The sequence below is a fragment of the Quercus lobata genome, chromosome 2, assembly GCF_001633185.2.
Source record: "Quercus lobata isolate SW786 chromosome 2, ValleyOak3.0 Primary Assembly, whole genome shotgun sequence".
Taxonomy (NCBI): domain Eukaryota; kingdom Viridiplantae; phylum Streptophyta; class Magnoliopsida; order Fagales; family Fagaceae; genus Quercus; species Quercus lobata.
The window spans coordinates 90,779,524-90,848,918 of NC_044905.1; the positions used below are offsets into that span (position 1 = coordinate 90,779,524).

At 35.5% G+C, this 69,395-nt stretch overlaps 5 protein-coding genes across 6 annotated transcripts in view; 2 read left to right on the forward strand and 3 right to left on the reverse strand.

The window, feature by feature from the left end:
- The window catches only part of LOC115977147 (protein PHOX1-like), a 4,945-nt gene extending 3,738 nt beyond the window's left edge, over positions 1 to 1,207 (reverse strand). Inside the window, exon 1 of the mRNA XM_031098830.1 lies at positions 1 to 1,207. This exon is cut by the window's left edge and continues 1,641 nt beyond it. Coding sequence (XP_030954690.1) covers positions 1 to 367 — 367 coding nt within the window. The 5' untranslated portion in view covers positions 368 to 1,207.
- A 20,987-nt stretch (positions 1,208 to 22,194) lies between these two features.
- On the forward strand, positions 22,195 to 27,070 carry LOC115977148 (protein OS-9 homolog). Of its 2 annotated transcripts, none has more exons than XM_031098832.1 (8): positions 22,195 to 22,443; positions 23,895 to 23,971; positions 24,823 to 25,026; positions 25,236 to 25,307; positions 25,902 to 26,017; positions 26,156 to 26,222; positions 26,307 to 26,413; positions 26,574 to 27,070. In XM_031098832.1, exons 1-8 carry the CDS (start codon positions 22,362 to 22,364, stop codon positions 26,728 to 26,730), a joined length of 882 nt encoding a protein of 293 aa, XP_030954692.1. In that variant the 5' UTR covers positions 22,195 to 22,361; the 3' UTR covers positions 26,731 to 27,070. The 2 variants fall into 2 exon arrangements, with proteins under 2 accessions (XP_030954692.1, XP_030954691.1); XM_031098831.1 differs by having other exon boundaries at positions 22,196 to 22,443; positions 23,892 to 23,971.
- A 1,170-nt stretch (positions 27,071 to 28,240) lies between these two features.
- LOC115977149 (NEDD8 ultimate buster 1) lies at positions 28,241 to 36,933 on the reverse strand. The gene is made up of 11 exons (XM_031098833.1): positions 36,457 to 36,933; positions 33,528 to 33,650; positions 33,294 to 33,390; positions 32,645 to 32,680; positions 31,861 to 32,048; positions 30,482 to 30,584; positions 29,915 to 30,096; positions 29,753 to 29,830; positions 29,398 to 29,500; positions 29,222 to 29,315; positions 28,241 to 28,786 (listed from the first exon to the last, which is right to left on the reverse strand). Exons 1-11 carry the CDS (start codon positions 36,756 to 36,758, stop codon positions 28,422 to 28,424), a joined length of 1,671 nt encoding a protein of 556 aa, XP_030954693.1. The 5' UTR covers positions 36,759 to 36,933; the 3' UTR covers positions 28,241 to 28,421.
- A 3,503-nt stretch (positions 36,934 to 40,436) lies between these two features.
- On the forward strand, positions 40,437 to 43,197 carry LOC115973808 (protein ALP1-like). The gene is made up of 2 exons (XM_031094044.1): positions 40,437 to 41,777; positions 43,060 to 43,197. Exons 1-2 carry the CDS (start codon positions 40,437 to 40,439, stop codon positions 43,072 to 43,074), a joined length of 1,356 nt encoding a protein of 451 aa, XP_030949904.1. The 3' UTR covers positions 43,075 to 43,197.
- Positions 43,198 to 59,773: 16,576 nt separating this feature from the next.
- On the reverse strand, positions 59,774 to 64,535 carry LOC115973809 (receptor like protein 21-like). Its single transcript, XM_031094045.1, has 6 exons — positions 64,178 to 64,535; positions 63,915 to 64,070; positions 63,231 to 63,305; positions 62,977 to 63,123; positions 62,177 to 62,323; positions 59,774 to 62,091 (listed from the first exon to the last, which is right to left on the reverse strand). Exons 1-6 carry the CDS (start codon positions 64,533 to 64,535, stop codon positions 59,873 to 59,875), a joined length of 3,102 nt encoding a protein of 1,033 aa, XP_030949905.1. The 3' UTR covers positions 59,774 to 59,872.
- Positions 64,536 to 69,395: the final 4,860 nt, after the last annotated feature.

Consider the following 69,395-nt stretch of genomic DNA (forward strand, 5'->3'; position numbering starts at 1 on the left):
ACAGTGCTTTACTGTACCTAGGTGTGACTTCAAGAGCCAAATTGCACTCATGGACTGCCCTGGGGTACTCACTGAGACCCATCTGCATATAGCAAGCAGCCATGTTACTCCGAAGATAGGACACATCTATATGATTTCTAGGAAGCAATTTGAGGGCTTTCTCATATTTCAACATAGCTCCTTCATGGTCTCTCTTTTGAAACAACTTGTTCCCCTCCTCCTTCAATGCTTGAGACATAGAAATGAAAACTGCTGTATCTTTATCATACCCCTTCGGGCTTTTATCGCCAATTTTGCTTTGCTTTGGACTAGCATCAGATGATGTTTCTCCTGCCTGTTTCTTTTTCTTTCCACTTTGCCTCCCCATTTGAATCCAACAAGCTTAAGTTCACAGAAATCAATAACCAATCCAAACCCAACCACCAATTCTAAATGGAACTTCCAACAAAGTAACAAAATATGTTGGAAAGAACTTCCAATTTTACTTCAAAATCAGATCCTGAGAGTATAATTCTATAACAAAATACACATTACAAATCCTAAACACATAAGAATGTCAAAAACCAAGCTCTTATACAAAAGAACCCACCAAATCCCAGAAACCAATTCCACACAAAACCTTCAATTGGGTGTCAATTGCTACAAAAGAACTTCAAAATCCTAAGTTCTTCTCTTCAAACTCAAAATGTTTTTTTGTTTTTTGTTTTTTTTGTTTTTCCTTTTGTTTAATCTCAGAAATGAATTTAATACACCATAAGCTCAAAACACAAACAAAACCAGCATTCCACTCCAAATCAGGATTTGCTACTACTTATCCAAGAATTAACAAACCCCAATTCAGATAAAGATTATAAAAAAAGCACCACTTCAACACAGCTAACAAATGACGCTTTTTTTCCAAAACAGAAATTCTTGATGTTCTTATCTTATCAGTTCAGAAAGAATCAGAGAATATGGAGAGGAAACTTATCTGGGAAAATGAAAATTCTTCTGAAGCTTGAAACTTTCCGGGAAAAAAAAAAACTCAAGAGGCAAGAAACTGCAGAGAAAGTTTGTGGGAAAATGGGATGTGAGGAATGGAAGGAAAGACCGAGCAATGGTCGTTGGTTTGGCGTTCTGTAATGTACAAATGTGTAAGATTTTCACAGCTTGACGTAAACGCCACAAAAAGCACTGAAATATCTGATTACTTTAAAATTTTCTGACTTTTTTTAGTTTGATAATATTATGGTTTTATAGTTTTAATATTACTATGGTATAATTTTTGGACAAGGAAATATTGTGGGCCCCACGTTTCCGTTGATTCCAAGTTCCTTGGGGAGGTTTTGATGAAAAGCAAAAGACATTTTATCAAATTACTATTGCCACATCCATTTGTCTGTTTATCTACTTATTATGTTATCACCTTTTCTTTTGTTTTTTTCTTTGGATTGTTTACTTGAATTAATATGTCTTCAGCTAGATTCAATTCAACTTAAACTGTTTATTAATGATTGTTAATGATATCCAAATGATCTTTGTGAAAAATATCACACCAAACATGTGACTAGTTTATATAAGAATTAATGTACATTAGTTGTGTCATTGCACCTTTCTCACATGTACTAATTTATGGGCACAATTCATCCCAAAAAATAAATAAAAAATTATGGGCACAATATCTACTATCAAATTTTTTTCCTGCCCATGATATCATACAATGTAATAAGTTGTTAACTTTTTTTTTTTAAAGGGAGAGAGAGAGAGAGAGAGAGAGAGAGAGAGAGAGAGAGAGAGAGAGAGAGAGAGAGAGAGAGAGAGAGAGAGAGTTGAACCATAGATATGAGATTTGGAATATCATTATGACTTAACTATTACTTAAATTCTAGTTTTTAGCAATTAAAGATGCTTTTATTGATGGGTTCTAATTAGCTCAACTGGTAAAAAAATTTATGGTTGAATAAAAGATCTGAAATTCAATCTTCGCCTACACCAAAAACCAATTGGTATCTTGATCTGATTATAAAAAATTATGAAAATCTTTCAATATATATACATGCTTTTACTAATTTTTTATATGTGTGTGTAGGGAGGGGAGTTTGACATATAGGAAATCTAAGGACTGAATTTGGATTGGGCCCAGTATAGGATTGAGTTTAAACCCAACAAGCTCAAACAATGAATTTATAGAGCGTTAGTGAAAGAACTAGTTTTACTCCAAAAGATGGTCCATAAAAGTTGCTGAATTATGATTGTTAAGCACAAGTAAAGTAAGAAAATTTGTCATCGGCACAACGTGAGAAGCTTATCTTATAATATATTGTTGATGAATACAGTTACAAGAGTCCACAATGTTATTGCCAAGATTTCCTGATTTTTTCCAATCCCCTCTTTTAGGCCACTTTCCCATGCTATATACTATAATTTTGGTGTCATCTCCATCATACACGTGTAGGTTAGATTTGATGAGCTCCTTCTTGTCCCATCCAACACCTCCCAGAACCATTAAATAGTAGCTATAAGGCTGCTTGGCTACTGTTCAGGTATCACTTCCACATTAATGCAGCCAGAGAGTTAGTTGGAAGGCATTTAATGTGGAGGTAGCAGCTTTTGAAGATATTTGTTGCCTCACTTTACTCACCCCTTGTCCAACGTCCAACGTCCAACTCCTAGTTGTGATGCAACTTTGAAGAAGGTTTAGGGTGATAGGACATTTTTACTGACCTCGGATCCTCGTTTCCGAGATAACTTTTCTCCTCGGACGTGTGTTGGACTTATCTTGTACTATATTTATTTTTCCCTTTATACCATTCCCATTATAACCTCATTTGGCCATTTTCGGATCAGTTAATGTCCTCGGATTGGGCCATAGGCCCAATTCGTACAGTTTTAATAATACCTCCTGGCTAACTGGACCCCACAGGAAATTTTATATGTTCACCCAAGCCTCCATTCAAAATTGGCTTGTACTCCTCTTTTTTATTTTTAAAAACTTTGAAAATTAATTTTTTTTTGTATTTTATTACAATAATTTGCTAATTGTCAGTTTTAATAAACTTTACAAAAATATTTACAACTTACTAAGATTATAAGTTGTGATTGCTTACAAGTATAACATCACTTTCAAATTTACTTACCATTAAAAAATATAATTGTTGGGGTTTTTTTTTTGGTTGGGTGGGGGGGGGGGGTCAATTCTCTTGTGTTATTAAATTAATTTGTTTAACTAATTCCCCCCCCCCTCCCCCCACCAAAAAAAAAAAAAAAAAAAATCGTATCAAATTAAAGCTTGTTACTAATCCCAACATTGAAGTATTGAAAAAACTCATACAAACAAAAATATTAAATATCATTGATCATGATCATGAGACATATAAGTACCCTCATTATAAATAAGAATCAGTTTTTCAATAGTAATGATTAAGATTGGCATAATATGAGTAAGTAGATCAATCAAGTGGTCAACGATTATTTATTAACCAAGTCATGTTAGATTCTTTAACCATTTTTATAGCTCATCATATGTATTTGATGCTTCCTTAATCATATCTAGTTACCAATTCTAGTATTAACTTATAACATTCATACATCACATATATGCTAAATTTTCTTCAATGGAAATAATGGAATTTGGGTTTTGGGGTATATGTTCTTCAAGTAAGTGAAATTTAATGGAAAACACAATCATTACAAAAGTAACTAAAGTAAATTGAGATAATTAGTCTAAAAGTAGAAACAATGAAAAATGTAGTAACTTTTTAGTCATAAGTAAGTAGAATGAGAAGAGTAAATAAAGTGTCTTTTAAGTGTAAGTTTCAAGTTCACTCTAAATGTACTTTCTCAAACTAGCTTAAACATTTATAAAACGATCATTTCATTATCCATAATAACGTGGGATAAAACCCATGAGACCCTTAAAAAAATTTATTTAACTAATTCATGTTTTATTTATCAGGGTATTAATGAGAAGGAAATAACATAAGAATCTTGTATTAACCATTCCGTGGAGAAGTAGTACAAGATAGGAAACACAAGTTGGAAAGAGTCTTGGTCACACAGCCACTTTTGTTAATATAAAAAAATCATTAAAGAAGTACAACAGGTGGGAGTGGTGATCACGAAAAGAGTAAAATAATAATTCTTACCAAGTTGCTTTTACAGTATCCACGTTCCTCGTTACCCACATCACATGTCATCCTTTTTTCTTTTAATTACTTTTATTATTTTGGGTGGACAGCCGTTGTTTCTGTTTTCTATGACCAATTTAGCTGTACATGTAAAAAATACATTGGAAGATTGTGGGACCCACTCTCATTTGTCTGCCACTAAACATGTGAAGAAAAGGTTAAAGTAAAGAAACGAAATCCTATGGTGGGGTCCTCTTTACTTCAACTGCCAACCACAAATTCACAAGCAGCTTAATTGCATACTTCACAAGTTAACCGCAGACGCCGCAGCCCTTGAATTGCATTTGCATTTAGACACGTAGATAGCCTTCTTGGTAAGCTAAAACAACAGCTAGATTTTTATCTGTCAAATCTTGGACTGTTTGCACAGCTCAATCTACGGTTCTGGGTTTGGAAAGATGAAAAGTCTTCAAGGCCATCAAATAGTTACCCTCTTGCTTTCATTTTTTTGGTTTTAAGTTGAGTCTCTTGTTTCATTTATTTTTTGAGAGAAACGATTAACTATCTATTTAAATAAAATTTTATGAAAAAAAAAAAAAATTTTGATAGTTTTTTTTTGTTTTTTATAAAAATGATATCAAAACTTTCTTAAAATAGATTGTTAATTATAACTCTAAAGATACTGGTTAGCATGACTCATTTTTTTATTATCAAAATTTAGATACATTACTTCAATTCCGTTTCTTAAATTCTACTTTTAAAATTTAGCTATGTAGACGTACTTAACTAAAAATACACTTTCATCGTATAACAAAAATGTCACATACTAAATTTTATGAAAAGAACCTAAGAAACAAGACTTAAATATGGTCATTTTCTATATATTGTGCGTTTGGTATGGATTATTTTTGGCAACTTATTTTACTATTTAGCTTATTTTTGTTACTATTTATAAGCCCTATTGTACTTTTTGATACTATTTATGGATCTCACTGTACTTTTCAGCTAAATTTTACCTTTATCTACAATATTTTTAGCAAAATAAGCGAATCTCAGACAGATACTTAAAAAGTGTTTTTTTAATAGATTTTATTAGTTAAGCTTAAAGTATTGCATAAACAACCTACTTGGTAAGCTAGTACAATAGCCAGAGTTTATATGGAATGTAGGGATGTGCAGAAAACCCACTGACCCGCCAAACCCGACCCAACCCAACCTAACCCACCGGGTTGGGTCGGTTTTTAAGGCTTGGTGGGTTGGGTTGGGTTATAAAAAAAAAAATTTTATAGCGAGTCGGGTTGGATTTGGGTCATAAAATTACAAACCCGCCAAACCCGACCCGACCCACCATATTTAATATATATTTAAAATATATTTTATATTTAATAATTTTTTTAAAAAAAAATCAATTGTAGGGCACTTATATATATTTAAATATATATTATATATTTAATAATTTAAAAAAAAAAACTAGCTGTAGAGCAACATTTCCTTAGTTCCTCCTACTAATACTAATTTAATATATATAAAAAATATATTATATAATTAATAAATTTTTTTAAATATCCAATTCTTCTTATCCTATATAAAAGTCAACTAGTTCACACAAATCCTAATAAATTACTATTGTTATTTAGTCATTAGTGTTGAGCCTTTAAGGAGTTACATTGATACTAATCTTTAAGTTTTTTTAATATATTAATATTTATATTTTTTTTACTCAATTTAATAATAATAATAAAAATTTGTCAAACCCATGGGTTCAACCCGACCCATGTGGGTTGGGTTGGGTTGGGTTGACCTTATGTGATGGGTTGGGTTGGGTTGAATTTTTTTTGACCCGCCATGGTGGGTTGGGTCAAAAAATTCCCTCAACCCGACCTATGCACACCCCTAATGGAATGTGAAAAGATGAAAAGTCTTGAAGGCAATTGAATAATTGCCCACTTGCATTTTGTTATTGTATTTGTTTTATTCTTTTTTTTTGGTTGAAACTCTTGCTTTTGTGAATTTCTCCATCTATTTGATCTGTTTAAATATCATTTATTTTGTCGAAAACTGAAAACATTAAAGTAAAATAATTTCAAAATGTGAATCTCAATACAGACATGACATGACAAGACAAACTACACCAAAAATAAATTTGAAGTATTACTTCATGACATGGAGCTATCATTGATAGTGAATGATTGGGTCATGGGTGTTGAGCCAAAAAGTTACTAGAATGAATGGCTGGAATTTACTTTGGTTAAAAAATTATATTTGAATGAATGGTCGGTGTTTAGTGTATTTGTGTTGTAGATATATAATAATATAATATTGATTAATATTGTTGAATATTTTGTCTATAATGCTACCAGTGCATTTATCTTCATTTAAAACGTCAAATACAAACATAAAATGTGCAATCAATGCAATCCAAACGGACACTTAAAGGTCATTATTAAATAACCGTTTCAAGTCTCGAGGATTAAATATTGCTTTAACTATTTAATGGACACGGCTTTCATTAAGTAAAAAGGAAAAATGAAAAAGATGCAACATCGACTTCCAAGCATCTCAAATTGAAGGAAGGGAACCTTTATTACAAATTAAAACAAAGTTAAGGAAAGCTGTACTTAACCATGACATGGGCTACATCGCTGCAGAGTTGAACTCTCTCTTTTTCCATAACTAACAATGATATATATAAATATATATATATATATATATATATGAGAAATGATGTATCCATAATATTTTTACAATAAATTTTAAGTGACAGGTTGTTATTGGTTGTTATTATTGGGGCAAAAAAGTAACTTAGTATTAGGTTCAAATTTGAACCAATAACAACTAATCACCTATAATTTATTGTGAAAATGTTGTAAACGTAACATCTCTATGTATGATACACATTTTCCTTCTTATTGCCATGTCAATCATGGTTGTGCTAGCTTTGCCAAAAGAACCAAGTCTAAAATCTTAACATCAAGAGTGTCGTCCACCTTTACAATTCCGTCACTGCCATCCACACCAATCAACTTACCAGTGGCGCCATGTGGCACACCAGCCATGATTTTAATCGTGTTATTTTTCCTTGGTACTACCACGTCCATTTCATTAGGAAGAACTGTTATGGTTTCACCATTGCCACTTGACCCAAGAACAATTCTAAAACATCATTACTAAGCAAAGTTTTTTTTTTTTTTTTTTTTTTTTTTTTTTTTTTTTTGAGAAGGTATTACTAAGCAAAGTTGAATGAATTTTTTTTTGCATTTAACATTATTTTTGAAATATTTTAGTTAGCTATCGTGTTTGCAAAACTATGTAGCAAACTAGTATCTCGAGTTTCTAAAACTCGAGTTCAAAGGTAGAACTCGAGTTTTTAAAACTCAAGTTGCATGTGATGGCAGTTTGATGTGGAAAAAATTCTACGTGGAAATCAAGTATTTAAAACTCGATTTCCGTTTTTCTTCATGTTCTTCTTTTTCTTCACTTGGTCCATTCTTCTTCTCTATTTTTATTGGTTCTTCTTCTGCGGGTTCCTTTCTTTTTTGTGCTTGGGTTCTTTGTGTTCTTCCATGGGTTTCTTTCTTCTTCGTGTTCTTTCTATTCTCATGGGGACTGTTCTTCTTCTTCCTCTATGGGTCTCTTCATCTTCTTTTCTTCTTCAATTTAAGATCTTCTTCTTTCTTCTTCAGATTCTTCTTCTTATTCTATGTAAGACTCGAGTTCCATGTGGCAAAAACATGTCCATGTCAGCAATTAGAACTCGAGACTTTGAGGCTCAATTTCTTTACTGAACTCGAGCCTCAAAGGCTCGAGATGCTATTCTCCTCAGTTCTTTTCAATGCCTGCTAACCAATGATATAATGTAGCATACCCCAAAGTTGAACTATTCGAACAACAAGTATTTTGGCTCTATTCAAGCCGCAACAAACCATAATTTGGCATCTCCCTCCACAATGATGAGTCATAGTTGGCTCAAGGGTGCCTAAGGCCCCACTTGTCCCAAATTTTCAAAATAAAGTCCCAAGTCTCCCATTACATAAACAAAAACCCTTAAAATTGTAAATTGATAATTGAAGTTTTCAAGGAAAAAAAATTATAGATGAGTTTTGCATTTTTCCTCCGACTCCAAGAGGGCCCCCTTAATATTAAGTCAATTGAAGTCCAACATAATTAAAGCTATAAATTATTTCACTAAACAAGAAAAATGTTATGAGTGTGTATAATTATTGACAATTAATTATCTTGACAACTTGTAAAAGAGTTGCTAATAAATCCTAAATATAATACTTAATTAACAATTCCACATCTCAAAAAACAAGAAGAACGGTTGTAAAACATATACATAGATATATTGATATTTAAATATTAAAAATAACCATTAAATTTTTTCACCTTAGACTTCAAAATGCAATGGGCCATCCTTGTGATAAGCGGTAGTTTTCCTTAGCAACTATATGCATAGCCTATTCAATTGCAACAGGTTTACTTCAATAGAATCATGAAAATAGACACATATGGCCCAAGATTTTTGTTGAAGTTGGCTTTTATTTTTTATTAGGCCATGGGTCAAAAAACCTTATTGATTGAGCATCGTGAAGTGGAGTGAAGTGTAATGAGCGTAACGAAACAACACGAACAATAATATAAAGCAAGAGTTTAGTGGAGTGGTTGTTTTGAATAAAAACCCAACCCAACAATAATATAAAGCAAGAATGCAGTGGAGTAGCTGTTTTGAATAAGAAATACTCTAAACCCAACCCAACCTAATCCACGCACACCCAATATAGTCTAACGATCTTGTACTTATGCCCATCATTTACAATTTATCTAAAATTTTGCAATTGGAGGTATTCCTTCGTTACTCAAACCATTTTAAAATTTAAATGGTTAATATGCACAACAAAGGTATGATTAACAATTTGAGAATAAGAATGCGACTCTTATAACAGAGTCTCTTCTTTTTATTGAAATGACTTATTCGAGAGATTAAAGATGAGCACGAACCTTTGTTTGTATATAATTAGAATAGAATCTTTATTTAACTTTTTATATATTCAAAAATAACCTTTATATCTAAGTGAAGATGATTTAATGACAAGAAAAATTAAGGATATAAAAGCAAATTTTAGAAATTTAAAACTCAAATTCCATAAAATTATAACACATATTGTGTAATTTAATTATAACTACTACTTACGATTACAACTAAAAATGTTATTGTAGGGGTGTTGGGCCCAAGAGTTCTTTATCTGGTTGTATCTTGGGCCCATGGCCCAAGTCGAGGATGAGGGATTGTCCGAGGAGGAGATTGTGTTACTAAATAAAGAAGTTTGTTTTGGTCATAATAGCTTGAGAGGATGGGACGAGAATAAATGTATCCTCGGCTATCCAAAGCCAAGGTCCGAATACGTGGGTTGCTGTCCAGGGGAATGTTCCAGGAAGTTCTGCTAGCACGGATAAACATTACAGAAACAAGGTACGAAGGAGAGTCCTAAAATATCTAAGGGAAAAACTGCTACCACCGTATTAATTGCTCCCCAGCTAACTCTCCGGCCGCATTATTGTGGAGGTGATGCCTAAACAGTAGTTATCAGCCTTACAGCTATTACACGGAGACTTAGGGAAGGGGCTGATGGGACAAGTATCAACACCAGCCATTTGGCATGCACGTGGGGGGCAAAGGTGAAGGAAAACAAGAGTATAAAAGAGGAAGAAGGCAGGGAGAGTGGGGGACGAGAAAATCAAGTGGAAAATACCGTAGCAACCAGAAACCAATCTTGTAATCAAACCTAAAAGCAATATATAAGAGTTGTGCTCCTCGGATCTTGTCAAGGACATTTTTTCTTCAACATAAACCCATCTGTTTTCATTCTTTTGTCACGACAATCTACCTTAGTATTTTTTTGAATCATTAAAGCCCAGTTTTTCCAACCCACTATCCACAAATTCATTGTTTTGGGCTTTTTGGGCCTAAGTCTAGCCCCTCGAGATTCTTCTTTCTGGCTCCTCGAGAAGAAATGAGGATTTCGATGTCATACTAGCCAGTCTGTGCTCACAACACGTCACCTCTACTTATGTAGACGCCTTTTTAATTGCCTAAGGCACACTCCTAATGCTTTGGCATATGAGACGCGCTCCTCATTAAATTTTTACGGTGCCCTATCCCCCTCGTTTACATGGTGCGATGCAGATCTAACGGCTGAGAACTTCGCTGGGGTTGGGGTGGGAATTTTCCCGCTCTGTAGCCTTATATTTGATATAAATATTACTCAAATCAATCTCATACCTTACTTTAGCATTCACTTAGCTTCAGCACACCTACACTGAATCTGCCAACTTTCTTCACTTACTCGTCTTTACAAATACTAAAAGTTTGTCTGAAGAGACCCTCTTTATTTCTGTAAGTCTTCACAAATCTCTACACTCTATTTTTCCATATATTTTTTTGTTTTTCGTACATTTCCTCTCCTCGGCCCTCTTCTCTCCTTTCAACCTTTCAAGTTCTCTCCAAATCCTTCTGAAAATGGGTAGATTTAAGAGTCTAGTAGACTCTGAAGAGGGGATAGAAAACTTCAGGGCTCGATACAGGATCCCCCCAGGAGTAGGCATTAGGTACTGCAAAGAGGATCAATGGCACGAAGATAGGTAAGTCGAGGAGGTAGTAATCTCGATGATTGCCTTCATAAAGGGCGGGATGAGAATCCCCATGGGTGCTGTAACCAGGGATTATCTTAGGGCCCATAGGTTAGCTCCTACCTAGTGTGCCCCGAATATGTTTAGGATCCTAGGTACTGTAGATGCCCTCAATGAAAGAATGGGGTTAGGACTTACCCACCATGATGTCAATTGGGTCAATAACCTCCACCACCTGAAGGAGCAAGGGTATTACCTAAAGTCTAGGTATCCTGAAGTTAGACTCATTCAGTGCCTTCCTGACTCCAACAAAGGCCTAAATAAGGATTTTCTGATCATGTCAGGGGAATAGCATGATGGCCTTCCCTGCTCGACAAGAGAGGGGCAACCAGGTGGGGTTTTAGGTCTAGGGTGTTCATTTATAAGTTCTTTCTTTTCTTTTGGTTTATGTTCCACTTTTACAACTAACAAAGGAATATTTTGTGTGTTCTAGATGATTTTGCAGATAAACACGCTGCTGAGCCGAACCTCAACCTGGTCAACAAGGAGAGTTTGGATAAAATACTCCGAGTCGAGGTCTTCGTACACGACGACAGCCAATTGCGAGTGGCTCACCTAATCTTAGGGTATAAGCCAATCTCGTCCGGCTTTCAGGCACCAAAGTGCGTGATCAGAGCCAAAAACCCCCGTCTACATCGCATAAGCATAGTTGTCCCCAGTTTTCTCCTACTTGAAGGCGCTCCCATTCCAGAAAACACCTTCTCCACTCAACCCATCCCAAAAGGCGATCTCCTCACTCAATCGATCCCGAAGGGAATTCCCAAATTAGCTTTTCCATCCCAACACACAACTGGTGAATCCATTTCCTCTCAACCTACCAACAAAGAAGAAGGCGTCGGAGAAGAAGAAGAAGAAGAAAATGAGGTAGTAGACGTCTCGGACTCAGATGACATCTATGAGGTTTTCAACCAGCCTCCATCTCCTGTGACAACAACTAGTGACCTCGACCAATTTTCCCAACTTCAATCCAGTGACATTGAAGGAGCAGTTACCTTATCAAACGAGATGGGGATTCAATGGAAGCAGAGGTCGAACCTACAAGAATTGCTGGAATCCCAGCTGGGGAGGGATGCTCCTGAAAAGTCAGCATAGACAAGCTCCCCCCTCTTTCACCAGTCCCGACCCATCGAGCTGACCTTGCCGACCATAAGAGAAAGTGGGAGAAAAAAGGAAAGGAGGTGATGGAGATAGGGAAAAACATTCCTCCCAAAGAAGTTGAGCCCCAGAGGGGGTCTAAGCAGCAGTGAGGCCTACAAACGAGGTCAGCCACCGAGGCAGAGAGGAGGGGTGACCATGAAACTGCAGCCGCAGTTTGGGCCTCGTGCATGGAATTGGATAGGGCTCTCTTACACAGTGATGCCTCTATTCGAGATTTCCAGCAGGGTACAGCTAGGTATGTAGCAAACGTTGTGGAACAATCCCTACTTCTTCCCAAGGATATGACTGACCTCAGGTCTTTGAGGCACAACAAAATTTTCCTCGGACTAAAAAGGGACTTGGCCATGGTAATTGTTTTGACTTAAGGTTTTTTTTTTTTAAACTCCTCTTCCTTTTCAGGCCATCCAAGCCACCTTTAGGGCCGAGGAGATGGTCAACTCCTCCCACCAAAAAATGAAAGAGGAAGAAGAGAGGAGGATAGTAGCCATGGATGCCTTCCACGTGGCTGAGAAAAGCAACAAGGACCTAAAGGCTAAGTTGGTCGAGGAAGAAAAACAAAGAAAATATGTCATGACCACCTTAAATAATGTTGAGAAGCAGGTCGAAAGTCAGTGGTTACTTCTCCGCAGCGCTGAGGATCAATTGGCCGCCTCTAAGGAGTAGATAGCCGCCCTAAAGAAGAAATTGGAGGAGGTTGAAAGGGCCAAACATCAAGCTGAGAAGGTTAAGGAAGAGGCGAAGAAGGCTCAGGAGGAGGCACAACAAGAAGGATATGACAGTGGAGTGCTCGAGACCAAGGAAGCCCTTAGGGCTGAAGTCCCAGGGGTGTGTAGGATTTACTATGCCCAAGTATGGGATGAAGCTCTCAACCAAGCTGGGGTTGAGGCTTCTTCTATGCTTAGGAAGGCAAAAAATATCTACTATCCCCCAACCATCTGTGCTTCCTCTTTGAACAACTCTAAGACAGATGCCCCACCTGAAGTGGCAGCAGGGGTGACTTGATGCATTTGGGGGCCTAAAGCGAAAATTGATTATCTTATTTTAGATGCAAAATTTATACTAATTAATATGAACTATGTAGAATTTTTTCTTTTTTTTAGAAATTTTATAGATAGAAAAAGTTTGACAAAATTTTTCATACTTGTTGTGACAAATTGATAGTGGTAAGTAAAAAAGCGGTGTTAGTGGTAGATTTAGATGAGAACTAGTAAAAGTTTGCAAACTCAACTCTTATTATTATTATTATTATTATTTTTAGAAGTGCAACTTCACAATATTTTTTACAACAAATCCTAGGTTTTAAGTTGCTTTTTGTTTTCTATTTGAAAATATCACTATAATTATTTTTTATTTTTTGTCATCAATAATAACCTACTACTTAACATTAGTTGTAAAAGTGTTGTGAAAAATATTGTGGACGTTGCATTTTTTTCTCTCTTTTATTTGTTTTTTATTTGGTAAAAACATATTATTTTATTTATTGATTATAAATAACCCTATTAGTTAAAATTTAGGGGCCTTTTTTTTACTTGGGGCCTTAGGCGATCGCATTTTTTGCTCTAACATTCAGCCGGCACTGAGTGGCAAATCCTGGAAAAGGCAACCCTAGCAAGGTCCTACCTCCTCCCGGTAGTCCTCCAAAAATGGTTGAGTAGACTGGGGCAGACGAAAAAGGAGTTGAGGTGACCAAGGAGGTTGCCCTTGATGCCATCGTGCCCTGGCTGCTCCCCAAGACCCCTCCAAAGATAAAGAGGATACCGAAATGGAAATTTTTTTGGCAAGCCTCCCAATTCCAGCCAAGGGTGACTTCAAGGGAAAAGATCAAGGATCCTCAGAGGCTACAGCTCAGCAAACCAAGGCCCCTCCCCCAGGAAAAATAGTAATAAAAAAGAAATAGACTTAGGGCAGCTCTTTTCTTTTTCTTTCTTTTGTTTTGTTTGGCAACTTCTGTTTTGGTTTTCATAATTTGTAACCAAGTTGCCATTTTGTACTCAATCCGCCTTGCTTTAAGGTTTTTGTTAATGAAAGTTATGGAAAATTCTCTTACTTCCATGATTCTTATGCAAGTATTGATATAATTTCTATCTTGTCTAGTACTCAATATGTTCATAGGGTCAAAAGGAGTGAAATATACTAAGTTCATCATCTTGGCCAAGCATAATTCTAATTTTAAGAACATATACAATGTTGCAGCATGCACAGGTTTAAAACTACTTCGTGCCTTACTCATTAACAAGTTTATAGGGCCAAAGACTTAGCCAACTTTTAAACAGATACAAGTATGCCTGTAAATGCTTTAAATGATGCTCATGAACATCTAATTGAGACTCTTATTGCAGTGAAGATCATTGATGATTGGATTGATTTCACTTGACATTAAAGTAATCAATAAGGAATACTAATTCACCTTAGATGCGTAGTCTAAAAGTCTGTAATAACAAAGGCCTTTCCCATATCAATTTACCCAGGGTGCGTGGTCTAGGGGAACCAGACATGACCAAGGTTCTGTTTGATACTTAGAAAGATATCATAAGGTGTTAATTTTACCAAAGTATGTGGTCTGAGGAGCCAAGCATAACTAAGGTTCTGTTTAACACTTAGAAAAATAACTCAACATATCAATTTCCCCAAGGTATGTGGTCTGAGGAACTGGGCATGACCAAGGTTCTGTTTGATACTTAAATTGATGTTAGGAAATATTAATTTACCCAAAGCAGATGGTCCAAGGACCCAGACATAACTAAGGTTCTATTTAATACTCAGAAAGATGTCATAAGGTGTTAATTATACCAAAGTATGTGGTTCGAGGAGTCATGCATAGTTAAGGTTCTGTTTAACACTTAGAAAAATAACTCAACATATCAATTTACTCAAAGTATGTGGTTCAAGGAGTAAGGCATGACCAAAGTTCTATTTGATACTTAAATTGATGGTAGAAGACATAACACACAATATAAACCCAAATTGGGTAAAGAGAACTTTCATTAATAATAATACATTCTCAAGTTATTTACATTCCAGGGGTGTGGTACAGCCTTTTCCTTTAGATCTTCTAGGTAATACGCATTTATTCCAACTACTGATGTGATACGATACGGCCCTTCCCAGTTAGGTCCCAATTTTCCCCAAGCTGGGTTCTTTGTAGTGCCTAAAACCTTCCTTAAGACTAGGTCTCCAATTGTCAGTGGCCTTAGCTTTATGTTGGTATCATACCCCTACTTGAGCTTATGTTGATAGTAGGCCAATTGGACCATGGCATTTTCCCTTCATTCTTCAATTAAGTATAAACTCTTCTTCAATAGCCTATCGTTGTTGTTTGGAGTGAAAGAACTCGTTCTCAGCATGGAGAATCTAGTCTCCAGAGGAATGACAGCCTTAGCCCCATAAGTCATCGAGAAGGGCGTCTCCCCAGTGGATTTGCGAGGAGTAGTCTAGTAAGTCCAGAGGATGTGTGACAGCTCTTCCATTCATTTCCCCTTCAAATCATCCAATTTCTTTTTAAGTCCACTCATTATGACCTTATTGACAGCCTCGGCCTGTCCATTCCCTTGTGGATAGGCCGGAGTGGAATATCTGTTCTTTATTCCCAGATCGCAACAGTATCTTCTAAAGGCTTTACTATCAAAATGAAGTCCATTGTCCGAGATGAGTGTATGTGGGATTCCAAACCAGGTGACAATATTTTTCTAGACAAATCTCTTGGCATCTATGTCCCTGATGTTTGCCAGTGGTTTAGCCTCAACCCACTTGGTGAAGTAGTCTGTGTCGACCAACAAATACTTCTTGTTCCCTGTTGCTTTAGGGAAAAGGCCTACAATATCCAACCCCCACTGAGTAAAAGACCAAGGGCTGGATAGAGGATTGAGGACTCTTCCAAGTTGGTGAATGTTTGGCGCAAATCTTTGGCATTGGTCGCACTTCTTCATATATTCTTGTGCTTCTTTCTGCATGTTCAACCACCAATAACCTTGCTTGAAGGCCCTGTGAGATAAAGATCTGCCTCCCGTGTGGCTTCCACAAATCCCTTCATGTAATTCCTCTAGGAGTAGCTCAACTGTTTCAGGGTGTATGCATATCAGATATGGGCCAGAGAAGAATCTTTTATACAACTTTCGGTCTTCGGACAACCAAAACCGAGGAGCTTTTCTCTGTATCTTATCGGCCTCGGACTTACTCTCAGGCATGATATCTTCCTTAAGGAACAACACAATATAGTCCATCCAACTAGGCCCCACCCTTATTTGGTGAACATGAACCACATTCCTTTCTGCCTCGGAGGGTTTGCATAAGTCCTCCACAAGGATTACCCGAGGTAAGCTCTGTGCCAAGGAGGTTGCTAGTGCGGCGAGAGAGTCCGCATGTGCGTTTCTACTTCTAGGAACTTGTGATAAATTGAAAAACTCAAATTTAGACTGTAAGCATTTAACCTGGCTCAAATATTCCTACATTCTGGGATCTCTTGCTTCCAACTCCCCTAGGACTTGGACTTGGCCTACAACCAGCCTTGAATCAGAGAATGTCTCAACTATTTTTCCACCTATTTTCTGAACCATGGTCATCCCTACCAACAGAGCTTTGTATTCGGCCTCATTGATTGTAGCCGAGAATCCCAATCTCAAGGATTTCTCAATTGTGATCTTTTCTGGGGATACTAGAACTAGCCCAACTCTAGATCCTTTGTGATTAGCCGCACCATCAACGTACACCTTCCAGGACAAGGGCTCTTGCAAAGAGATTACACCAACCTATTTTTCATCCATGTTTTACTCCTTTAATTTATCTTTTGATGGGGTCTTGGCAAACTCAGCCACCAAGTTGGCGAGGACCTGACCCTTGATAGAGGTGTGAGGCATATATTTGATATCAAAAGCTCCTAGGATCGTGCTCCATTTTGCAATTCTTCCTGTGTAGTCAGCACTCCGAAGTAGAGATCTAAGCGGGAGCTGAGTTAAGACAACAACCATGTGTGATTGGAAATAATGGGGGAGCTTATGCGTGCCATGCACCACTGCCAAAATGGCCTTCTCAAGTGGTAAGTACCGGACCTCGGCTTCATGTAGTGATTTGCTTATGTAATAGACTGGCCTCTGCACGCTACTGTCAACTCGGATTAAAACCAAACTTACTGCATGGGAGGCCACGGCGATATAAGCAAACAAAACCTCGTCTATCTAGGGCCTAGACATAATGGGCTGCCGAGAAAGGTACTCTTTCAACTACTGGAAAGTCAGGGCACACTCCTCGGTCCATTCAAACCCTTTCCACTTGTTCAACAATTGAAAGAAAGGTCTACACCTGTCTGCTGACTGAGAAATGAATCGGTTTAGAGCAGCAGTCATACCTGTAAGCTTCTATACCTCTTTGGGATTCTGAAGTGGTTGCAGATTGTTGATTGCTTTATTCTGGTCAGGGTTGACCTCCATCCCGCAGTATGTAACCATGTAACCCAAAAACGTCCCTGATCTGACCCCAAAAGAACACTTGGAAGCATTAAGTCGCAGCTTATGTTTCCTCAAGATTGCAAAGATATTTTCGAGGTCATTAATATGCTTGGACTCTACCTTACTTTTTACCACCATATCATCGATATAAATTTCAATGTTTTTTCCTAACTGTGGCTCAAACATCTTGGTCATCATCCTCTGGTAGGTAGTCCCTGCATTTTTCAAACCAAAGGGCATCACCTTGTAATGGTAATTTCCAATAGGAGTAACAAAAGTTGTCATCTCTTGGTCGTCCAAAGCTAAAGGTATTTGATGGTACCCTTGAAAGGCATCCAAAAACTTATTTGAGGATGGCCCACCGTTGCGTCCACCAACTGGTCAATCTAAGGCATAGGGAAAGGGTCCTTTGGGTAGGCTTTGTTCAAGTCTGTGAAATCTAAACATACGCGCCACTTCCTAATCTTCTTCTTTACCTCTATGGTATTAGCCAGCCATTCAGGGTAAAAAACCTCTTTAAAAGCCCTAGCCTGCTTAAGTTTCATTACCTTGCCTTTTACAACATCTGAGTGTTCCTTGGACGAATGCCAAGGTGGTTGCTTCCTAAGGGTGACAGATGGATTAACATTCAGATGATGACAAATAAAGGTCGGATCTACCCCTGAGCTTCGTAAGCATTCCAAACGAATACATCAACGTTCCTCTTGAGAAATATTACCAACTCCTCTTTCTCCTGAGGTGGTAGCTGAGCTCCAACTTGAAAAAACTTTTCCGGATCATCACCTACGGTGAATGTCTCTAAATCTTCATATTTGGCCTCCTCGGCTGGCCCTTTTACAGGTAATTCCGAAGATTTTGATTGCTATAAACCTTCCTTAACTGAGGCTGAGGACTCAGCTGCTGGTTGATGCAAAATTGCAGAAACGAGGCACTGCCTAGCCATGGATTGGTTCCCTACTAGCTCCTCAATCCGATCTTCGGACGGATACTTCACCTTCTGATGCAGAGTTGAAGAAACAGCATCCAAGGTATAAAGCCAGGGTCTGGCCACAATGGCCGTGTAGGGGGAATATGCATTCACCACTATAAAGTCCACTTCCACTACCTTTGAGCTGGCCTGTATGGGCAACCTAATCTAACCCTTCGGGGTAACAAGCTTCCCATCAAAACTTACCAAAGGCGAATTGTAGGTTGCTAGGTCTCCCAGTTTTAAGTTTAGTCCTTTGTACAAGTCAAGATACATGACTTCTACACAACTGCCATGGTCCACCATTCTTTTCTTCACATCATACCCCCCTATTCTGAGGGTGACCACCAAAGCGTCATCATGTGGTTGAATGGTTCCAATCTTGTCTTCGTTCGAGAAACTCAATGAAGGTCAGATTTCCAGTCTAGCCCTCTTCGGCTTGAAGTTGAAGTTCTCGGCTGGTGATTTAGCTATAGACATCACCTTGGTAATGTGAGAACCAGTTCTCCTAGGTGTAGCAAAAACGACATTGATTGTACCTAACGGGGGCCTTGAAGGAGCATTCCCCTGAGCCCCTGTTCTTGACTTGTCTCTTTGTATGTTAGGTCGATACAGAAATGGTTTTAACCTTCCCTCTTTTACTAGTTGCTCTAGATGGTTCCACAGCGTTCGGCAATCCTCGGTGGTATGTCCCTGCTCTTGGTGGTACAGGTAATGAAGGCTTTGGTTGTGCCTTAAAGGGTCTCCACTCATCTTGTTCGGCCATCTGAAGTATGGCTCGTTCTTGATCTTCTCCAGAATTTGATGTACCGGTTCTCTAAATACAGTGCTCACCACTTGAGGAGCTGTAGGCTCAGACTGCCTAGCAAAATCCCTTCGAGTTATGTTATTGTTGTAACGGTTCGACTTGAAATCCCTCATCTCCTAAGGGATAACCTTACCCTTCCCCTTATCTTGCTACTGATCTTCTTCAACCCTCTTATACTTATCAATCCAATCCATGAGCTGGTGTATACTGGTAACAGGTTTCCCAGTCAAAGACTTCCTTAAACCATGCTCAGTAGGTAGGCTAAGCTTGAAAGTACTGAAGGCTACATCGTCAAAATCACCATCTATCTCGTTGAACATCTCTCAATATTTGTCCGAATATGTTTTTAGGGTTTCTCCTTCTCTCATGGACAAAGATAACAAGGAAACCAAAGGCTGAGGAACCCTACTGCATGTAATAAAGCGGGACCCAAATGCTTGGGTGAGTTCCTTAAAGGAATCAATGGAACCTGCCCTTAGTCCATCAAACCACTTCATCGCCACAGGTCCTAAACTGGATGAGAATACCTTGCACATCAAGGGCTCGTTCTTGAAGTGTACGGTCATCCTTTGATTGAAATGGCTAACATGCTCTACAGGGTCTATTCTACCATTATATATGGGGAATGTGGGCTATGCAAACCGCTAGGGGAGTCTCCCTCTCTCAATCCAGTGCGTGAAAGGTGACCTGGAAATTTGGTTGAGTGCTTTGCTTATAGCATCGTTTCCCAGGCCTTCTAAGGATGAATTTCTGTTTCGACACTTGTGATGATAATCCTCATCATATGAGAAAGACTCGTTAGGAGGAGTCCTTGATTTACACCTATAGCTACAATCCTCTTCACCATCAGAAGAGAAGTCAGAATGAGATGGGGCTCGCTTTCGCCGTTCATGGCGCAAGCTCCTCTTCAAGTGATCAATCTCCTTCTGCATGTTTCTGGCATTCTCTTCATGAGAGACATGACTTTTACCCTGAGATTGACTCTTATTGATATGGGTAGTATGTACATTTCCCTCTCGGTTTCTCCTGCGCTCAAGTTCACGGAAATGATCTTGACGTTGAGACCCCATGGATTCTGCTTGGTTTGGACCTTAACCTACCATTGTTGAACGTTAAACTCAGTATCGCACCAGTAATTTCCATAGACGGCGCCAATTGTAAGGACCAGATTTATGTTCCTTAGCCCAAAGGTTGGTGGGCTTAGGCCCAAAAAGCTCAAAATAATGAATTTGTAGAGAGTGGGTTGGAAAAACTGGGCTTTAATGATTCAAAATATACTAAGGTATCCCGTGACACAAGAATGAAAACAGACGGGTTTATGTTGAAGAAAAAACATCCTCGGCAAGATCCGAGGAGCACAACTCTTATATATTGCTCTTAGGTTTGATTACGAGATTGGTTCCTAGTTGCTATGGTATTTTCGACTTGATTTTGTTGTCCCCCACTCTCCCAGCCTTCTTTCTCTTTTATACTCTTGTTTCCCTTCACCTTCACTCCCCACGTGCATGCCAGATGGCTGGTGTTGATACTTGTTCCATCAGCCCCTTTCCTAAGTCTCCGTGTAATAGCTGTAAGGCTGATAACTACTGTCTAGGCATCATCTCCACATTAATGCAGCTAAAGACTTAGCTGGGGAGCAATTAATATGGTGGGAGCAACTTTTCCCTTAGATATTTTAGGACTCTCCTTCGTACCTTGTTTCTGTAATGTTTATCTGTGCTAGCAAAACTTCCTGGAACATTCCCTTGGACAGCAACCCATGTATTCAGACCTTGGCTTTGGATAGCCGAGGATACATTTATCCTCGGCCCATCCTCTCAAGCTATTATGACCAAAACAAATTTCTTTATTTAGTAACACAATCTCCTATGCTAAAGATTTATCCTCCTCGGATAACCCCTTATCCCCGGCTTGGGCCATGGGCCCAAGATACAACCAGATAAAGAACTCCTGGGCCCAATATCCCTATAGTTATATATTTTTATATTTAAATAATAAGAGCTTCTAAACACGCACGTAGAAGGATGGCAATATGGCGGAATGAGGCTGGATCATGATTGCCTTGTCCACGCTTTGTCCCCTATTTAGGGTGGGTTGGAGATGTTTTACTAACCTAATGAGAATGATGACATAAAGATAAAACATAAAGAAAAATACAACCATGAAAATACTAAAAATCCTTCCCAAAAAAAGAAAAAAAGAAAAAGAAAAAGAAAATACTAAAAGAGAAGGAATGACAAATATTTTGAAAATAGTAGTAGAATATGTATAAAATAAACTAACCTCATCACACGAGCTTTGCATGTGCGATGAGACTCTTTTTTATTTTTTTATTTTAAGCTAAATGTAATTTTTTAATTTGAATTTATCTATTATTAATAAGGTTACATGGAAAGAAATTTTTAAGAAATTAAAATTTAGGATTTGAAATGGAGTAAACTGTTGGGTTTAGTGAGTGTTAATTTTTAGGAAAAAAACTTCTTTGGAAGTTTTTTTTTTTTTTTTTTTTGATTTTGTTGAATTACAATTTTAACCCCATTTTTTATTTTTAAAAAATAAAGATTATCTAATTAGATTAAAGATATTTTTGACATTTTTTAAAATCGTAACAAATTTTTTTGTATAGAAAGGAGTAAATTATAATTTATATGTATATATACATTTTGAGATGGATTGTAGCAAAAGACGAGGCAGGGTGAAGTGGTGAACAAAACCTGTCCTTGCCCAATAACCATTTTGTGGTGGGAAGAAGCGGGGCAGAGCGGATTAGGTGGGGGTGGGGTGTTTTTGCCATTCTCTACAGCACGTGTGAGTAGTAAGCAACACTATTTACTTGACATATTCATAGATCTCTTTTTGTGCAGGATTTCGATTTATACAACCAAGCCTAAGTCCAGTTACATTAATGGACCGTACTACATGACATTGGGTCTCCAAGCCCAATGAATTCAAAGAAACTATTTAGGAAGAAGAGTTGTATTGAAACAGAGACAAGTCAGACAACACGTGACTTAACGTGGCGGGATATGATTGGTTTGTCTGCGTGGAGTTAAATTGCACCTTCAACCAGACCATCTTCAAGTGCAAAAGCCTTCCTCGTCTTCCTAGTTCTTCTTCGGGGTTTTTAAGAAAATCCGAAACATTACAGATAAAGAGAGAGAGAGAGAGAGAGAGAGAGAGAGAGAGAAAAGAAGATGAAGGTGTTGTGGGTGATCCTACTTTCATACACTCTGTATCACCATGTGTTAGCCGATCAGATCTTCTCAGCCCAAGTTGGTAAATCCTGAACTTGATTTCGTATCTGTTTCAACTTGTTCTAGAAAAATTCTAAATTCTTTGGTTCACCTTTCATCGATTAGCTACAAAGACTGTCTTTTTATTTAATTTAGTTTGATGGGTTTTTCTTTTTTCAATTTCTTTGGTAGAAATTTCAGGCTTTTATGGGTTAATGCGTTTCTGGGTCCATGGAAAGTCTCATAGGGTGTTGTGTATTTGGGTTAAAGTAAGTGAGGCACATACTATTTTCTCATTTAGAGGGTTTATAGGAATATTTGTGGTGATTAATGATTGCAAAACAAGTTCCTTTGCTTTGCTTCAAAATAATCCTATTGGCTTCAAAGGGAAAAACTTAGGTACATTATATTAGGTTCCCCAATTAAATTCACGCACGTATCTGCATTGATCAATACAGCACAAACAGTATTATCTTTCCTGAAGAGAATTCAATTCAATCCAATTGTGTGTTTGAATTTAATTGGGAAACCTAGTGTACTGCATCTAAGGAACAGTACTTATGTTTTGTCCTTAATAAAAAAGAAGAGAGTAGGACAGTTCATCTATTATTTGACTTGCTGAAGTAGTCGTATTATGGCTTGTGAGCAAGGGATGTAGACTAGAGAGAAAATCTTTCATAGTAACTAATGGGTATTTAGAGCGTTTCAGAATTTAATTGTAATAGGTTTCGTGCTGATTAGAGAATGATATGTGCTTTGGAGGGCCTTGTTTGAAGGCTTAATCAATTTTAGGGCTTTAAGTTAACTATATATGGCACTTATTGTTTATATTATTGACCTAGTGGTTCAAAGTATGATGTTTTACAGTTCCAAGGGGTTTACAATCTCTTTTAGTGTTTAAATGGTCTACTAAATAGGGCCAAGTTTTATTGATGATCCCTCACATGACACCAATCGGCTCAGTAGGAATTTTGCATCAATCTGAGAGCTGGAATAGAATGATGGATCGTATTTTGATCCATATAGAAGCCCCAAATGTTAAGAAATGGCTGGCTGCTTCTGCTTATGCATGCTTATTTCATCCAAGACCAGTAAAATCATAGATAGTGCAACTATGACGACAAGGTGTTAAGGAGTGGAATAAACTATCTAGGATCAATATCTTTGAGCTGGAAAAAAGGACTTTTGGGAACATTATGGAATGGTTCAGCCATAGAAAGGCTGTGGTAGGTGCTGACTATGTATTGAAGTGGCAGTTACAGTCCCAATGGCTTCAAAGGCCTAATGATTCATGTGGGTGTATCAGTTAGATTGTTATATGTGTTTCTTTCCTACTTGGTGTACAAGCCAGGTCTTCATGTGGAAGTTGTGTCTCCAACCACTTTTTCTTGTCTCTGTTATTGGCTATAATCCGAAAGTCTGGTTTCTTGTAATTTATTTCTAGCACTCCAAGTTAATGTTCTTATCTCTACTACAATAACTTTTGATCAGCAGGTGGCACGTTTGGTCGCAGCTTCCGTGAACCAAAGTATAAGATTGAATTCCATCCAGAAGATTCACCTTTTCATCCTGTAAGTAGTTTAAAAGCCTTTTAAATTTATTTGTTGTTTGGTCCTAGCTAGATGGATGCTCCAAATACATTTTTTTTTTTTTTAAAAGTAGCCATTTTGGGTTTGTGGTCTGACTTTGGAGATTCCTTTTTTTCTTTGACTGTTTAAACTTAATCTACGAAGCATTTTTTGTTACTTGGATGTCACTTTTTTGAGTAATTTAGTTGATTGTGCATGATGCTTTATCTAATTGACATGTACTTCTTGTATTTTCTTCGAATTTATTCCAGTAGAAAATACGAGGCATTTTTGTCACCCTTTTGAGTAGTTAAAGTTGATTGTGGACAATGATTAATTTAATTGACATGTACTGCTTGTATTTTCTTCTAATTTATTGCAATAGAAAATATCTTATTAACAGAAGCCGAATTAGTGCTCTTTTCTGCTACCATAAACCTTAGGATAATAATTTTTATCATGAAAGCAGAAATATTTGTGAGATATGAAAGTGAGGTGGCTTTGTTCTTTTCTTGCAATAGTAAGTTTGAACAGAGAGCCATTGTTACTCTTTAAGGTGCTTAACCTTATTGAACATGGTAAAAGTGCTTTCCCTATGCAGTTATTACAGGCTTGGCTTTTTATTAGTCAGTGATTCTGTCAAGTTTTGCTATATGAGATTGCCTTGGTCAGTTTCTTGTAAAGATGGTGTTAGCGGATGACCTTAGGATCATATTTTTGGTTCCCAGATTACTTTTTTTTGGTTTCCTTCCAAGTTCTTTGTGCCCAAAATTTATTGTTCTATGTTAATTGAAGAAGAGAAAGTACAAACTGTGAAAGTTTGATCTAATAATTGGGCCCGTTTTATTTGGCAGGATGGTGATCAGGAGTCTGTGATTATGCCCAATAAAAATGGGGAGAATTTTTTATGTTTTTTGCCTAAGGTGGAGAAAGCCAAGAGTGGAAAGCCAGTTACTCGGCACAACACAAGCAGCATGATAGTGGAAAGTGAAAAACGAATTAAATTAAAGACACCAGATGAGCTGCTTGAAGCACTGAAGGACCGATGCTTGATCAGAGTTAGTATCTGTCACCCAAAAACTATCTTGATTGTGTGCCTTGGTTGACTGATACTTTTTAAAGTTACTTAAATTAAAGATACTTGTTTCTTTGTTGGAATTATGTAGCTCGCATTAAGTTGCAATACTTGTTTCTGTGAATTATGCCTGCTTTAATAATCCTGCATCTACCTGAATTATCCTCTAATGTTACCAAATCCTTTATGCAGCAAGAAGGCTGGTGGTCATATGAATTTTGCTATCAGAAAAAGTTACGTCAAGTTCATTTGGAGAATGAAAAGGTATTCCTAAAGTGGCTCTAAGGTTCTCTTCTCCTAGAGTACTCCTTCTGGGGTGGGCTTGGGGCTTACGCCTATAAGGCGTTCATCTACTTCTCTCCTCCTCCTTAATTACTTAGCCAAAAAATAGATTCTCTTCTGTTATACTAGGCCATTATTTGTTATTTGCTTTTGTCACTGATGTGTTTTTGGTAATATGTTATTAAATCAGAGCATGATGGTTTTATGGGAGGAAGTGCTCTAATACAGTAATATGCATGTGATGAATCCAATAAACAGTATCTTAATAAACTTTTGGTTGGTGGTTTTTGGGCTATGACTGTAGTTTTGGTGGATCCCACTTAATGAATTAATTGCTGAAGCTTCAAATAGATTGGATTCATATCTGTCCAAGATTTCATTTTGTAACCATCCTTGTAGTGATAATTGTAGTAGTAGCAGTATCATTCTTAGCAGCAGCAGTTGTAGTAGCAATAGCACTAGCTGGTTGAAAATTTCAGTTATCATGATTCCTTTATTGAAATTATTTGAGAGTGTTGAAGACCTGAAAATTCTTAGAATCATGTGCTAATAAGATAAATTTTTCTTTCATTACAGGAGGTTCAGGAGTTTGTCTTAGGTCAGTACGATGCGGAGGCCACAGCTGCTTTCAACCAGAATCTCTCTGATATTTCTGAATTGAAAGATCCCCACTCAAAAGATGCATCTCAAAGGTATGCTTTTATTAATATGATAATTGATAGGTTAGGTACAAGGGAAAACTTGTTTTTAATTAAAAAGGGGCTTTGGCCTAGAAAACTAAAAGAGGAGGAAGAGTTGATACTGATTATTGTATTAAATGGTTCATGTAGGTATCATGCTCATCAGTATACAAATGGAACCATGTGTGATCTTACCAATCAGCCACGAGAGACTGAGGTATGAAGTAATTGAAAATCAAGTGGCTTTCAATTTTCCTTCCCTTCTCACTTATGCTCAATCTTTTCTTGTTTTCATTTGCAGGTGAGATTTGTATGTGCAGAGACCAGAGCTATGATTAGTTCTATTACAGAGCTGTCCACTTGCAAGTATGCACTTACGGTTCAATGCCCAACGCTTTGCAAGCACCCGTAAGTGTCTCTCTCTCTCTCTCTCTCTCTCTCCATATAATGTGCAAATTAAATGAGAGAAAAATAGGAGTGTTTTCTTTTCTGATGGAAGCATATCATTTTATGGTGCTAAAAGTGCCTGGTGTTCGACATGGTCTGATGATCACCTTTGACCTGGCAGATTGTTCCAAGAAGAGAGACCAGTGTGGCACACCATTAACTGTAATGTGCTTCCTAAAGACTATAAGGATACAAAAGTGGGGGAAGAATCCAAAGAAAAGCAGATTCTTATGGTCACAGATGATGAAGCTCCTTCTAGTTATGATTCAAAAGAGTGACAGACATTGATACATAGAGCTTTGTCGATACAAATTAAATGAGTCAAAAAAATGACTGTTGTATGGCTCTCTGCTTTCTTTTGCATATAAATGCAGTAGATAGATAGGTTTTTTTTTTTTTTTTTTTTTTTTCGAAGATAATTGATCCTTCCAGGTTTTTGTTTAAGTTCATCATACTCTCCAATTAAAAAAAAGTTCATCATACTTGTGGATAGCTCTCCAAGAAGATTCTCCTCTCTCTCTCTCTCTCCCCCTCAATTTTCTAAGAATTGGAAACCAGCTGGAACTAATAATGCATAATACAATACAATTTCCTTCAAACAAGTATACTTTGGTTCAATTCTGTGTTCTGACCTTCTTAGAACGATGTATATCCTTTGCAGCCAAATAGCATTTGGTATTTGCCTAGAAAGATATGAAAGGGCATAATTCATATGCATAAATGGTCATGGGATTTGATTGATGTTTGATTCTATGAAGTAGCTTCTTAGCTTTGTGTAGTATGAAATGCTTATCCTGTCATGAGCAGGAAGAGGTCAAAATGTAGATCAATTGAAGGCATGTCTGGCATTGCATCAGGAATGCGCTAAAAAAGCTTTAAAGCTCTTTATCACTAATGCTCTACAACTAAACCTTCACTTCCTACAACTATCCTGAGATAAGTAGTTTAGGTGGAAGAGTCTTGTTTTGTAACTGAATGTGTCTCCTGCTTAGGGTGTTTGTTTTATTGGTTTGAATAAAGCTGCTTATTCATTCCCCCCCACCTCCCCAAAAAAAAGTGCTTACTGAGATTGTTTATGAGACAAGCATGGCTGAGTTCTTAGCTATCTGCCTGATGTTATTACAGAGGAAGAAACTCTGTATTAACTAGTTTGTGACCTGCTCAAAATTCTGAAAGAAACTAATCTGTGATCTATAGTTGCAGGCTATATTGCGGTTAGAGGGAAAGCTAAGTCTCAATATTGCACCCTCAAAACCTAGACTCCTGAGGCTTGATTTTTAAGCAGAAGCAACTATAATCACCCAGCTCATGATGCTTGCTTTATGAGCACGAGCAGGGCGCCATTAAATAAAGATTACTCCTGGGATATTGAATCTCAACAGAGAAAATACTTGCAGATTAAGCCCCTTCTTGTGCTCTTGTTTGTGATGGAAGCCTGTCCTGTTTTTTTCATTTAGTTCATTTGACAACTTAAATGGTTCAAAGGGCGAAGTATGATTGCCCACTCTCCTCAAGTATCATGTGAATAGATAGAAAACTGATGACTTTGAGCTATTTAAGTTGTAAATACAGCTTTGCAAGGGTAGGTTTTCAGTTCAAGCAGAATACTTTCAATCCTTGCAGCCTCCATTGGATGTAATAAATAAAAATAACAAATTTTTATTATTGAAGAACTCATTGCTTTTAAGTAAGGATGCCTTGGAGCATATAAGCTTATCAGATAAAATATAAAACCACCACTCACACCTAAAAATAAAAGGAAAAAGAAAATAACAGGCCACCATCACATCAGGATAAAATAAAATGCATTGACAGAAAAATGATAATGTCACGACAATTAGAACTTTGATATTAGTAGAATTCTAATGTACCATGACTACAACTTTCGACAACTAAGCAGATTCGATATCTACCATCCCACTATACACGTAGACACTAGTATGCAGAATTGCCTAGAGTTATCTTCTCATTAGCAGCATGGTGCCTTCTCACTATTGCCTGCTGACTCCAGAATAGCCAAGTACTCAGATATGGCCTCACCTTCTTTAGTGACTTCAATGTCATAGTCTGTTAAAGCATCTCCTTTTGCTAGTTCATCAGCAAGTTCATCTTCCATCTCTACATCCCGCTCTTCTACTTCACTGGCAGTTGAAGGACCTCCAGCATCAGGAATTATTGGAATGGAAGAATTCCAATTGTTATCAGCAGAAATCGTTGGGTTTGGCTCAGATTCTAGATTACTGTCTGCAGCAACTGAGGGGTTCGACTCAGATTGTGAGAGAAGTAGATGCATTGCTTGCTCCATAGTGCCACCAACCTGAAGTGCTGCAACCACTGCACACAAGAAACAATATCAGTTTGCTGCTTGCCCTAAAGAATGGCTACCCATTAACCCTGTGGGAGTGGTTTCAATGCAGGAAATTAACTAAAGCTTTTGATAACATTTGTTTCAATGCAGGAAATTAATTCTCACCCCGCGTTAAAGGAAACAATCAATTTGGTGGAAATTGTAGGAGTTTTCCACTTGTTTCAATTCCACAAATATATTAAATTTTGGGGGATTAAAAACTACAGTAAAATTTATGGTATTATCTTGTATAGGGCAAGAAGAATCAGTAAGAGGGAATTTAATGAAGGCTGTTATGTGACTTTACTTCCCAAAGTAACAGGTCTTCTAAAAACAGGGGTACAATCAATGACCTAGGGAAAATAAACATTAAAAACACTACTGTAAGTGGTACTGCAATATGTAACTCTTCAATAAGTTACCTCTTGATCTTTCAAAGCCCATAAGTACAAGCTGTTCAATTGCAGCTTCTGATGCTCGTTGCTGCCTTTTCCTTTTCCTTGATTCAATATCCACCTGGCAGGGAAGAATGTTAGCACTGATAAACAAATGAGATAACTTGAAACCAAAATTATTTCATGGGAAACTGCAAGGTGACCTGCATGGCAGAATTAGTTTCTGGATTTGTCAAATTATCCAGTGCCTGCTGAAAGTCATTTTCATTTCTTCGAAGGGCTTCAGCTGCAAGCTCCTTCTCAAACCTGCCAAATCAAGCGATTGTTAGCTTGACTAGTGACTATAAGGGTGTTCCTGCTATTCACCTATTTGGTTATGGACAGTAGGCATCACACTGAAGCTGCAGTTTAATAAAGTTCCCTTAAAATCAAACAGCAACAAGCTATCCTAATTTTACACTATTCTTTTTTGATAGTAAAAAAATTAAAAAATAAAATAGTGTAACATTCCTATACCTAAACCCTGAACTCTAAAAGTAATTCTGGCTGGCATCTTACCCAATGGAAACCAATTCATTCAATATCTTGAGATCCACAGCTTTCTTCGAGGGTGTCATTCCATACTTTTTTAGCTCCCTGCAAAACTTTTGAGCTCTAAATAAAAATACTGACAGGAAAAAAGAAGAAGACCAGAGTTAAATTTTAACAAGTCACACCCACTTTATATCGTTTTTTCGCTTCAAATCCTCCTCTCGTTTTCGTGCTCTCTTTGCCTTTTCCTCAACCAGAAAATCAACAGCACTTCCAATATCTTGATTGCTCATTCTCAACGCTCTTTTTGAATCATGTTCTTTAAAACCCATGCTCATAACAAGTGATAAGGCTTCATCAGGCACCTGTAACTGAAATCAACAACAGAAGATTGGAATTGAGATGAGAGAAACATAAAAAGAAGGCAAATATCAGAATCTGAAAAGGTGAGGAGGTTAGATTTGAGGGGAGTGGGCTGCTTCATCTAGGTTTGAATCTTATTGAGTGGTCTGCTAGAGATCAAACATTGGGAGTATGGAAAATGAACAGCTTAGGCAATAACCAAAAAGTAATTTAATAATGATCCAGATACAGCTAAAGCAATATCTATAGTTATACACAAAATAACGAATATGGTAAGTGACAAATTTTTGTATAAAAATCATAAGTATTATGCATATGGATGTTGTAAATGCAGTGAACATTTCAAAATGATTTATTACAAATCCAAAAGCACTATTTACACATTCAACTAACCTGGGAGAATTTTGCTTGTGCAGAGGTCAATGCCTTCCTCGATTTATCAAACTGACCACTGTGATATGCCACCACCCCTTCCAGCAACTCCAGTCTTAAATGTCTATAAACAGAAAATTAAAATAAATTAGCTCACACTGCATATTCAAGAATCTCACAAATTAAAAAGTATGGTAAATTACAATAAACTACCCTGAGGTTTAGTGTAATACCAAGCACATCCAAAGGTTTTTAAAAATGACCAATCTGGTCCTTAAACACTAATGCCGTTTGTGCACTATCTATTAAACCCTTTTTTTTGTTTTTCCTTTTCTTCTCTCTTTCCCTTCAGTCTTCACTCCAGAAAATTTCTCTCTCTCTCTCTCTCAAGCTCAAGCCATAAGGGTTTCAGACTCAATAAAGGACCAACAACTCTGCCACTGGAATGGTTCCAGATCTGGTTTACTCACAAAACTCATGCCATACGCCGCCGTTTAAAGCTGGGTGGTTAGGTTGTGATCTATGAGTATGGTGGCTGGGTCGCGATCTAGGAGGATGGTGGACGGTGGTTTCTAGGTTAAGTTGAGTGGTGGGCGGAAGTTGCTGGGTTGAGATGAGTGGTGGGTGGTGGTTGCAAGATCACAATCTGGAGCTCGCCATTGTGGGTATGGGTTTTTTTTTTTTTAAAGATATGATTTGGGTTTGAGCTATGAATCGTGTGATTTTTTTTTTTTTTGATAGATATGAATCATGTGATGTTGGATGGTTGGGTTTGAGGAGGATAAATGGGTAGCAATAAGTGGTGCTGTGGTGGACGGTGGTTGCTGGGTCACATGATGCTTGCCGTTGTGGGTCACGGTTTTGTTTTGAAATTTTTTTGATTTGGGTCTGTTTGAGGATGTTGGATGATTGATTGGTTGAGTTGATCTATGTTTGATTCTCTTGTGTGATGCCGGATCTAATTGGGTTGATCATTGTAGTGAGATTTTTTTTTTTTTTTTTTTTGAATGCTCTGTAAATTTATTTTCCAAATGAGACTATGTATGGTTTTAGAAAATGAGTAAAAGTTTAGTGAGCTTTTTTTTTTAATGTTTCTTAAATACATGGTCATGTATAACCTTTGGATACTGATTTGAGCTTGATAGTGAGAGAGAGAGAGAGAGAGAGAGAGAGAGAGAGAGGAGTTTATGTTCTGGGAAAAGAAGAGAGAAAATGAAGAAATGAAGAATATAAATGAACTAGAAAGTTGTTTGGGAGAGAGTTAACAAACGGCATTACACAGTGTTAGTGTTTAAGGACCAAATATTTAAACCTTTGAATGTGCTTGGTATTACCCCTAACCTCAGGGTAGGTCACTGTAATTTACCCTAAAAAGTAAAAGCATACGTATGAATACTCACATTGCAAGCTCTGGATGGCGACCAGCTTGGAGGAGTGTGACACGAGAGGAGTCCTTCCCATGAGCACGTTCAATTCCTTCTCTAGCCTTTTCCAGGCGTGCTCCTGCCACTGAGAGCCATCTGATGTCTCGAAGCATGAAATAGCACCACACCATGTCTATTTGCAGTATAGGGACATTGTCAATCAGCTGAACAGCAAACGAGACATCAACATAAAACAGAGGATACTCTATAACAACAAAGAAACTGAAATTTTCTCAAGAGTTTTGAATGTCAACAACATGAAATTGATGATGTTACATTTACAGACTCTACAAAGAATTCAACATGCCATAATTTACATAGGGTAGCTTTAAGTATTTTCAAATTCTAAGATGCACAAAGTAACTTAGGTCTCGTTGAGTGAAATTTGAGAATTAGCTCATGAAAGCTTGGGTATTCAACTATTTACAACTGGTGCATAATCAAATGTAAAGACAAATAAGAAGAAATACATTTATTTTTGCTTACTTAAAAACCCAAGCAAACATATTTCCTTGAATTTTCAAAAACTCAACTTTGACTCTGATGGTCACAAGCAATTTATATACAAAAATGCGTGTTCTGCAAGCAGCTCAGCCAAATGGTTTCCTTTAAAATGCAGTAACTCAGAGCAACTTTCAGCTCTTTCAACTAAATGACAAAAGACACCACACCACAAATGGCTCGCAAAGTCATTTGTCATCAATAATTTTAATTCTATCAACAGACCATATTAATATAGAAGAAAGAACAGCTCACTCACCTCAATGACCTTTGAATTGCACAGAGAGAAAGCCTCCTACAAGAAAGAATTAAGCCAACTGGGATTATTCACAGGAAAATACTTTACTGAACATTGCCATAACCAACTTCCCATGCAAACAGGACAAAAAGTGGTTAGTGTAAGGTTAAAATTTATCAATTAATCAAGATTCAGGGTAAAAAAAAAAAAAGGAAAGAGAGGAGATTGTCAATGATTAAGATGGGTATGCATGATAATATATGATTACTGAAAAAAATCACAAACAACTGATAAGGGGCGAAAACCTTAGAAAGGGTTTAAACTTTAGAGCCGATACATATCCCCCATGGTCATGAACTGAAGTACTTACTAAAAATTGCATTTGATTAGTTCGTTTTGACATAGATCTCAAGAGATGCATCAAATTGACAACTGTTGGGGGTCTTAGGTAGTCAAAGAATATACAGCATTGCATTTTTTTATTCCCTTTAAGAGAGAGAGAGAGAGAGAGAGGGGTAACTCTTTTCACATTTTAAAAATCCAAAATTCAAAATCATGGAAAGCACATCAGATTAATTTTATTATTCCTTAAAAGATTCTACCATGTTAAAAAATCTACTATGCAACTAATTCAATCGCATTCACCATTTACAAAAATACTGCAACTGACCTCTCCCATGGTAAGCACTTCTAATGCATCTTTGTAATTCTCCCTCCTAATTAGTTGCTTTGCATTTGCGTGAAGCATCAGGCCCATCATGACTGCCCTGTAACATAATAGCCCAAATATTCAGCATTGAGAATGGGATCATAGACCCCTTAAATATCTCAACAAAGGAATTACTTGTTCACATCTAGCAGCACTTTCAAAATGTTACAAGCCAAATCTAATTATTTATCATACCGCTGATCAGTTTCAGATCCCAAATGTACTGTCTTTCCACTTTGATCTTCAAGTTCTATATTGAAGTCTTCAATTGGTAATGAACCATCTGCATGCCTTTTGGCCAGTGCTGTGGCAGCTGCCCTGTTGTGATAGAGACACCAACCAAAAAATATGTAAATAAAAAGGAGCCGCCCACAAGTTAGAAAGAAGAAAAGATGCACACAAAGCAACAAAATAAACAACAGATGGATCTCTATGATGCAGGGAGAGCAGCGAAAATTATCTCAAATTTTTACTTATTTGAGATACCTGATCTCGTATTAGAATTTTTGACTTGCATGGAGTGAAATAGCCTAATATGATGGTGCTTTCAATAGATCAAGATAAGGCTGTATCATTTGTTCCATCCATTGATTTTATCAATCCATTTAAATTTAATATGGTGGAACAGAAAGCTTTTTTGTTCTAACCACAACTAGAAGTTCTTCAATAGTTGGTGCAAGTGTCAAGTGCAAAAGTTTAAATTCTTAAACACATCAAAATTCAAGGTAAAATTTTCTTCAATCAGGGGAGAATGATGCAGAGAAAGGTGCCAGAATTAGTTCAAATTTTATTGTCTCAAATGTTAATTATTTGAGATACCTGATGTCATATTTGAAAATTTAAAATTGGACTTTCATGTTGTTGAGGATTTTATGGAAGGTAATTTTGACTCAATGAACTCTTGAAGCTTTTTAAAAAGAGGCTCCAGGAATAGGTTTGAGTAGTGAATTTTGAACAGTATTTCTGTTCAGAGATGTTTCTCTATAGCTTGGTGGTGATTCCAAGCACCCTCAGGTAGTATAATGAAGTCTACGGTTTATTTATTTCTTTATTTAAATTCTTAATTTTGCTTGTTCAGTGTGTATCATCATTTCATTTGGTCATCAACAAGGAAAAATCAAATTATGTATGCCCACCAATATAAACCTAAAAGATTAGGTGTTACAATCATGTTACAGATAATGCAATCCAATTATAGTTGGACCTTGTTGCAATGGAATGTGCCCTCTGTCCAAGCCATATGTTGTGGGTTTGAGCCAAGTATCAGCCTTTCCAAAATTGGAGGAAAGAATGTTTACTGATCACCTCTCCTAGACACTTACAGGAGCAGGAGACTTTTGTGTGGTATACAATCTTTTAGATGATGCAAGTCAGTAAATGAATTGCAATCTCATTGAGAGATATGCTGATGCAGATTGGTTGAGGGAGACGAAAATATTTCAAATGTAAAAAGCACCCAAGTAAGAAGACTGGACAAACAACAGTGTCCAGGATCTTTGCTACTTTTTTCATCATTCTCCCTACTCTATATTCATGTTCACTTCGTAATCCCTAAAATCTAAGACAGGGAATCAAAATTTTTCCTCAATAGAGAGAAAATGCAATAAATAAGAGGTTTAAAATCATATCAAGGAAGGGGGGGGGAGGGGAGAAAGCAAGGAATGGAAAGGCCCATTATGTCTATGTGTCCTATTTTTGGTCCTTTAGTCAAGAGTATGTCGTTAATTTAAGGCATGAGGCAATGCTGCAGATGAAGAGTACCCTATGAAGAAACTTACACATGTGGCAATTGATTAAAAATATTGGGCCATGCTTGGCAAGTCAGGGAGAAATATATAAGGTCATAGTGCACTAGATTGGTCAATCAACCAGCTTTCTCTAATGTTTTCCAAAGCATTTGCACAAATTATCAAGTCTTAAAAAATATTTTTCAGTTAATCCTTTTGCAATTAACAGGTTCATGGAAAACATACTATTGCAGTCGGTTTAATCCAAGGCAGCCTAAAAACAATTGAACTATTGTACTAGGTCCAAGGACCAGGTATATCAAGATACAGAACAACCTACCTATTCACCTAAGGTAACGCTTTGTAAACCATATTAACAGGAGCATATGATCTTTAATTTAGAACATAAAAGTAGCACCTTTGAGTTTGGCTCCAAAGCAAAGGTGAGGGGAAAAGAAGATTTTCATTATTTTACAAATAAAAGAGTAAAATGACAACTTTCACTCAACTGTGTATAATAAAACAATTAGGCCTAGTAGTGAAAAGTTTCTTATGCTTTTATACCAAAACAACACCAAAAAGAACATTCAAAACTATATTTCTTTTCGACAGATTCTACAGCACCAGAAAATTATGAAAATACCAAAACAAAATCCTCCAAGTTCACTGAAATTTTACAGTGTTTCTTCAGAAATTTTAGTCCTTAAATTGAGAACAACCATAAAACAGTTATGCACTATAACTCAATTTTCTTTAAGCAATTCAATTCCCAAGTCATAGTGTAATGTAAATCTCATTAATCCATCGAAACTAACAATCCAAAAGACAACAAAACAAATAATGGAGAGAAACGCTGCAACCCCTATAAACCCAACAAATAGATAAAACCTGAATTAGAACTTAAGTTGCCAGCTAAATATTAAACAAGGAACACTTGCTCATTGAAAAACCAGAAATCCATTATACCAAGAAAACAAATTAAAGATAGAGAGCGTGAGTTAATCACCAATATAAAAAATTGATAAACATTTACTCTCTCTCTATCAAATGCAATGACCAGAACACATTACCTACAAAAAACACAAAAGCAGAAAAACATTCTATTTTCATCAAAATCAACAAATTCATGATCACAAAGCACAATCTAAACGCATTGCGAAGCAACCACAAACAATCAAAACAACATACGTTCTCGCCAAAATCAAAATCATTTCCTACAAACGCAAAAGCATAAGAACATCTCCTTTTTATCAAAATCAACAAAACCCATGATCACAAAACGCAATCCAAACGCAAGCCCAAGCACCCACAAAAAACTCAAACAACACACATTCTCGTCAAAATTAAGAAAACCCATGATCAAAAAAAGCAATCACAACAGCTTGGAAAATACTCACTTGACTCGGCTGAGTCTGTTAGAGCGTTCCTCCTCAGCCATCAACTCCACCCCCAAAGACTTTCCCTCCTCAACACAGACCCGACTGGCAAGTATCTTAGCGTTGTTCTTGACACCCAACTGGGTCAACTTCTCAGTCCCATCGCCATCTTTCAAGACCTTGCCTGCGCATATGAGATTGATCGACTCAGCCCCACAGCTTGATCGCTTCGCCACCTCTTCTCTCAACATGGGTACAGTCCACTCCTCCAATTCAACCTCTAGTATGCCTGCCCATGTGCCCGCTATCTTCAGTTTCGCCATCGAGAAAAGACACTCAGTCAGAGAGGATTTAGTGTGTTTGGATAGGCCTTAGCCTTTATATGTGAGTCGTTGAGAGAACAAAGCTACGAGGAATTTGCTTGGGGATTAAGTCAATAGCTGTGTATTTGGAAACTACTATGATATGCTTTTGCTTTTTGGTTTTTACTACTTTATACAGTGCTCGTGATGTGTCACAACGCACCAGTCATTAGCCGCCAAGAAAGTAAGAACCGATTATGCTTCCTTTGCTTTGTCAGTCCTCTAAGACACAACCCAAAGAAAAGGCACAAAAAGCCATGTATATCATTATCTAGAATCTAAAAATATTTATAAATTAGATAAATTACCCCAAAAAAAAAATTATTGTGCAACATATTATTATTGTGTTGGCAATTTTTATTGATTAAAAATAATTTAAATAATATTTTCACTAATCTTATTAATTATATAAATTTTGTGGGTACCTAAAGCATGCTTAGACATGCTTGGCAACGTCCTAGGCATGCTTGTAACGTCCTTGACCGTCCTCGGCATGCTTAGCAACGTCCTAGGCGTCCTACATCGAAGAGAAATCCCCCCACTTTCTACCTTATAAGCTTTGAAGCGAAGGAGTAGTGTACCACTATTTTTTCGCTTCAAAGCTTATAAGGTAGAAAGTAGGGGGATTTCTCTTCGATGTGGGACGCTTAGGACGTTGCAAAGCATGCCGAGGTCGGCTAAGGACGTTACCAAGCATGCCGAGGATGTTGCAAAGCATGCCGAGGATGGCCAATGACGTTGCAAGCATGCCTTAGGTACCCACAATATTATTTTATATAAATTTTATTGCAACAAAAATGGTCATTCTAATTATTTTTTTAAACATTTTATCTTGGAATCCAGATCTTCTCCATTGCACTTTGAAATGGAGACTGTCCATTTAAAGAATAGGATTTAAATGAAAGAAATTAAGGGCTTGGAATATGCCACCTCATTTAAAAGCTAACAATTGAATCCTAATTGTTGTTAGCCAAACTAAATGTTAAAGTTAGTCTTTAGGGGAAAAATACAAACACACATTAACAATTGTGTGCTCTACTAGAGAGGAAAGAGTAAATAGAAAATTTTCTATTTACTCTCTAAAGGGGGTGGAGGTGATAAAAATAAATAAAAAGAGAGATCAAGGGGTTTGACTTCCCCATTCTCTTGAAATTCAACTCTAATTATTTGGAAATAGATTCAATGTTCTTTGAAAGCCAATCCCATATTCTCATTGATACTGGCAAGACAAATATTTAAGAAGTATGTTGTTTGTCCAACAAAGGACGATCAAGTTTTGCTTCAAGACCTAAATAATCACAAATCATTTCAAGCAATGAATGAGAGTGAGTCACTTTTTTTTTTTGGTTGTTGTTGTTGTTGTTCCCTTGACACCCATGTGGATTTCTATGATGATTATGTTTAGATTTTGACAGTTATCGACGTAGATTAAATGACTTTTGTATTGGGTCTTTAGGATTCCATAGTCAATTGAGGTCACAACTTAAATTCGTTCCTTTTGCATTCCAAGTGTTTGATAGATTGTCCCAATGAATAAATTTTGTGATTCTTTGACTTTATTAATAATAAAAAAATGTTCAAAATAATGAGTTGTTATTTTGATTTTCAAAGAAAACTTTTGAGCCAGATTGACATTAGATTGAGTTTGCTGGATCTTGGGACACTCCGGCTGGAACTTGGGGCACTCCGGTGTCAGGAAGAATAAAACATAATGGTTGAACGTTTCCTAGGAAACTAACATTAAATACTCTTTGACTTTTTGGAGAAAATGACTTCAAATATCTTCTAAATTGTTGGGCAAATAATAAATTTATTTGCTGGGCTTGAAAATCAACATGATTGGGCTTAAGAAACTGATTGGATTGGGTTGTAGGTTTATACTGATACTCCTTATGCCACCATGTTTGTAGCTGCCACTTTACTTCGATGTCACAATGCCTTATGGGAGACCTCATGTCTGAGATTCCACTTTGATGAATGCAATTCATGAAATTTTGTTAGTAAATGTGAATTTAATGTAATAATTTAAGGTCATGCGGTAATTTGCATATCATTAATCAATTGTGGGGCATTGCTCAATGTGGAAGCTTAGGAGTGATTAATATAGACCCAATAATTCAGGGGAAGTGCAATTAACCCAAAAAAAAAATAATGTGACAGACTCTAAAATTCAAGTGCCTTGCAAACTAGTTTTTTTTTTCTTTTTCTTTGAGGGGATCCTTGCAAACTAGTTGAACAAAAAAGTGTGACAAATTCTTCTTTTGGTTCATTTTAATAAATTTTCTTTAATTTCAGTTTAGTGGGGGAATCTTTACCCAAAAAATACAACTGTTTACCTCACACCATTAGATAAATATCCAATCACGATTCCCAAAAAAAAAAAAAAAGTTCAATTCCCAGAAGATAAGTAAGAGCATCTCCAGCAGATTAGTCAAATTTTTGTACTGTTTGACTAATGAACAGTAACATTTAGCTTTTGCCTAACCACTTTTCAAATACACTTTCCAGCAGATTTTCTATCCCATTCTCTGGCAGAGTTTGGATTCAACTTATTCTGCGTTTGTGTTTTTGTGTCTTTTTTTTTTTTTTAAACTAGTTTTTTTGCTTGCCGTTGTTTTTGACTTTTCAACCTATTCACTGTACACTTTTCATCATCTCATGTACTGCATACCAGTGGGTCTCATTTACTGTTCACGGACCCATAAACTTAACTTTTCAGCAATTTTTTCATTAAAAATAGGTCTCACGATACTATTCACACATTTAAAAATTATTTTGCTATAGTGTTTTCAGTTTTCAGTTTCAGCAAAATAAGTTCTATCCAAATAGACCCTCTATCTCATTTAAATATTATTTCTTCATTCATTATTTATTCTTTTTTTAACAACTACACATCTTCCAACATTTTTTTATTCAACACCTAATTATTATAATAGAAAATAAAAATTAAAAATTTGAAGAATGAACAGTAGCCCATCAGACTTGATGGGCTACTGTTCATAAGCCAAAAAAAACTGACTTCGTCGAATTTGCTGGAACATCCACAGTGCACAAGTTCTCTATATTATAGCTAATATACCCGGATAGCCATGCTCTGGAGATGCTCTAAGGGCTTTAAAATGTAAAACTAGATTTATTATTCTATTATTTCGTGCAATTATTGCATAAAATACCACATTGTACAATTGCTTGATCAAATTATGGCACAATTGAGACAAAAAACTAATTGGTCATTTACACAATCTATCAACTAACCATAATTAGATTACACGATTCAAAAAAAAAAAACCGTATTTATTTATTTTTTGAGAAGAAAAAAAAAAAAAAACCATATTTAGAGTACCCTTTGCCATGATTATACTCAATTCAATAACCTTATCTATTAGTAATATTTTGTTTCCTTTAATTACTTGGAACTTGGAAGAAGGAAAAAATAAAAACCCATAATTATCCAAATTGAAAAAAAAGACAACAAAACTCCACTCTCAAAAAAAGACAACAAAACACTTACCTTGTTTCTCAAAAAAAAAAAAAAAAAAAAAGTCTCAACAGCAACACACACTACCAGAATAGCAAGTACTAGAAACCAACAGCAACATACATCATCGAACTCCAAATCCCCAATCAAGACAGAGACCCATGGCTGCCGGAGGCAGTGGAGGAGGCGGAGCTAGAAAGTCCACCACCAAAATCGCCACTGCCACCACAAAACGTAAAACCCAGAAACCCCAAAACAAGAGCCTCGACCAACAGAACCTCCTAGCACTCATTTCCACCGCCACCTCCGCCACTCACTCCTTCCTCTCCCACCACGACCTCCTCCTCCTCCCTTCCCAATCCCTCGCTCTCGAATCTCTCCTTTCCTCCTCTTCCCTCCTCTCTCTCCTCCAACCCTCCAAACCTCTCTCCCTCCCTTCTCTTCCTTCTTCTTCATCACCACCTCCACCACCACAACAACAACAACAACAACAACAACAATGCTGGTTCCACCGCTTCCTCTCCGCCACTTCCTCCACCGACTACGACCCTCGTTGGTCCCACTTCTTCCACATCTCCAAACCCTCTTTCTCTCACCTCCTTTCCCTTCTCTCCCCTCTTCTCTCCACCTCTCTTCCTTCCATCTCTCCCAGTTACGCTCTCGCCGCCACGCTTTACCGCATGGCTCACGCCGCACCTTACAAGGCGGTGGCACGCCGGTTCGGGTTCAGTTCTGGTTCCGCAGAGGCCTGCCGGGCCTTCTACACGGTGTGTAAGGCTGTGAATGAGAAACTAGGTGATTTGTTTGTGTTTAAAGCTGATATAGATAGAATTATAGTGGGTTTTGGGTGGATTTCGTTGCCCAATTGTTGTGGGGTTTTGGGGTTTGGGAGGTTTGGTGTTGAAGGTGAAGTGTTAGGGAAAAATGAGTCAGTTTTGGTTCAGGCATTGGTGGACTCTGAAGGGAGGTTCTTGGATGTCTCAGCGGGGTGGCCAAGCACGATGAAGGCCGATACCATTTTGCAACAGAGTAAGCTGTATTTGGGAGTAGAGGAATCGAGGGAGTTGTTGAATGGGCCAAGGTATGAGCTTAGTGATGGAAATTCGGTTCCTCAATACATATTGGGTGAATCTTGCTTCCCTTTATTGCCATGGCTTTTGACTCCTTATATTAGAGCTAATGAGGAGGATAGTTTTGGTTCGTCAGAACGGGAATTTAATTCTGTGCATAGTCGCGCTATGGGGTTGGTTGGCACAGCATTTGGGAGGCTTGGGGCTCGGTGGCAGCTTCTAGGGAAGCAATGGAAGGAGGAGTGTGTTGAGTTTATGCCGTTTGTTATTGTTACGGGGTGTCTGCTGCATAATTTTCTGATCAAGTGTAGTGAGCCGATGCCGGATGAAAATGTGAGGTGCTTAAGGGAGAGGAAGCTTCCTGTTCCTGAGGGAGAGCTGGATGAGAGTGCACAAAGGATCAGGGATGTGCTTGCCTCTCATTTGAGCCGGGTAAGCCTGAGAAGATGAATGCTTTGGTTATGCTTGTAATTGCTATGCCTTTTTGTAAATGCTAACTAACAATGCATGTTAGATTTTGGGTGAAATTGGATGACTTGGAAATTGGAATGGAATCGAGACACGATCTGCTTTAATTGAACCGGGTTTTTGGGTATGCATAATACATACACACATTATGCCAGTGTTAATGTTTACCTTAAGTGTTGAAATTCATTCATTAACAATGAACAGCATATTAAGCAAATGCCATGCGTATAAGATGTTTGTGTGCATTAATACACGGGGAGATTGGATACACAAATTTGAAAGATGTCTTATACAGTACTTGCCCTTCATTATTTGACATAAAAAAAGGAAAAGATTTTGATATTCCACAAACTTAGTGACTAATATCTAGCTTAGAATTTACCATTTAGCTTAAAAAGTGTGATTCTTATTGGTCTTCTGTGACTGTAGTGTGAAGGTTTAGAGCAAGTATCATGCTTAATTTTCCAATTTTAGGAAAAATCTGTCATCGGGTTGCTGCAGGACAGTTTGTTTCATAAGAAGTATGGACTGATCTAATATGGGAGAAAATCATAAAATTAAGAAGCTTCCTGATACTTTTATCAATAGTAAGGATATTTAAGGCAATGAGGTATCGCTAGCAGAAAAACCAGTTTAATTTATCCAAGTGGAAGGTTGAGAGAGAGATGAAAAGTTGAAATTAGTGGAAAGGGAAGGTGAAAAAAGATTGTCAATTTGTCATAAAGGAAAATTTGATCTTATAATAAAATGGTTTTGATTTTTGTCCATGCTATTTTGAGACATACCTTGCAATCGTTGGCTTTTTTCCTACTCCCTGTACAAGTGGGTATTTAATGCTTCCTTGAACGTGTGTTTGGCTAGATAATTTCTTGCTGGAATTTAAGGGAGAGCTGGACTTTGGGGAATGAAATTTTAATAATTCCTTCGTTTGGCCTGATGAGCTAAAACATTGCAAACTAACGGGGGGAAAATTATCATGGGATTTGTGGGTCACAAATTCTGGCTTCAAATCCTGTCAAAATAAGCATACTTTGATAAATTTGGTAAAACACAAAATTTTCTTTCAAGCGAACCAGATTGAGATTGCCTTCTTCAGATTTCAAGCATGACCAACCCAAATCATTATTTACAGTGATCCTAGCCATCTAGTCTCTCTTTATCCCTTACTCTTCAGATTTCAAAACTAAATATTCGCTTGAATGGTAAGTCTACATTATAAAACCTGAAATTCTTTACTTCCCCACAGGTACTCAAAAGGTAAGTCTCCTGCCTTGCAATGATGTTTGATTACGTAGATGGTTGTATTTCTTTTCTTTATTTTCGTGTTGATTCTTTATTTATGAAACTTGTATGATGAAATAGTCTTAGCTTTCTTGCACATGCAAGATTTGTTCTGAATGGGTATTTGCAGACCATGTGAGGGGGAAAATTTTTCTAAATGGCCTTTATGTTTTGAATGGACATTTTGGATCAGAATGATTTTCAAAGTAAATAATTTTTGCCTTTTTCACTTATTTTTGTTGTTGAGTTTCTCTCATATAAGTTCCAGTCATGGTTGAATGGGATTTTTAAACATTTTTTTCTTATAATTATTGGGATTTGTGTTCATTCGAAGTGATTGACTGTTGTGTTGATGGTACATGGACCATAAAATTAGTAGTCTTTTACACTCTGACAACTCTGACACTCTGACAATAGGCGTTCTTAAAAATGCAAGGTTCGACTTTGGTGCCTCGTTCTATCATTAGGTCCTGGGAATTTTAAATTTTTGCTGCTATGGGATGTGGTGTTTGTGCTAATGGGAAGGATGTGGGTATTGGAATTCTAATTTTGGATTCACAAGGAAGAATTGCTGCAACTGCAACACAAATGGGTGGTTGGTTTTTAACTAAGCAGCATGCCATAATTTGTGCCTTGGTGTGAGCTCTAAGATTTGCTAAGGAAATCCGTTTTAGCTCAATTGCACTTGTTATGACATCTTCATCACTTAAACCGGATTTAATGAACAAGACAAGACATTCTGTTTTTGGGCCACTGGACTTATCCAGGAGTGTTCGATCTCTTTGGTTACAATCTTTTGCTCAATGGCATGTTAGGCTAGTTTCAAAGTCTTGTATCAGTTTAGTAGCCCATTTACCAGCCTTTTGTATTACTGTAGGTGTGGACATGTGGACATAGAGGAAAACTCCACCCTGCCTGCGTAGCTTGAGTCTTAATTTAATAAGAATCTGGTGTAAAGTAAGGGTTAAGCATGTCAGATTAGCATTTCAAAAAATAATGAATAGGATGTGCCAGGTACAATTACTACTCAATAAGACCCATATGCTCTCTCTCACATCAGATAGCTACCAATGCTGGTCTTCTCAAGCTCCAACCCTCACCAGTTGCTGCCGTCGTCCCTGACAATGGCTTCCACACTCACTTACCTCTCTCTCTCTCTCTCTCTCTCACACCCAAACCCTCTATAATTTGAACCTTCATGGCCAAACAACTATTATGTTAATTTTCTTTTCTTTTCTTTTCCTATATGGTCTTAGCAGCCAAACAGATCAGTAAAATTTTCAATTAAGAATAAAAAACACGGTTCAAGTATCTTATTCCCATTCAAAAGCTTAAGCAAGCCTAAAATGTGAGTCATAACAAAAATCCTGGATCATGATCAAATCTACATCTACATTTATATAATACTAAAACTTGAAACGTAGCATTTAATGTTGCTATGTCCATGTTGAGCCACGTCAGCAATTATATCATTTCCATCATATTTTTTTTGTATTTGTCCAACAATTTAAAAATAATTTCTATCAATTTAAAAATACTAAAAATTATAAAATAAATCTCACCCCTCTCTCCATCACAAAGCCCACTTCTTATCTATATATCTCTCTCAACTCATCATTTTCCTCTTTTCAAAAAAAAAAAAAAAACACATCATCTTCCCACCAAACAAATTGCTAATGTTTCTCCTATTAATGACTTCACCATTAAATCTCAATTGCCTTAAATTCAACAATCACTCATCTCTCTTTCTCTCTCTCTTTTTGACTTATTATCTCCTTATCTTCACTGTAAAGCCCACTTCTTATCTATATCTTTCTCTCTACTCGTCATCTTCCTCTTCTAAAAAAAAAAAAAAAAAAAAAAAAAAAAAAATCATCTTCCCACCAAACAAATTGCTAATGTTTCTCCTATTAAGGACTTCACCATTAAATCTCAATTGCCTTAAATTCAACAATTAATCCTCTCTCTCTCTCTCTCTGACATATCATCTCCTTATTTTATGGTTTGTGCTAGATTTTTGTTTACGATGTTGTAATGCAATGTTTTTTTTTTTTTTTTTTTTTTTTTTTTTTTTTTTTTTCACTTTTCAATTTTAGTCTTTTTCTTTATATTCATGTTTACATTTTTCTATACATAATTGCATTTTAACCATTAAAATTGTTTGTGTCTAAAAAATGGAATGCATTTTATTGATTTAGTACATGTGAACAATTAAGTTTTTTTTTTTTTTTTTTTGGTTTGGTAATGTTTTGTTTTATATTGTCTGTTACTATGTTTGGATTCTATAAATAGAAAAAAGAGAGTATAATTTTAATTTATATAATACCAAAAGCTGAATCATAGCATTTAATGTTGCTACGCTCATGTTGAGTCACGTCAGCAGCCATGTCATTTCCATCATATTTTTTTTGTATTTGTCTAACAATTTAAAAATAATTTCTATCAATTTTAAAATACTAAAAAAATATAAAATAAATCCTACCCCTATCTCCACCATAAAACCCACTTCTTATCTATATCTCTCTCTCAACTCTTAATCTTCCTTTTCTAAAAAAAAAACACATCATCTTCCCACCAAACAAATTGCTTATATTTTTCATATTAATGACTTGACCATTAAATTTCAATTGCTTTAAATTCAACAATCAATCCTCTCTCTTTCTCTCTCTCTCTCTTTAACTTATCATCTCCTTATCTCCACCATAAAACCCACATCTTATCTATATCTCTCTCTCTTAACTCATCATCTTCCTCTTCTAAAAAAAAAAACACATATCATCTTCCCACCAAAAAAATTGCTAATGTTTCTCCTATTAATGACTTCACCATTAAATCTCAATTGCCTTAAATTCAACAATCAATCCTCTCTCTCTCTCTCTCTCTCTCTCTCTGACTTATCATCTCCTTATTTTATGGTTTTTGCTAGATTTGTTTTTTACGATGTTGTAATACAGTGTTTTTATTTCCACTTTTCACTTTTTAGTCTTTTTCTATATATTCTTGTTTATAATTTTTTTTATACATAATTGCATTTTAGGCATTAAAATTGTTTGTGTCTAAAAAATTGGAATGCATTTTATTGATTTAGTACATGTGTAACAATTAATCTCTTTTTTTTTTTTTTTTTTTTTTGGTTTGGTAATGTTTTGTTTTGTATTGTCTGTTACTATGTTTGGATTCCATAGATAGAAAATAAAGAGTATAGTTTTAATTTATAAATATTAAAAGTTGAAGCGTAGCATTTAATGTTGCTACGCTCATGTTGAGCCACGTCAGCAGCCATGTTATTTCCATCATATTTTTTTGTATTTGTCCAACAATTTAAAAATAATTTCTATCAATTTAAAAATACTAAAAAATACAAAATAAATCCCACCCCTATCTTCACCATAAACCCCACTTCTTATCTATATATCTCTCTCTCAACTCATCATCTTACTCTTCTCAAAAAAAAAAAAAAAACACATCTTCTTCCCACCAAACAAATTGCTAATGTTTCTCCTATTAATGACTTCACCATTAAATCTCAATTGTCTTAAATTCAACAATCAATCCTTTCTCTCTCTCTTTGACTTATCATCATCTCCTTATCTCCACCATAAAACCCACTTCTTATTTATATCTCTCTCAACTCATCATCTTCCTCTTCTAAAAAAAAAAAACAAAAAAAAAATACACACATCATCTTCCCACCAAACAAATTGCTAATATTTCTCATATTAATGACTTCACCATTAAATCTCAATTGCTTTAAATTCAATAATCAATCCTCTCTCTCTCTCTTTTTGACTTATCATCTCCTTATTTTATGGTTTGTGCTAGATTTTTTTTTTTTTTTTTTTTTTTTTTTTTTTACGATTGTTAAATATATTAGCATTGCGATGTGTTATATCATGTTGTGTATGCTAGAGTGGATGCGGAAGAGGAAGCATAGAAGAGGAATACTGAGAACACGAGGGTTACGTGGTTCAGCCTTACGGCCTACATCCACGGAGGAATCCCTTAAGGGCTACATTTTTATTGTATGAGAGTGTAGTATATTAACCTCCTGTGTTACAATGAACCCTAACATGAGTATATATAGGCGACTAAACCCTAGACTACTAGTACAAGTAGGAATGGGCTTGGGCCTATTACATTGGGCTAATATGTCTAATATATATCTCTAACACCCTCCCTCAAACTCAACGCGGAAGCTCGATGAAGGCTTGAGGTTGGATAAGCATTGAGAAGATCACTTGGAAATGCCTTGAAGAATGCCTTTGAAGAAACCATAATGAAGAATGTGCCAACTGACTAATTTCGGGGTCTCAAATGCGGAAACGGAGTCCAAAATTGGAATCTACGCGAAAAACTGAGCAAGATAGGCCCTTTCGGAACTTTTGACTTTTGGTTAAAAGTCAACGCAAAAGTCAAAGTCAAAGTCAAAGTCAACTGGTCCAGAGTCAAGTCAACAGTCAAAGTGCTCACGGGTCAGATCCGGGTGGTCCGGGTCGGGTCGGTCCGGGTCGTGGTGCTGACGAGACGACACTGCTGACGTGGCTGATGACGTGTCGCTGACGTGGACTAGGGCTGACGTGGACATGCTTGCGTGGCTGCTGACGTGGAGTGATGACGTCATCCAATGACGTCAGATGACAACAGCGAAAGTCTTCGGCGCGTGGCAGGCGCGTGGAGGAGAAGCCAGAAACTAGGGAGGCGCGTGAAGGCGCGTGTTAGCTCAGTTGAGGCCCGTAATTTCAGGTTTCGTAGATCGGCGGACGAGGAGGCCGACAGGGCGGCGCGTGCGCCCGGAAGACGATCTAGAAATCAAGAATCTATGGCGGCGCGTGGAAGATTTTTCAGAGGCTACTGCGGCGCGTGGAGGCGCGTGAGAGCTCGTATGATTACCAGATTCTCAGGCCAAGTGGATCGGTGGACGACAAGGCCGGCTTGGCGGCGCGTGTGACTGAGATCCGAGCTAGGAGTCGAGAATCTTCGGCGGCGCGTGTGAGAGTTCCAGGAGCCATTGGTCGCGCGTGGTGGCGCATGCGGCTGCCGTTGGAGGTCGGGTTTCTGGGTTTTGGTCGCGATATGCCGTGGAGCACGTATGTCTTGTTGGTTTCATTAGGCGAAGGCTTGATGTGCACAGATCTGATAGGGAGAGACACTGATTGCTTGGGTTTAAGATCTGGACACAGCAGTGAGAGCCATAGCGGCTGCGAGATGCCGTGGAGTCTAGATCCAGCCGACAAGCATATGACTTTTGATGGCAGTGTGCACATAAGAATCTTCTTTGTTTACTAGAGATATTTGTTTGATGCCAAGAACGAAGTTTGGCTCTGATACCATGTTAAATATATTAGCATTGCGATGTGTTATATCATGTTGTGTATGCTAGAGTGGATGCGGAAGAGGAAGCATAGAAGAGGAATACTGAGAACACGAGGGTTACGTGGTTCAGCCTTACGGCCTACATCCACGGAGGAATCCCTTAAGGGCTATATCTTTATTGTATGAGAGTGTAGTACATTAACCTCCTGTGTTACAATGAACCCTAACATGAGTATATATAGGCGACTAAACCCTAGACTACTAGTACAAGTAGGAATGGGCTTGGGCCTATTACATTGGACTAATATGTCTAATATATATCTCTAACAACGATATTGTAATATGATGGTTTTTTTTTTTTTTTTTTTTCCACTTTTCAATTTTTAGTCTTTTTCTTTATATTCATATTTACAATTTTTCTATACATAATTTCATTTTAACCATTAAAATTGTTTGTGTCTAAAAAATTGGAATGCATTTTATTGATTTAGTACATGTGAAACAATTAAGCTCTTTTTTTTCTTTTTTGGTTTGTTAATGTTTTGTTTTGTATTGTCTGTTACTATATTTGGATTCCATTGATAGAAAATAAAGAGTATATTTTTAATGGTTCCGTTTTTTTTTATTTTTAAATTCTATGGCAAACTAACCTTTCTCCTAGCCTTCTTCACAATAAAAATCATTTAATTTATTGATGTTAATGTTATGGTATTTGTTCATCAATATTAACCCAATTGAAGGAGCTTTCTTAACGGACCAGCTAATAAAATGTTTGTTTGTTTTGATTTGTTTTGTTTTTTTTTCTTCTTCTTTAGAAGAGTCAAATAAAGAAGTTAATAATTGACTAAGGTAAGAGAGTAATTAATTAACACATGGCAGCCATTTTAAAATGGCTTCTCTCCAAAAACCCACCGATTTAATTTTTTATATATAAATTTTATTTGAGAGGATTGATTGTTGAATTTAAGGCAATTGAGATTGAATTTAAGGCAATTTATCTTTTCTCACTAAGCTAACATTCATTTGCCTCCTTTTGTATTTAAAACCCACTGATTTAATTTTTTATATATAAATTTTGAATTGCTTTCTTTCCACCCCATAAGTCACCAAATTACAAATAAAATTTGAAACTCCCTTTGAGTTTAGTTTTTTCTTTTCTTCCCCCTCAACTTCTTTGTTTTTTTTTTTTTTTTTTTTTTTTTTTTCAATTGTGAATTGTTAGTCTATTTATTTATATTCATGTTTAAAATTTTCCTATACATAATTGCATTTTAACCATTAAAATAGTCTAAAAATTGGAATGTGTTTTATTAATTTAGTACATGATCATTTCCCTCCCATTTATTTATTTTATTTTTTGAATGGCTTTGTTATTTGTTCTATTTATGTTTACTATATAAATTCTTGCTAATTTTCTTTAGTCTCATCTAAATCTATGCTAACTTCTAACTTCTTAGGATACTTTGGAAGAAGAAACAAAATCTTCTACATATTATGATCAATAGGTATGGAGCATATGGTGTTCCTCTTTTTCTTTGTATTTGAGATTATAACTTAGATTTGTATGGTTTTCTCATTAATTTTATGATGTAAATAACTTTATGTCAAGTCATACATACTAATGCATTTTTTTTTTAAAGATCTAATCTCTAATTCTTACCATTTATCATCTCAAAAAAACAAATTCTTACCTATTATAATTTTTAACTAAACAACTCTGGGACGCTTACAATGTTTAACTATTGCTCTATATTTTCCATGATAATACTAATATCCATTACTCTTACCTGAAGCATATACCTCAATGTGATCTTATTCTCACATAAAAAAATTTGGGAAAAAAAAATAATGAATATGGAAAGTCTCTAATTTTCCATAAACCAATATGGTAGTACCAAAGTTCTCTATTCAGACTTGCTATTATGTTACCACATTTAATTCGATGAGTTTATACACACACACACACATAAACACCCATATATGCAACTTAGTAGTTACAAATACAATTTTTAATTATCAAAATATACAAGGTCTCTTCCTCTTCTCTAACCTTTCCCCTCCCACGACACTTATGTATCATTTATACCTTTTCCCCTTCTCCTACATATTATATATATATATATATATATATATTCTCTTTTTATCTCTTTTAAAACCAATAAGCTTAGTATTTGTGATGGAAAAATTTAAATTATCAATACATGTTTGTTTTTTTATATCTACTACATATCAAAGGTACCTCTCTCTCTCTCTCTCTCTCTCTCATTTAGATTTCTCTATAATCTTGACATTCTATTTGTTTTAATGCTTTTTGATAGGCATTTTACAAATTTTGGAAGTTCTTGGATTAATTAGAATGGAGAAAGTTAATATATGAAGATTGATAAGTATTGTCAAGATAATAACAATAGTTTTTTATGTCAATAAAGCAATTTGAATAACATAGCTTAAATGATAAATGGTTGTTAGGTTGTCTATATGCTGGTATTACTAATCAAATTCTCTTACATTATTTCACTTTTTGTATTACTAATTTTTTTTTTTACTTTCACATAGGTCACACTTTTTAGCCAGTTTTCCTGGCCATATATATATATATATATATATAGTCATCTACTTGGATGATTTCCTTAGCAATTCTACAATCATCAATGCATTACTCTTGAATTATAATTATAGATTATTGCATTGTTTGTTGACACATGATAATTTATAATTCAAGATCTTTTCCTACTATTTTCTTGGCTAATTTGTTAAAATTTAGAAATTGTGTTTGGCTTCATCTTGCTAGGTTCTTTTTTCATGATCATTGGTTTATATGCTATGAATTGGGCTAAAGTTAAAGGCCTGGGAGAGATCAAACAAGATACAGTTGTACAACTACTACATGAATCTTTTAGAGAACATGAGTATTAAATGTATAAGTTTCTTAGTAGCTTAACATAATGAGGTGATTCCATGGTATAAAAAAATAAATATGGACATGTATAAACAATTATATCATGAATACGTTTGCTTTTATCTACACCTTTTATGTTTTTTATTGACTGACTAAAATCAACTACACATTTAGCTTCTTCTCAAGAGAAAAAAAAAAATACTTCACATTTAGCTTCCTTAGTTTTTCAAAAATTTTAAATTGTGTGTAAAGGAAAAATATAAATCAATATATGTTTTGGGGAGATTTTTTTTTGGCAATAGTTGATTCTCATATATAAGTTTAGTGATTATTGAAATATAAATTGTTATAACTTTGTTTAATAGTTCTTATGCGAAAAAATGAAAATAAAGTTTGGATAAATTGCTCATTAACAAATCCAAAAATGCAAAATAATGTTAGCTTTCATATGAAATCATCAAGATTCATTCTCATGCTCTAATAAAAATTATACATTCTCTTCTTTATTTATTTATTTATTTATTATTGTGTTGCATTTTGGTGCATATCTCACTATATTATAACGTATTACAAAATATTTTGTCATATGTAATAATTAAAAATAAAATGCATCATGTTTCCTTGGCAAATTATATACATATATATATATATATATGTATATACAAAAAATCAAGATATAGACTTATTTAGTTATAGAATATATATTATATATTATAGTGTAATCACATTATTGTGAGATGGGTTTGAGACTATTATTTATAAGTCTTAACCACTATTTTCATTTTTTACTTAACATAAAAGAATATGATGTCAAATTTTTTCGCGTATCGCGCGGATTTGCCACTAGTATATCTAAAAGCTGAAGCGTAGTATTTATTGTTGCTATGCTCCAGTTAAACCACATCATCGGTCATGTCACCTTTTTTTTCATCATTTAAAAAAAAATATTGATATATAAATAAATAGTGCAACTTTACACATTCTCTAACTCTTTAAATCCAACTCACCATTAATTCAACCATCTTTCAATTCTCAACTCTTCATTTTCCCCTTTGAACCTAATTTGCTCTTTTGAAGTTCAAACCCTTCAGTTCTCACTCTTGCCATTAACTATGTTATTTTTAACACTATAAATTTCCAATTGCTCTCTCTCTAACTTTGCAAAGTTGCCAAAGTGACATCAAATTTGAAAAGTCCATTCGAGGTTTGTTCTTTTCCTTCTTATTTTTATTTTTTATTTTTTTATTTTCCCCAACTTTAGTTTTTCCATTGGAATTTTAAAGTTTGTGGCTAATATGTTTTTTTGTGGGTTGTTGGCAATGTGATCACTTTGGGGCAATGGATGGCTAGGATTTGGTTTGTTTGCTATGAGAAGGGTTTTCAAGGATGTTAGTTTTTAGACCCCTTAAACAATTGATTAAACCTAAGTAATTAGCCAAGTGATTACTTAGTCCAAATTACAAGTCTAGGTTATCACAATCAAACAATCATATCATGCATAGCAACGGAAAATAAATAAGACAATGATATGATCACCCAGGAAAACCAAACCGGTAAAAAAAACCTGGGGAGGATTTAACTTACCTATCCTCAAGGTAAAAAGCAAATCTACTAGAAAGAATCGAAGTTCATACAATAAGACTTACAAGCCCCCACGCTCGACTTCTTATTGCTACCCACCAGTAGAACTTACTGACAGGACCACGTGCAAGCTCCGAATCCACGAACTCCTTCTTTCTTTGGCCTTTGCAAAACACAAACACCCCCGTTTGTGACTTTGAGATCCCACTCAAAAGTTTAGCAACACAAACTCTCCTGTTTGTGACTCCAAGACCACCCTTGAAGGTTTAGATCATCAACACCTTTAATGACAAGAGAAGGCAGCAACTTCTACAATACCAGATCTTGAGATTCTTCAAGGAATAGCATCGGTAGAAGACATAAGAGAGCTTTTTAGGAACAAAACCCTAAATACAAAAGATGCACACTTTTTTCTCTCTGAAAAGCCACATAAAAATGTGCTTAGGGTTTCCTTTATATACTGGGAGAAGTAGATTAGAAACCCTAATCCTAAATGGGCTTGAACTGCTGTTTGAATTTAATTAAAATTCTGCAGATACGACTTTCGATCGATCGAGCCTGTCTTTCGATCGATCGAACCAGACAGATTATGAAATCTTCTTCCTGCAGCTTGTATGTTCTTGAATCTTGACTTGAATCACCTTGAGCATTGTCTAATAAAACCTATAGACTCTAAGATCTATATCTAGACAAATTTGTGTTCACGATTTGCCAATTGTTCTAAACATTTAGAACCTAACAAAGGATTATAAACTTCTTACTTCATATTTATGTTATACAAATTTTATTTTATATTTGTGTTTTACTTGTTCAATTTGTTTATATATCAAAAGCTGAAGCTTTTGTTATGCTTCTGTTGATCCACGTCATTAGCCATGTATTCTTTTTATTTGTTTTTTATTTTCCTTTTTTGTTATTTTGTTTACCTTTTTCAAAAGAATGCAAGATATTGACGATTTTACATATTCTCATGACTTTACACATTCTAAATAGTCTTAACTCTTTTGCTTTACTCAAAAAAAGGAGAAAAATAAACTCTTTTGCTGTTAAAAAAAAAAAAAAAAAAAAAACTCTTTTGCTTTAAATTATGCTCTCCTCCTATTACTCAATGCTTCTTTAGATAATTAAAAAAAAAAAAAAAACTCTCAACTATCCATTAAATGTTTTCCTATGTTTCACCTTTCCCATTTTTTTGGGATAGATTATGTAGAATCCTCTCCATAATAACTGAGCTAACTGCAACCCACTCACGTTTCCTATTTACTCCACTAAACACAGCTGGCTAACTATTTGAATTCACAATTAACAGTCCTCCTAGGTCTCTCTCTCCATCAAACAAACAAATAACATCACCCCACTTTTCCACCACCTTATTAAATCCATTTTAACATCAATTTAGCACTATAATTCTTTGAGCTTGACTAATACTCCCCCCTATTGATTTATTTTCTTTATATATTGCAATTGCTCCCTCTCCAGTTCTGCAGAAGCAGATAAAACATCATCAAACTTGGTAATGCTCTAGTATTTTTCGCTCCTCTTCAATCAACTAGGTAACCAATTTGTCTCTCCTACTCTCTCATATTTCTATATTTACCAAAACCCAAACTACTATGACCTGTGTCTCATGCTCTCGGTTCCTTCGTTCTCCATCAAATTTAATCTATTAAGAAAATTGGAGAGCTAGACAGTGCAAAAGCAAAAGAGACATATTGATGAAACTGCAAAGAAAGAGTGATCAATCTTTAGGCCTGATTTTTTTTTTTCAATACAAATGCTTTAATTGTCACCCATTCGTTTGTTTATCCCATGTGGAATGTCAACTTTTTTTCTTTTTTTTTTTTGGTTTTTGTTGCATGACATATACTTGATGAAATTTCTCTTAGACATGTGGTATGAAATGTCTCTTAGATAAAGTTTTAAGACATGAATCTTGACAAATTTGATGTTATGAAAGGAGTAGGTTATCAATGGGGAGAATACTTTTGAACACTATTTCTAAACTTGAGCACCACATTCTCTTTGACGGATGTCTCCACACTTGAGTTTCAAATGTTTTTGTGGCTGAGGTTTCTTAAGTTTATGCTCATGAATTCCATCTACATATTGCATGAATTATAGCTCCTTACAATGAGGGTTTTGATTTTAATATTTGTTTTTCTATTGCTTTAGTTTCTATTGGTCACATTTGCATATGCACTCTCTTTTTGTAATTAATTGCAAGCATAAGATTGAAGGGGAAAAAGGCTTGCTTTGTTAGTAGTAGAAAGAAGATGTTTGATGTGGGTATGCGGGTTTGCACCATTTGAGAGTTATGAAACTATATTATACACTTTTTGTATAATTTTATAGACATGACTTAAAAGAGCTTAAAAAAAAAAAACTAGAAATATTTCTAATTATAAAAATAACAAATTACCAAACAAAAAAAAAATGTTATTAATAAAAAATCCAATGTTCCTTTTAAACTGATTTATAAAAACTAATTTGTAAATATTTTGTTGTTGGAAACGATCAAGCTCAATCAGTTATTAAAGTTTTACAAATTTTACTTTTAAGAGCCTTCACTTAGAAAGCAACTACTTTTTGCTATTTTGGAGCTTTTAGAGATACCACTACTAAATTTGGACTCATAATTGCTTTATTTTATAGGATGTTGAAGGAAATTAACACTGTTTTATTTAGCCCATTATTATTGTGGAATTTGTTGATGTTGATATGAAACAAATCGACAATGAAAATTTTCCGCGTTTATTTTATATATGAACAAAATGGTGGATTCATAAATATTTGTAGAGTATAGGAGAAGTCATAAAATCTTCAGTGTAGTTATATATTTTGTTATTGTTGCATCCTATGTGTTTAGTAAAATTCCTTTTAGACATCTTATATTTTATTCTCAAATCCTTTTTATTTTTGGTAAGCTTCTACTTTACTTAGATAATTATCTTTAGGAAAAGACAAAAAAGAGAGCAAAACAAAATAAAGTTTACTTGAGAACATCATTATTATGCTATTAATGTTTTTATGCATAGATACCGGAGTAATTGGATTAAATTTTTGTTGGCACTTATTATTATTCCAACTATCCTAATTATATCTAGCCGCTTAGATTATTTTTTGGGGGTTCAAGATTTCAAATAATAGCCTAGTAATAATGACATCTTTTGTGGTGTCCCATTATAACGTCCCATTATTTGCTTAAATTTTTCATATATGCAATACTTATTTCATTTCACATTTTTGAATTAATATTTTGTTGTTTTTTTTCCCCTTTTAATCTCTTTGTAGGTTTTGAAATTTCACAACTTCTATTACAATAGGTAGCACCAGATTAAGCTTATGTTATGGGAACAACAAATGCAATGCCTATGATGCTCCCACTTTTGCACAATTAAGCACTGCACCACATAAGCTTCTCAATGGTGTTGGTTTTTATGATGAAGTCAATATTGATGTTTGTAATGCAAGTCTAAGTAGAGAATAAACTTTGAGATTCCATAACTATGTACAACACATGGAACAAGAGGTTGAATTTATTTGTACAAAGTTTTGAACAATAATGTATTGAATAGTTTTATATAACTACTCTACAATCGTCTCAGTTTATGTATTGAAAACGTAAAATATTCGCATTTCTATAGCAGGCAACGTGGTTTCAAGGCACCTGTGGGAATTGGGGACTTGTTATCTCTACAGAAGCTTAGTTGTATTAAGGCAAATCAAGGCAATGCATTTCTATAGCAGGCAACGTGGTTTCAAGGCACCTGTGGGAATTGGGGACTTGTTATCTCTACAGAAGCTTAGTTGTATTAAGGCAAATCAAGGCAGTGACTTGATCAGAGAGTTAGGAGAGTTGAAGCAATTAAGAAGTTTGAGGATTTCAGATTTCAGAAGAGAAGATGGAAACGCTGTTTGTTCTTCAGTCCAAAAGCTAACCAATCTTTTCTCTTCGTTTCTTGTCTCCAATGAGATCATTGATTTACAATATTTGTCTTCACCACCTCCATCTCTTCAGCGGTTACACTTGGAAGGACGTTTAGACAAGTTACCACAGTGGATATCTTCCCTTCCTAACTTGGCCAAAGTACAGTTAAGTCGGACTCAACTATAGGATGATCCACTTGAATCCCTTCACCCTTTGCCTAATCTACTTGAACTTAAATTCTATTGAGCATATGAAGGCCAGGCGTTGCATTTTCGGGCTGGGGGTTTTCAGAGGCTTAGGAAATTGTTGCTCTACAGTTTACCGGGATAAAGGTTCGTTACAGCTGAGAAGGGGTCATTGCCAAGTCTTGAAGTGGTCCAGATTATCGATTGTCGATTGATAAAGAGGCGGATGCTGGTGGGCTTTGAAGACCTTAAAAACCTGAAAAGCGTTGAATTCGGATTTAATATTTAATATTTTTTATTATTTAATTACAGTATTTTTATGTAATTTCTGTTATTTTAGGTTTAGGTTATTTATTTCATTTTTTTTAGGTGCTTTTAATATTGTTTAGTCAAATTAGGGTTGTGGGGGGTAAAGGACCAGTAGGCCCATGTTGATGTCTATATCGGGCCAAAGGTCCAGCGCAAGGGAAAAATCCCTCCTCGGTTGCGGGGAGGAAAAGCCCTTCCTCGGCCACGGGGAGAGCCCTCCTCGGCACAGTGCAACCGAGAATGGAGGAGGTAACCTACCACTGGTAGTGACACTCCCTATCATCCCCTGGAGCGGGAAAAGTACTAAAACAGAAAAGGATAACGAAAGTGTTTGAAGGAAAGGCTGCCATTATTGCATTCAGTGCCTTGTGCCTGACACGGCCATACTTCTCTGTCCTTACAACCACTCTCAACAATTGGAGGGAAGGGCTGATGGGACAAGTACCTACCCTAGGGACCCCATTCAGGAGGAAGAAAACTATTATAAAAGGGGAGTAAAGAAAAACAGAGGAGGTGGGGTGCGGAGACCCCCAACACACCAGAGGTATAAAAAAAGGCTCCCCAGGCCGTGCCGAGGACCGACCCACTTAGATGAACCCAATTCGCCTCAACTTGATCGTAAAGAACATCATGATAACCGTTGTCTATACCCTAAAGCCTAGCTCTTTGGCCCACTCTCTACAAATTCATTGTACTGGGCTCACTAGTTTAAGGTCCCACGCATCTTGGACCAAGGCTTGAAAAACGTGACCCTACAAGGGTTTTATATGCTTTTGTAGCCGCTTTAGGGTTTCTTGTTGCCCTAGGTTTTGTTTTTACTATTTAAATGCATTGTAGCCTCTAAAGGCAATGCAGTTAATAGACTATTATCAATAAATACAGACTTTTGTCAATTTTCTTCTTTAGTGGATTCCAATTTTATCACCTCGTGGATTCGAGGTTTACTACCCAGTAATTAACATATTAGTTTTTGTCCATCAAAAAGAGCATTATGTGTGCTTTCTTTAGGCTTTCGGACATCAAGTCACTGCCAAGTCTTAAAGTGGTCTAGATTATCGATTGTCAATTGCTAAAGAGGCTGCCGGTGGGCTTTAAAGACCTTAAAAACCTGAAAAGGGTTGAATTCTAGAATGAATTCGATGTTTTACATGTGCCAGATGTTAGAGCCCATTTTATACCAAAGCGTGGATTGGTAGAGATAAGCGAAGGGAGGATGACTTCATGTTTTAACCCGCCAAGACATAAAACTAAATGGAAAAAGCATTTGCATAAGTCTATGTAAAATATAAAAAACCTTATGCTTTACCCAACTAACCCCCAAAACCTAGTACATCAACCAATGTAAAGTTGTGCAAAAAATTCATTTTTGCTTCACTAACCGTGTAAAGTAGCTTTGTATCTTTCATTATTTTAATTTTTTCTCTAACCTCTTTAATTTTAATATCCAAGTGGTTGTGCTGTTGTAGAATGCAATATGTTGGTGCTCCTTATTGGCTGATAGAAATTTATTAAAAATTCGAACTTTGGATTTGAAAAACTAGAATACAAATGCGCTTTAATCGCAAGGGTTTGATTTAGTGGTTCCTAAGGCTTTATGAGATCCTAAGTTCAAAACTCTGGGTCAATATCTTGGGATCATTGGTCCCAAGAGATTCCTTCATTTAACTTTGTTTGTGTGGTGGGATGGGAGAACTATACATCCTTAGAGAAATAGTCATGCTCTTGAGTAGTTCTGAACACCCACGTAGCCAAAAAAAGAAAAAAGGAAAAAAGAGAGAGAAAGGCATTGCAATCTTATGGGAATTCACCACGCTTCAATGAAGTTAAACCACACCCAATGCTAGTGAGGATTTATACATAGAACTACTGTAATTCACAAGAACACTGTTATATAACCTGAAATTTCAGGTTTGGAGAGTGACCATTTATGTAATGGAGGTCCACAAAGAATAGGATTCGGCTCATAGCCACTTAAAAGCTCCCAACTTTGCTCTCAAGTATTGTGTACGTCCTATAAGTTGTCAGTCTGCAATAAGGAAGGTCATTTGACGGGGGAATTTTTCCACTCAATCTTTATGCTCCATCCACTACAGCATGAATACTGTTTAAGTGTTGTAACTCACACACAGATACACCAAAGCTACATCACAACTTAATGATTTGGGACTATTACAACTCGTTACTTCTTTCTTATCAATATGGAACTAACACTCCTAATGGGAATTAACACATTTCTTTAATATTTTTCTAGCCGATGTGGGATTCCAAAACAAACTAGAAAACCTCTAAACTATTCACGCATGGACGGGACTTAACAGAGAGATACACAATTATATATATGAACATGGCTGATGGGTAGGCAAGAACGCTTGAATGGATAATCTGTGTTCGTCTTTGAGTCTTTGCTCACCACATACATCATACTAGCATTTACAATTGAAACTTAAAATGCAAAGTCACAATCTTCGTCAGCTAGAATTACACAACTCATAAAGGCTTGCAAATCAAAACTTTTTACAACAACAAGAAGAGACACTAAACATGTCAACATCAAAATGCAAGGCTATGCAATTCTGAAATTGACCAGCTCACTGCAACGGACCACAAGGTCCGCAACAAAACCATAGCAAATATCAATGCAAACTTCAATGAATCTTAACCAAACCTGACGCCAATATGGATTTATGCAAAGAAGTGAAATAATTCCCAACACTGTTATGTAAGCTGCCGCAAAAGTTATGTAGAAGACATCCATGTCAATGAAACTGTCACCTTCTTCTCCCCCATAATCTGCTGCTCGCATTGTAGGTTCGGTGCATTCTTTATGTAATGGAGCTCCACACAAAAGAGGATTCCCTTCATAACTACTCTCATCAAATGTTCCAAATTGAGCCTTTCTATCTGGAGTTGGACCTGATAAATTATTATGTGCCACCTTGAAGACTTCCAAAGTGGTCAGTTCAATTAGTTGAGGGGGGATTCTTCCCCCCAAGTTGTTGTAGGAAAGATCAAGACTCTCTATCTTCTTCAAGTTTGAAAATGTTGTAGGGATTGATCCTATCAGATTGTTGTGTGATAGGTTAAGTGCATGGATATTACTTATGCTTCCGAGCTCAGACGGGATTTCACCAGCTAGTCTGTTGCATGAGAGGTCAATTCCAGACATATAATTGAGGATGTCTCCCTGATAAGAGTAAGTTCTACCCTTTGTAGTGAACTCCACTTCTTGTTTAGCATCGACAAGTTGGAAGGAATAAAAGTGACCCAGTTCCTCATCTCGTATATTTGCTAACTTTGTCTCCAAATATGCAAATGGTGACTTCTTCTGGAAATTATTTTTAAAAATGGAGATACCACCAAAATCAGATATTTGGTTGGTTGCCATAAAAGAAATGTTACTCAAGCAATGAGGAATTGGACCAGAAAGCTCATTGTAAGAAAGATCCAACATGCTTAAGTTGTGTAAAAGGCATAACTGAACTGGAATTCTACCCTCTAAATGATTTGCTTTTAAGAGAAGAATGCTCAATGACGAGAGGCTACCGATCCAATCTGGAATGTTGCCGGTAAGGTAGTTATCTCGGAGATTTAGTGTAACTAGAGAAGAGCTATTTTGGAAAGCACTTGTAATGGGACCACTTAGTCTATTTTTATTCAAATGAACATGTTTGATGCTTGAAGAATTGAAGCAAGATGGAATAGACCCAGACAGATTGTTCTCAGAAAGGTCAAGAAAGGTAATCCCAACGAGTTCGCATAACTCCATTGGAATAGGACCTTCAAGTTGATTTTTTGCCAGCAAAATTTCACCTAGATTTGACATATTCCCCATCCATCTTGGAAGCATGCCAAACAAAGCGTTATTACTAAAATCAATAGATAAGAAATCATTGCTAGAGATGCTACTTGGGATTTTTCCAGAGAAGTTGTTGTTGTCCAAAAGTAAAAATTGCAGCTTAGTCAGATTAAAATTGGAAGGAAATATTTGGCCGCTAAAATTATTATATGACAATTTTAGGTACGTCAAGGAGGTCCAGCTCATCGAGAAATGCTCTAGTATTGTTCCTGACAAACAATTGTCAGACAAGTCTAAAGCCTTTAGGGAGACTAAATTCTCAAAGGAAGTAGGAATACTACCTTGAAATTCATTTCTAGACAAGTTCAAATTCTCCAAATTGGGAAAACTTAAACCAAAGTTTGTCGGAATTGGACCTCTTAAATTATTATCCGAAATATCTATACTTGTGATGCTAGGATGAAAATGATATTGCATCAGGAAAGGCCCAACAAAAGAGTTATTTCTCAAACTAAGAACCTCTAATTTTGGATTGTTCTCTAACAACCAAGTGGGAAACTTCCCGGTCAAATTATTATGGGAGAGATCAATTTCTAGCAAATGATATTGGTAATGAAGGAATTTGGGAGGAGTTTTATTGAGTCCATTAAATGAACACTTTGACATGCTGAAAACCTTTAATTGGGAGGCTGGAGTCCAAGTTTCAGAAACTATTTTGTTGTTATCACTTAGTATGGCCTTAAGATTTGAGAGGTTAGAAAATGAGGACAATGTGATTGGGTTCAACAAGTGGTTATTTGATAAAGAAAGGTACTCAAGTGATGTCAAGCTAGATAGTCGGGATTGGGCAATGTTCCCATTGAAGTGATTGTCGGAGATATCCAATACTCTTAGTGATTTCAAGTTTGCCAAACATGAAGGTAGTATCCCTTCAAAGTTATTGTCACTGAGGTCTAGTTCTTGGAGATTTTGAAGTTCACACCATCCTGTAAAATGAAATAAGCAGTGATCATTAGGTTCTAATACCTTAGATATTCATCCTAAGCAACATGGATGTGAAAGAAAGGCTACCTTGGGCTGGTAAGTTGCCATTAAGTCCACAGTTATGCACTGTCAGTACGTTAAGAGAAGCCATAACTTCGACTTTACGAAGGAAGCTTTTGTCGATGGATGAACCGTGCAAAAATAATTGCTCTAGGTTGTTTAGTCTGCGCAACTCTAAGAACAATAATGAAAGTTTTAGAGGTATGAAATTTAACTGCATGTACAAGAATAAGATGTTATCAAATAAATTCTTTCACCTCCCCCTGAAAATGACAAATTTATCTGTAGGGTCATGCAATTTCTGTGGCTGTGCATATAAGTTGTTTATAAGAAAGATTCATGGAGGAGTGTTCATGGATTAAAAAGCTAGGAACTAGTTTGCTCATAAGATTTCACAACCCCTGAAAATTATTGTAATTTATTAAATTGTGAAGCTCTTTAGGGTGTTTGAAAAAGAAGTTTATTACTTCAAAATAGATTAGGGAATATATATTTTACAATAATTTGTTTTAGAGGTATGAAATTTAACAAAACTAAAAGTATTTAGTCAAACTAGTCTGTCAGATCTTTTATTTTCATTTTCATTATTATTACATAGTTTTGTTGGACTAACAACTTGGGACAGAGTATCATAATTTTTATTTCTAACCAATGTTTGCAGAAAATAATGGTATAAACCAACAGTTCTTATTTGACAATCCATGCCAAAGGCCTTGTAGTTAAATTACGGATATTTTTAGGGTCTAAATTCTCTCCCTCCATTGTTTATAACTAATTAAAAAAGAAAAATAAAAAGAAGATCATCCATCAATGGTATAATAACTCACCTTCAGTAGTAACCGATCCTTCCAATTTGTTATGTCCGATATTTAAAATCTTCAATGATGGGAACACAGCCATTGACTCAAGAATTCGTGCACTGAAGTTGTTTGAACTCAAGTCTAGAATTTTTAGCTTGCTTAAGCTCTTTGAACCTATAAACCAAGGTGACATATCTCATAACCGAGCTTATATTCTTTTAACATACTATATATTAAAAGAACTTGAATTTATGAACATGCATGTTTACAACCTCTCATACCTTCCATTGTCACGAAGTCAGCGAACATATTTCCCCCCAAGTAAAGCTCCTCCAGATTGCTAAATATTTTGAAATCTGCATCAAAAGAAAAAGGGAAAAGAAGTAGAAAAAGAAAGAAAGAACCCATGCAAAGGAGAAAAAAAAAACACTAAATCATCGAATAATATGTCGAGAATATTTCAAAGGAAGCAAAAAGTGAGATTTCAGTTGCATAAATCTTGTTGATTAATATTACTTCATTTGTAAGAAAGAGACTCACTCAAGCCAAAAGGCATAAGCTTTAGGGGGTATTTGATAAGCCATACAACGTACATAGTTAGGTAGGAAGAATATAACCGATTTTAATTATTATCACCTATCAATTTAGTAAAATTATTGGTTGAAAAATACTAGTTTGAATCAAAGAATATATTACCATAACAAAACCTAGTTTTAAATTTGACATTTTTAGGTACATATTCCCATCAAGGTGGCTTTCAATCTAGGTCTCAATAATCTGAATATAAATCATATTAGTTCAAATTTGCAATTTTTTGAAGTTATATCAAATCCGAACCAATCCTATAATTTTCCTAAGCACCACCTTGATTTCCGTTATAAACTTTTAAGAATTTTACCATTGAAGCTTACCCTTTTTTTTTTTTCTTTTTTTTTTTTGAGAAAACATTGAAGCATGAAGCTTACCTTGAATATGGATTGATCCACTAAAATTGTTGCAACTCAAATCTAGTTTCTTGAGTGAAGCAATTTCAGTGGAGTTTGACAGGATGTTGTCATTGAAGTGATTATAATTCAAGTAAAGCACCTCCAGCTTACTTAACATAGAGAATCTTTCAAATCCTACAAGTTAGAACTTTCAATTAATTTCCAACTATGAAAAATAAATAAAGAAAAAACAGAATTCCACAAATTCTACCAACTATAGAGTTATTAAAACATAAACAAACCTTCATTTGGAACCCATCCACGAAAAAAATTAAAACTCAAATCTAGGTCCTTTATCTCTTCAAAGGGAAGAAACAAAGAAGCATTAAGGTACTCATCTGCCTTAGTCCACACTGTATCAAGACGAATTTGAACTACACGACCTGTAATGTTGCTGCAGTTCACTCTCTCCCAATTACAACACTCGCTATCTTTGTTGACTGAGTTCCATGATGGCAAAAAATTACCATTTGGATCATTGATTGAAGCTTTTAGTCGCAAGAGAGCTATTCTCTCTTGCTCCAAACAACCAAAGCACCCAATACTGCATGACTGAACCAAAACTAAAACCACCCACCACCAAAAACACCCCAACTTCATTGAATTTTTGTTTCCTAATTTTCTTTAACAACAAGATTTTAAGGGTTTTTTCCAACCAACTTTGATGCTTTGAATGTAGGTGGTTTTAAGTTTAAATAGGCTATCAGAGGACAAAATTGCCTTATGCCCTTTTTACCCAAATTATAAAGCCTTATGTCCTCATTTCCAAACTAATTAGGAAAATGACCCTCTTTTGAAACTTGACTTTCTCAAAATCGAGTTAAGTCTTATAGTGACGTTTTTAAGGATTTATGGTGACGTTTTTAAAGACCTATAGTAGCGTTTTATAACTTGATCTCCATGAAATCGAGTTATAGGCAATAAAATTGTCTGTAACTCGATTTCATAGAGATCGAGTTATAAAACGTCATTATAGATTCTTAAAACGTCATTATAGGATTTCAGGATTTTTTTTAAACTCGATTTTGAGAAAATCGAGTTACAAAAGAGGGGCAAAAGAGGGGCATTTCCCTAATTAGTTTGGGAAGGGGGGCATAAGGCTATATAATTTGGGTGAAAAGGGCATAAGGCCATTTTGTCCGGCTATCAAATCCTATTTTGTTTCAAAATGATGTTAAAAATGTTAAGGATTTTACTACATAGTCTTTACAAATTGACGTGTTACAAATTAAAAAAAAAAAGTAATTTAAATATTTATTTATTATATTTTTAAATCAATCAATTACATTTATCGTTATGTTAATTGTAAAAAATGTACATTAAAATTTAATAAATAAATGTCTGAAAGGCTGCCACTCATACACGCATTCTCAAGTTCTTACTTGGAAGGCTACACTTTCTTAACCACCTTAATTTCTCCTCATACCAATAGTTTAGTCACCATCCTTTATTGTTTTTAATTAGAAAATCATACAATTCAAGAAAGAAAGAAAAAGAAAAAAAATCCTCCCCAAGCGTTTCCTCCTCTTTTTATCTATCATAATAAAAAAATTTCCTTTCCTTTCATCAACGACCTTTTGTTTTCTAAGTATCATCCATTTAATAAGGATTATAGGAAAATGGTAAGATGAAAAAAGAAAATAAATTGGAACAGAAGGATAAAAAAGAAGAAGTGATTGATATCTTCAATGGCAAATGTTTGGCTGAAAAGATACATAGAAGGAAGAATTTTAGATTATAATTATTATTTTATCTTTGTATAGAAATGATATACAGTGAGTTCCAATTAATTCAATTAGTAAAATTCTTGTGGTTGAAAAAGATATATATGATTTAATCTTCACTTGCACTAAAAATCAATTAGTATTTTGGCTTGATGTTAGAAAGTAATTAATCATCATGGAGCGGACATTAAAAGTTTAAAATATTTTTTTTTAAGAAACATTTAAAATACTATTGTATCTATAAAAAAAAAATTATATGTATATAACTTTTATATTCTAGATATTCATTGATTTTTTATTTTATGCTTTAAAACATAAAATTTAAATATTATATTTTGACTTAATCTATATTGTTATTTCGTTTTTTAAAACTTAATTAATTTTTTTTTCAAAAAAAATTATGTTAAGATATCTCTATTTATTTGCACATTACTAATTATTGAGATGCTCCAATCATGCTCTTAATAAACTTTTTTTTTTCTATAATATTTATATTATTAACGGCCAAAAGAAATTAAAAAAAATGCCGAATAGTTTTTTTACCCAAAATATATTAAATGGGGATTAAAACGGTAAATTCAAACATTCCTTATAACTTGTCCCTCGTTGCCTCTAAATTTCTCCCTATCTTTGGTGGAGGGGCTATAATTATGTGTAACTTTTATATCTCCATCACATGGGGTTGGATCTGGCCAAACTTTGTGGAATATAACTCTATATGAGATGATTATCACATTTAATAATTAAACAAAATAATAAATTTGGTAAATAGCCATTAGTGGGCTTGAACGTAAATTTGCATCATTTTACTTTCCTTCTATCCTTCTTATTTCGACTCTACCAAACAATAAAACTTTCAACATTCCTTTCTTTAATTCTCTCTTCTTATTTTTTGTCTTACCAAAAAACTTTTCAGGCAAGTGGCATGTTTAAAAATGGCGGTCAAGAGCCTTCATGATTTAGTGATATTACCTATTCTTCTTTATGAAAAGATCTAAGGTTTTTAAATCATTTTTCCTTTATTTTTATAAGTTGTAACTATTAAATTTTATATATATATATATATACATATAGTTTTTTTTTGAAGGGATATATATATATATATATATAGTTTCAATTGTTACCTATTTAGCCAACACTGTCAACTCAGACAAGCTTGATTTTTATTTTGAGAGATGTTACGTCTACAACATTTTTACAACAAATCACAGGTAGTTAGTTGTTATTGGTTCAAATTTGAAACTAATACTAATATTACTTTTTTGCCCTAACAATAACAACCAGTAACAACTTGCCACTTAGAATTTGTTGTAAAAATATTGTAGACATATCATTTCTCTTTTATTTTTGCAAATAAATCAATATATTTAGTTCCTAGGTTCTTGGATTATTGCTTCAAGCAACCACAAGTTCCACAACACGTATTAACTATTTATTAACTTGAATTTAAAAGTTGGAAATTATCCACCACAACTACTATATCCCCAACTCTATGGAACTATTTATTAACTCGAATTTAAAAGTTGGAAATTATCCACCACAACTACTATATCCCCAACTTTATGGAATATTCGAGTTTGTATAAGTGAGAAAATGATTGATTAAGACTTTTGGTTTTGAGGCTTTAATTAACTTAACCGGTAATGTCTTTTGCCATTGAATAAAAAATTTAAGACTTAAACCCCACTTATACTAAAAATTGATTGGTGTCTTGATTTAATGATAAATAATAATCATTATGGAAAACTGATCCATTGATAAAGTTAATACGACAAAAAAAAAACTATCCAATTAACCATCATTAATATTATATTTCTGCAAAGGACTAATGGATTCTATTTCTTTACACTGGCCTGTTTCATCTTGAATATCAACTTTTATGATATTTTTAATCTTTATTTAGTACACATTTATACAAGTGATAGGGATTGGTGTCATCGAACATTCATTATTACTTAAGAAGAACCGCAGGATCAGCCACAGGCTAAAGAATTGGTGTTTAACCAAATGTGACTGTGGAGTTTCCTTTTTTTTTTTTTTTTAAATTTTATTTTATGTTAATGGTGTGTGTTTCTACCTACCACTATGAGGGTCATATGTTTGCTTAGATAGAGGGAACAAAAGAAGTGGAAGTATATTCGCTTTAATAATTCAGCAATATCTTTAACTGTTAGTAAGAACTTGGAAGTTGCATTTTAAATATTAAAAAAAGAAAAATACTCTTCTAGTAAGAAGCAAATACCGTAGATCAATCCTGCCAAATACTCCTATATATTACCTAATCTATATATATATATAAAACCGAAACTTTTTAAGCTCCCACAATTTTCCACGTCAGCATAATATTTAAAAAAAAAAAAAAACGTAATAAATTTTTTTTAAAACCCGACTCTCCCTTTTGCTTTCACAATCCTATGCCAAAGCTCAAACCGGCTCTCCAAATCCCCGATCTCCACCTTTGACAAACAAAATGCAGAGCCTTTTTCTTTCCTCCACTGTTTTCCTTCTCCTTCCTTCAAAACAAAAAACAAAATCCCGAAGTTTTCTATTTTCAACTTTTCCGGTCCCAACTCCACCAAACCCGATTCCCATTTTTCAACTTTCAAAGCATTTGATAGAAGAAGAAGAGAAGAAAGGCAGTGGATCTTATTGTCGGCAAAAGAAAATAAAAATAAAGAGATGACAGGGAGATGCGGAGGGCACTGTTAGAGAAAAAAAAATTGATGGAGAATGTCAAAGAAGGGAAGGGAATGACGATAATGAAGAAAGGAAAACAAAAGTTACAGTGAAGAAAAAAAACAGAAAAAAAAAAAAAAACAGAAAACCATAAGAGAAGTTCCAGTGAATAAAAGAAAGAGGAGAAAAAAGAAGTAGAAAGAGATGAAAGAGAGTTACAGCTCTGAGATAATAATGTAGGGTGGGGTAGATTTTAGCAAAAGTGAAAAAGGATGCTTCGTAGAAGGTGTGTGATATATAGACACCCTTCTATATTTACTAAATTACAAAAATACCAATTTGCTTTTTTTTTTTTTTTCCTTTAAAACTTCCAATTTACATCACTTTTTAGATTTTCTTTTACTGTACATTAAATTAATAATAATAATAATCTAAAAATGATTTATTTTATTTTAGATAACTCCTCAAAATAATAATAATAATAATAAAAACCTTCTAAAGAGTCAATCTTCTCCTTCTGGTCATCGTTCATGAAAGAGCAAACATTTTGGGTCATAATTGTGGGCCTGAGGTGCAGAAAAAACCGGCTAACTTGGAGTGGGGCCTTTTTTTTTTTTTTTTTTTTTTTTGAGAAGTGGGCTTGATAATATATATGACATTATCAAATAATATTTTATTTCAATGATATCATTGCATATTGCATGATAGGCTTGATAGTATACCATTGGGTTTTCATTAGATAAGTTTTTATACCATGATCTTATTTTTTATTTTTTATTTTTTATTTTTATATTGGGGAAGTTATCAATATTTTTCCCGTGCATCGCACGGGTTAGCGACTAGTTGAGTAGTAAATTGGTTCTTTTCAAAAAAAAAAAAAAAAGAGTAGCAAATTGGTTTGTGAATGATGATTAATTTTTTTGGATAATTCTCTTTTTGATTAAGAAAAATAAAAAAAAGTAATATTTTCATTGAGGGAAACCTCAACCAAAGTTAGATTAGTTAACAATTTATTCATCATCCGCATCTAAATCTATTACTATATATAAAAATATAAATT

Coding starts and splice junctions, on each gene's coding strand:
- LOC115977148 (XM_031098831.1), top strand. CDS start 22,362: ATGAAGGTGTTGTGGGTGATCCTACTTTCATACACTCTGTATCACCAT. Junction 23,972..24,822: donor AAGATTCACCTTTTCATCCT/GTAAGTAGTTTA, acceptor TTTATTTGGCAG/GATGGTGATCAGGAGTCTGT. Junction 26,414..26,573: donor CCAACGCTTTGCAAGCACCC/GTAAGTGTCTCT, acceptor TTGACCTGGCAG/ATTGTTCCAAGAAGAGAGAC.
- LOC115973809 (XM_031094045.1), bottom strand. CDS start 64,535: ATGAAGTTGGGGTGTTTTTGGTGGTGGGTGGTTTTAGTTTTGGTTCAG. Junction 64,071..64,177: donor TGGATGGGTTCCAAATGAAG/GTTTGTTTATGT, acceptor TCTAACTTGTAG/GATTTGAAAGATTCTCTATG. Junction 63,124..63,230: donor TGACTTCGTGACAATGGAAG/GTATGAGAGGTT, acceptor CTTGGTTTATAG/GTTCAAAGAGCTTAAGCAAG.
- LOC115977149 (XM_031098833.1), bottom strand. CDS start 36,758: ATGGCGAAACTGAAGATAGCGGGCACATGGGCAGGCATACTAGAGGTT. Junction 30,097..30,481: donor CACAAGCAAAATTCTCCCAG/GTTAGTTGAATG, acceptor TGTTGATTTCAG/TTACAGGTGCCTGATGAAGC. Junction 29,831..29,914: donor AAGCGAAAAAACGATATAAA/GTGGGTGTGACT, acceptor AAAGTTTTGCAG/GGAGCTAAAAAAGTATGGAA.
- LOC115973808 (XM_031094044.1), top strand. CDS start 40,437: ATGGCTGCCGGAGGCAGTGGAGGAGGCGGAGCTAGAAAGTCCACCACC.